This window comes from Azolla caroliniana, unplaced genomic scaffold (genome assembly GCF_043228905.1).
Source record: "Azolla caroliniana isolate FFs.n. ecotype wild unplaced genomic scaffold, voAzoCaro1.0.p SCAF_17, whole genome shotgun sequence".
NCBI lineage: Eukaryota > Viridiplantae > Streptophyta > Polypodiopsida > Salviniales > Salviniaceae > Azolla > Azolla caroliniana.
The window spans coordinates 16,420,938-16,493,026 of NW_028230452.1; the positions used below are offsets into that span (position 1 = coordinate 16,420,938).

Consider the following 72,089-nt stretch of genomic DNA (forward strand, 5'->3'; position numbering starts at 1 on the left):
CACTCGGCCTCTTCCTTGATGAAGCAAAAAACAAAGAAGAACCAAACACCCTCAGATGTCGGGTTTCAAAGCAACTCGATGTGGTGTAGAAGCAATTAGGAAAATAAGGGAATGTGAGCTACACCGCCTAGAAGCCATGGTTGGGGTACCTTCTACACCAGGACCACGGGTCACACCCACACCAAAACCCTTTGACGTCCCACTTCTTTTCAAGAGGCTTGCCGATGGAAACGAAACTAGGCCTAGTACTAAAGAGAATAACGTGGAATATTGCTCAGCCACAACCAAGTCTTGAATCACTTCAATGAGAATCAAACACAGAAATGGGAAGTAGGGAGTGAACACACGTACACACACAAACAATGATAGAGGATCCACAAAATGTTTACATGGAAAACCCTAATAGGGAAAAAACCATGGGAGCCCACAAACTCCAAACTATCACTATATAAGAAAGGTAGAAATTGAGACTCGGAGGCAACGACCTCAAGCTCTGTATCTTCGCTAGCCGGCGGTTACAACAGAGTATCGCTCTATATCTCTCTCTCTTTCTCTCTCTCTCTCTCTCTCTCTCTCTCTCTCTCTATACAACAGTTATACACATACAACAATATGACAACAACATTCTTCAAAGTGATTGCCCTAAGTCATATTTATACTTATATGAACTTAGGGCTATTTACAAATATAGCCTCAAAAGGCTTACTCAAAACATATTTACAAATATGTCTTCTCTTCCGATTCTCACCGGGTCCATCTGATCCGGTTTCCGGATCTCTTCCGGTTCTCACCAGGTCCTCTTCATTCATAATGGGATCCCATCTGAAGGGATCGACTTCCCAACAATCTCCCCCTTCACTCCAGCATGGGATGTCTCGTCAGCCCAATCCGCTTTCAGCATGCATCCAACTTGTCGGTTGTCAACACCTTGATCACAATATCTGACCCATTCTCCTCCGTGTGGATCTTCGTAAACATGAACTCTTGATCTTCTACTCTCTCCCAGATCCAGTGGTACCTCTGCCGAATATGTTTCGTTCGGGAATGGTAGGCCGCGTTCTTTGCAAGGGAGATGGCACTTTGTCTGTTGTTGTAGGGCCGGTATTCCTCCTGTTGGATCCCTAGCTCTCCGATGAAGTCCTTCATCCAAATTATCTCCTTGTCGGCTTCCACAACTGCCATGTACTCCGCTTCCGTGGTTGACAACGCAACCGTCTTCTATAGCTTCGGCTGCAATGAAACAGCTCCCCCTCCATAAGTCATGACATATCCAAATGTAGACCGGCTGGTATTTGCATCAACCAACATATCTGAATCGGTAAATTCTTCCAAGAGGGGTTTACTGAAGCCGAATCGAAAGCACATACTCGAGGTGCCTTTCATATACCGGAGTATCCACTTGACCGCATTCCAGTGCTCTCTTTTGGGATTGCTCATGAACCGGCTCACCACTCCGACTGCATATCCGATATCTGGTCGGGTACATACCATCGTGTACATCAAGCTTCCGACAGAAAAGGCATATGGTATCTTCATCATATCTGTCTTCTCCGCCTTTGTCCTCGGGCTTTGTTTTCCGAATAGCTTGCAGTTTTCTGGAAGTGTCGATGTGACCGGTTTCGCCTCCGACATGTTGAACTGTTGAAACACCTTTGTCATGTACTTCTCCTGTGACAACCACAACAGCTTCTTCGATTGGTCACGGATTATGTGCATTCCCAATTTCTGTCTTGCCGGACCCAAGTCTTTCATTGAGAAGGTCCGATTCAGGGCCTTCTTCAACATTTGAATCTTACCTTGGTCTCGTCCGACGATCAACATATCATTCACATATAGGAGGGGTATCAGGAAATCTCCTCCATCAAATTTCTTCACAAACACGCAGTGATTAGCATGCGTCTTGTGGTACCCTTGGTCGGTCATGAAGGAGTCGAACTTCCGGTACCATTGTCGGGGAGCTTGCTTTAGTCCGTATAAGCTCTTCTTCAACCGGCACACCAAATGCTCCTTCCCCTTCTTCACAAATCCTTCTGGTTGTTGCATGTAGATCTCCTATTCGAGGTCACCATGGAGAAACATTGTCTTTACGTCTAGTTGCTCTACCTCGAGGTCCATGCTTGCCGCTATGATCAACACCGTCCGGATGGAAGTTATCTTAACTACCGAGACAAAGATCTCGTTGAAATCCACCCCTTTCTTCTGTTGGAACCCCTTCACCACGATCCGGGCTTTTTATCTCGGTGGGTTTCTGGCATCTCCCGGTTTCATCTTGTACACCCACTTGTTCTAAAGTGCCCTCTTTCCTTTCGGCAATTCCGTCAATTCATACATGTGGTTCTCATGTAGGGAATCCATCTCATCCTGCATGGCACTCAACCACTTGCGGTTGTGGGTGTCTCTCTTTGCTTCTTCGAAACTTTCTGGCTCCCTCTCATTGATTAGCAACACATGCTCTGCATTTGGAAATCTCCGGGGAGCTCTTCTCTCTCGGAGAGGATCTCTCCGTCCCTGGTTTCTGACTACCGGTTCCTACGTTTGCTCCAAATCCGAATCCAATTCGGGATCTTGTCCGGTTCGGGTGTCTTCTTCTTCTTTTTCTTCTTCGGTCGGTTCGGTTTCTTGTCTGTATCCGGCCGGTTCGTCGAGTGTCATCCGGTTACCGGCTAACATCTGGTTTTCAACCGGGTAAGTCTTTGTGTCCTCAAAACGGTTTTCATTGGATGATCTAGAGTTCATCATCTTCTTCTCTGAATCCCAGTCAGTAATGGTCCTGTCTTCCATGAAGACTATGTCCCGACTCTGGAACACCTTCTTATCGACCAGATCCCACACTCGGTAACCGAACTCATCATTGTCATATCCAAGGAATATGCATGGCTGGGACTTAGGATCCAACTTTTCTCTCTTGTCCTTCGCCACATGCACTGAAGCGAGATATCTGAACACCTTTGGATGCCGGTAGGATACGTCCTTAACAATCCACACTCTTTGCGGTGTGTCTCCTTCCAAGGGTACTGAGGGTGATCTGTTTATCACATAGGTTGCCATCGTTAGTGCCTCAGCCCCAAAACGTCTTGGGTAACTTTACATGTGCCAGTATGCTCCGGACCCTCTCCATCACGGTTCGGTTCATATGTTCGGCCAGCACATTCAATTCCGGCATCTTCGGCACGGTGAATTCGAGCTGGATTCCCTTCGACCAGCAGTACTCCTCAAACTGCCCCCGGTATTCTCCTCCGTTGTCCGCTCAAACCACCTTCAGCTTCCATCCGGTTTCTCTTTCCACTCTCGTGTGGAGCTCCTTGAAGACGAATAGCACTTGATCCTTTGTCTTCATGGGTGAGACCCACAGCTTCCAGCTGTGGTCATCTATGAACATAACGAAGTACTGTGATCTGGCATGTGACTCCGTGTCCACTTGACACACATCGGTATGCACCAGCTTCAATGGTGCATTCGGTCTCATCGGTGGTCTTGACCGGATGGAGGTTCAGTTTTGCTTGCCGGCCAAGCAATCAATGCACTTCTCAAGTTGCACGTCCTTCACCGGAATGAGATTGTCTTCGACAAGTCTCTTCATCCCCTTTGGACTGGTTGATATCAGGTTCAGTCGAACCTCGAGGACGTGCCGAACATCCTTCAGTAGCAACTTGCATCCGGTTGATGTAGTCATCAACACATCTCCTATGTCGACAATTTGCCAAGTACCTTCATTCCCCATTCGGACACAACCATGATCTCCGGTTGTGTAGGATGAGAAACATCTCCGGTCCGGTGTAAGATGGAACGATGCTCCGGAATCTACAACCCACGTTGTCTCATCGCCGACAAGGTTTAACTCATTCTCCTCGGTAATGAGCATCAGTTCTTCTTCACTTGTCGCGACTACCAAAGTTACCTTCCGATCCGGGCCTCTCTAGCCCGAACTCTTTCCTGAATCGGTAGTGTTGGTTTCTTTCTCTTTCTGGAAATGCCAAAAGTTCTTCTGGAAGTGACCCGGCTTCCCACAGTAGAAGCAAGTAGGCCTCCCCCTTGACTTCGACCTCATCCCCGATTTGTCCCAGTTTTGCGGACTCTGATACCGGCCTCTTCCCCGATTGTGGTCATCTTCCATAACCAAGGCCTTTGGATTGGTTCCGGACTCCTGGTCCTTCCAGTGAGCTTCTTCATCTAGCAAGCTTGACTTGACTCTTGCTAGGAACAATTGGTTTCCTTCCGGCCCGGCGTTGCCCAACGTGACAACTAGCATCTCCCAACTATCTGGGAGGGAACCGAGCAGGAGTAATGCGAGTACCTCATCGGCGAGAGGTACTTCCAACGAGGTGGCTTGATGTATCAACCCCTGGAAGACATTCATGTGCTCCGCCATACTAGAGCCGTCTTGGTACCGGAGCCTCACTAGCTTCCGGAATACCAAAACCCGATTAACGGCATTCTTTTTCTGAAACATGATGTCGATCTTCTCCCAGAGTTCATGAGCCTTGCTCTCTTCATTGAAGTTGTTGTACAGGCTCATGTCGATGAAGCACCAGATGTATGCCGTCGTCTTCATGTGCATCACCTCCCACACTGTGGCGTCGATCTTATCTGGTCTCGTGTCCCCGAATTGAACCGGAAACCAAAGATCTTTAACCACCAGCATATCCCTCATCTTCGACTTCCACACTGAGTAGTTGGATCCGGTGAGCTTGAACATGCCGCAGAACGATTCTTCCATTTCCTGTGTTGTTTGCTCGGATACCATATTGAAGAGAATAACACGGAATATTGCTCGGCCACAACCAAGTCTTGAATCACTTCGATGAGAATCAAACACAGAAATGGGAAGTAGGGGGTGAACGCACGTACACACACAAACAACGATAGAGGATACACAAAATGTTTACGTGGAAAACCCTAATAGGGAAAAAACCATGGGAGCCCACAGACTCCAAACTATCACTATATAAGAAAGGTACAAACTGAGACTCGGAGGCAACGACCTCGAGCTCTGTATCGTCGCCAGCCGGCGATTACAACAGAGTGTCGCTCTGTATCTCTCTCTCTCTCTCTCTCTCTCTCTCTATATATATATATATATATATATATATATAGTAGTTAGACACATACAACAATATGACAACAACATTCTTCAAAGTGATTGCCCTAAGTCATATTTATACTTATATGAACTTAGGGCTATTTACAAATATAGCCTCAAAAGGCTTAGTCAAAACATATTTACAAATATGTCTTCTCTTCCGGTTCTCACCGGATCCATCTGATCCGGTTTCCAAAACTCTTCCAGTTCACACCGGGTTCTCTTCATTTATAACCAGATCCCATCCGGAGGGACCGACTTCCCAACAAGTACAAAGTCCTTTCCTTTATCGAATATGTTACACCATAACAAGCTTTGTACAATACTAGAACTCTTTTAGCTTAAGTTCTACTTCTTTTTCTTTTTATGATTGGGTAAATACCCTATTTTGTTGTACACTAATTGTCTCATGGGCCAATTTTTGGCCTTAGAAGACGTTAATATATCTTTCTTTCTTTCTACGCTCTCTTACTACAACGATCTCTTGGGAAGAGGTGGAGACTTAACTACCTACCAACTACGTGTCATAAGAGTTAAGTTCTATGATACATTAGTTATGATACAGAGTAGTGGGGTCTTCACACACTTGGATGTTCCTAGGGTGTATTCCCACACTAGGGAAGTTAAGTTTTATTCTCAACACGCCCCTTCAAACACAACTTCCGGTCACCAGATAGTTGGCTTGGGTCTTGAATAGTCTAGTATCCGACTTCGGTCACTTTGTTCTTTGTATTCGTTCCGCGCTGTCTAGTTCTATGCCTTCTTTATGCTCACTCCATGTCGGGTGAGGGCTCCTCGCTCCCCCTCGAGCTCAGTTGGTTAGTAATCGAGAGTCCTAGGTTCGTCGTGAACTACCACAGCTTGTCGACTCCTAGAGCCTTCATGAAGATATCGGTCGTCTGAAGGCTCATGCCTATATGTTGTAGGTTGACATCTCTAGCGAGGACACGTTCTCAAATGAAGATATAATGCACCTTTATGTGCTTAGTCCGAGCGTGGAAAACCGGGTTCTGAGCTAGGTGAATACTGCTCATGTTGTCGTAGTATAGGAGGATTGGATCTTTGATGGAGAAATCTAGATCCTTGAGAATCCTCTTGAGCCATACGGCTTCACATGCTACCCTGGTTGCATCCTTGTATTCGGCCTCTGTGCTCAATAGTGCGATTTTCAACTACTTCTTATTGCTCTAGGATATGGCTCTGCTGCCGAGGGAGAAGATGAATCCGAAGGTTGATCGTCAGCTTTGTAGTCGACCCAGTTGGCATCAGTGTACCCTTCGAGTTGAATCGGTGTGGCCGATTTGTAAAGGATGCCATAATCCATCGTCCCACTTACATACCTTAGCACTCACTTAGCACATGCCAAATGAATGTCGCGAGGTGTCTGCATAAACTGGCTAAGGAGGTTGACCTATTAGCTGAGGTTGATTTGTGTAATAGTGAGATAGATTAGGCGGCTTGTCAGTTGATGATAGTGAGTCGGCTCACACTCTTTTGTGCCAAAGTCTGCATCTAGCTTTAGGTTTCTATCGAGAGGCATTGCCACATATTTGCACTCTGTCATCCCGAATTTGTACAATAAGTTGAGAATGTAGTGTCATCAAGAGATCATAATCCTGGTTAAGGTCAGAATTACTTCTATACGTAGAAAGTAATGGAGCTCCTTCATGTCCTTCATTGATATTGGCTTTGTGCTCTCCTCCAATGACTAAGTCGTTGATGTATATTATGATGAATATCTGTCCTCTGGAATCACTACGCATGCACAGGGAATTATCAAACTTGGACATTTTGAAGCTGATTTGGTGAAAATATTGGGTTACCTTCAAGTGCCAAGCTTTAGGTGCCTGCTTGAGGCCATAGAAAGGCTTTTTGAGTCGGCAGACTGCTTGCGGGTGTGTACTCGACTTAAAGCCAAGAGGTTGTACCATCTACACCTTGTCATCTAATTCACCTTGAAGAAAGGCATTCTTTACGTCCATTTGATGAAGGTGTCATTCTTTGGTTCACGCAAGTGCGATTATAGTCCGAATTGTTGTCATCTTTGCCACAGGGGCAAAGGTCTGTTCGTAATTGACTTCATGTGTTTGTGCATAGCCCTTTGCGTCGAGTCTAGCCTTATACCAATTGATGGTGCCGTCTACATTATGCTTCACTATATTCACCAGCGACCAATTGCCTTCAGGTGGGATGAAGAGGGGACAAGGTCCCAGGTTTTGTTCTTACCGAGGGATTGCATTTCTTTGTTCATCGCTTCGACCCATTGTGGATCCTTAGCTACTTCAGCAAAACATTTCGGCTCCCGAACTATCGCCACCTTCATCATAAAGGCATAGTGGTATGCCATGTAGTCGTTGTAGCCAAATCGACTGACTATGTTCTTTTCTCAGGTGGAGTGACGGAGTTTTTAATTAGCCATTGTGAGGTCTTTCTTCGCTCTAGGTGTCCTCATGATAGGCACATAAAATTCAGCATACTCATTGTCGAGTGAGTGAGTTGATTTGTTTCCATCAGATTGGTCATCTTTGTATTCCAGCATTTTGGGCTTCCCTTTGTCTGATATTGTACTTGACTGTGACATGCATTAATTTCTCAAAGGCTCTTGAGTTCCACTCAACCGGGTTGAGATTGGACTTTCCTCTAGTGTAGGTATCAGCCAATCATCCTCCTATGAGTCTATGTCGAGATTGATCGTGATCGGTTCTGATGGAGCCAGCACAGGTTTATACCATGATGCCAATTTGTCAAATACGACATCCCTATTCACTCATACCTTCCTAGTAGATGGGTTAAAACATTTGTATCTCTTTTGTTCAAGGGAGTGGCCCACGAGAATACACTTTTCCAATTTTGGATCAAGCTTCTATCGCTTTTCATCAGGAATGTGCACGTATGCAATGATGCCGAATATCCATAGGTGGGATAGATCTGACTTTCTTCCATAACACTTCTCGTGGGGGGTCATGTCGTGCACTCCGGAGTTTGTGCACCTGTTCATTAGGTAGACGGCAGTATGTGCCGCTTCAGCCCAGTATGACTTTAGCAGCTTTTTCTCGTTCATCATAGCCCTGGTCAACTCTAATATGTGCCGATTTTTCCTTTCGGCTACTCCATTTTTTAAGGTGTATGTCGGCAAGTGGATTCACACCAAATTCCTTCTTGTTGAAGGTATGCACTAATGGTGTTTGAGAAGTATCCTTTACCTCCGGCCAACCGAAGGCATCGAACATGCCGACCTATTTCCTTCTTTACTCCACTTTTGAATTTTTGGAAGTGTGCGAACACTTCAGTCTTCTACCTCATGGGGAAGATCCAAGTGTGCCTAGAGAAGTCGCCGATTAATGTGACATAGTATCGACATCCTCCAAATGTTTCCGTCTAAGCTAAACCCCACACATCTGAGTGGATTACGTCAAGGAGGCCTTTGCTTAAATTCCTCTCTTTCGGGAACAAGTGTTGATGTTGTTTGCCAAATTGACAGGCTACACACCTGTCTTTGAAAGTTGGGAGTCCTAGAATGACTCCTTTTGACAGCATGCCCTTAGCTTTTGGAGATTGATATGGCTGATTCTTTTGTGCCATAACTCTACGTTGGTGCCGGCTTTATGGCCCTTTGTGAACATGGCTGATTTTACCTCGTTTGACTCAAGGATAAACATTCTTCTTTCTCTTTGACCGTGAGTGATGAGTCGGCCTTGCTTCTCAATGAAGCAACCGCCTCGATTGAATTGGACTTGCATGCATTGCTCCATGATTTGGCCCACTGAGACCAAATTCTTCGTTATGGTTTGTAAAGAATTAGATGTTGAAGGTCTTGAACAACAGACACATCCGGCTCAACCAAATACCACGAGATAGTTAGGTATACACAGAGAGTGAGTGAGAGAGAGAGACTGAGTAGAACAGACAACAAACTTTTCTATTAAAAAATATGACTCAGTACATAGTACATACATTTGTTCTCCTAGAGCACTCTTTATACAAGTCTTGATAGTGGGCTGACACAAGTATGTGAATGCTCATAAATGAGCATGTGATTGTCATAGACATATATATGGAGGTAGGGCTTGAACCCATGAGCTCCTGGTCTCCATTGGGCAACCTCCATCTATGCATCCTTGTATAAAATCCAACTTCATGTATTGTAGATTGAACATTGGAAGTTTCCTAGCTTGCATGCATCCTAATGCATTCTCTATTCCTAGCTTCCATGCATTCTCTATTCCTACCTAGCATGCATACCTCTACCCTCTTGTATAAATACTTAGGTGCAACTTGATTCTAATCAAGGTGAAGAACATCAGTTATGGAATCATAAGTTGAGTTCTTGTTCTTTTTTCTCTTGTCTATTCTCTCTCTTAGTACTTAGTCTCGTCTTGGTTCTACTCTATTCTACTCGTTCGTGCCAGTTTGTTCACCTTCCTCTTCTTGCTACCATGTCCGACTCCGTCGACAACCTAAACCCTGTAATGGCAGTCTTGCAACAGCTTCAACTAGAAAAGGAAATCCAAGGTTCGGGAATCATTACGAGAGCTTCAAATCGGCACATCCCAAAACCCGCCACCTGTCGATCCACACATGCCATTGACATCTCGCCCAACCATTTCTCCTTCCCATCCATATTTCCTCGAACCTACTATTAGTCTACTTGACAAATTCAACGGCACAAGGGCATATCTTTGTGGCTTCATCAATCAAATTCGGCTTATCATCCGTTTACAGCCCCAACGATATGCTAGCGATTTTTCTTGGGTCGACACCCTTCTCTCCAGGCCGGCACAAGCATGGTTTGCGTCATTGGTAGAGACCTCATTGTCGAATACGTGTTTCTAATGGTTGTATTCACACTATCCCTTGGACAAATTAGGTTCAGGACAATTCTATAAATATGTCAAAGGGTAGTTGCCCTAGCTCAGTTAGTATATAACTAACTTCGTAACCTAGCTAATAAGGTTGTTGCCTCCATTTGTTGTAACATAGAGTTCGAAGAATACAGTTACATATTGTGTGCCTCTTTGTTTCTTCTCTCTCTCTCTCTCTCTCTCTCTCTCATTTTGTCTCCTTGATCTTGCTTTACTATGCTAACTTGATGATCTTCTAAGCATGGATGTTGTTCTTGTTTCCGCACTGACGATCTGAAACTCCAACATCTGGTATCATAGCCAAGTTATTCAACTCACTACTGGCTGTCATTTGTTTTCAACAGCATTCTTGCCCCCACCTTCTTGAAGACCCTGAGTTCAAGATCTCATCTTGAGAAGAGAAATAAAACTAAAGATTTGCACTCTACTGATCTAGATCACTCTTAAGGTAAGCCAACCGGATGTACCTTACTTCTGTGATTATAGCCACTCAGAGTGGAATCTCTATCAAATCGACCTCGATTGTGATTTACCAGGTTAGACATTGTCTATTCGTTTGTTGTAACCACTCAAAGCAGATCCAGCTCTAGGAGCAACCTCATATTTGCTTCACTTGGCTAAACGAAATACGGGAAGAATAGTTTAACTATGTCCCTCTAATCGTCGTAGTCACTTGAACCAAGATCGACTTGAAAAGAAGGCACATAATCTGTGATCGTCCTCTAAAAATTGGTATTCAGAACCTATTTGGCATATAGTTGTGCTCAACTCAACTAAACAATATTCGGGAAGACTAGTCGGTTTTGTCCCTCCACTCACTATAGCCATTTGGTGCAAACTCACTATCCAATAGTCATTCGAAACCCAATCAGCAAACTCGTGTCCAAATCCGGCTAGAACGAATTTGGGTGAGCTAGTTGGTCGGGTCACGAAAGCACTAACAGTCGAAGACATGGAGAGTCGATAGCAGATGATCTAAGTAAAAAACAAGACCGACTAGTCGGGCCGACTGGACAACTGACACAGGAGTCGGCTAATTGGATCAACTAGCCGATCAGTCGTTGGCCACCATCAGACAGTGTGTAGATGTCAATGTCCTTCAACATGTGGCGAACGACACAAATGCCTATGAGATGTGGAAGAAGTTATCATGGCTCTACGAGAGAAAGAATGCCATGAACAAGACATCTTTGATGAGGAAGATTGTACGACTGAAGTACAGGGACGGAGAAAGAATATTGGAGCACATAAACACATTCATGGGGTATATGAACCAACTTGCAGCAGCCAAGTTCCCCCTTGATGATGCTATGTAGGCCATCCTACTACTGTGTACCCTGCCGAACAGCTGGGAGAACCTAGTGGTGACTCTCAGTACTTCGTGTCAAGAAGAAAACTTGTCCTTGCAAGTGGTAAAGACAAGCATCTTGAACGAGGAGACGAGAAGGAAGGACAAGGGTGTCCTGTCCTAGGCAGATGCGAATGTGACACAACATTTGGACAAAGGAAGGAACCGACAGAGAAGTCCACAAAAAAGAGACAAATCCCATGCCAAATCGAACTCTAAAGGTAAGCTTACATGTTTTTACTGTGGTAAACTTGGACAGTTCCAGAATGATTGTCGACACCTTAAGAAGGAAAAAGGTGCCTCAAAGGATGTCGAACCCAGAAAGATTTCTGAGGAGAAGGGCACATTAACCATTATTAGCTAAACTACAACTTGTTGTTAAGAGTGCATCCTCTGGACCTTCTCCTTCGTCTTGATATAAACTTGCTTCTACAAGAGTGGAGATTGCCTTGCACTCTTCAAACCTGAATCATTGTAGGAGCTTCTCAATGTACTTTCATTGACTCAAAAAAATGTCCCCCTCAATAGTTAAAATGAATTGAATGTTGAGATTGTAATGGAGATGACCAAGATTTGTAAGTTCAAATGTCTTACTAAGATCAGCTTAAAATCTACGTTTTCTTGCTCATTAGGTCCTTTGATTATCAAATCATCAACATAAAGCACAAAAAATAGTAATTTTTCTCCATCCTTTCAGACATAAAGAGTGCTTTTGGTTGTTTGTTCACAAAACCAAGTTGAAGAAGATAAGCATGGATCTTTGCATTCCACTTTTGAGGTGCTTGCATCAAGCCATTCAAAGCTTTAAGTAACTTGCAAACTTTAGTTGTTGCACCTTTCATGACAAAACACGGGGGTTGAATTACATAAACCTCTTCTTCTAAATCTCCATTTAAGAAGGCAATTTTAATGTCTAATTGATGAACCATCCATCCTTTATCTGTAGTTGTACCAATTGTAGCTCTGATTGTAGTCATCCTTTAAGTGGGGCCAAAGGTTTTTTCATAGTTTATCCCCTCTTTTGGGGAACAACCTTTTACTAGAAGTCTTTCTTTAAAATGATCAAGGCTACCAGCTGCATTACGCTTGACTTTTAAATCCACAATTGCTTTTCTATTGTTAGATAGATCGCATAGCTCCCAAGTGTTGCTCTTGTAGATGGACTCAAGTTTTGATTTCATGGCGTCATCCCAATGTTTATGTGCTAATGCATCCACAAGAGAGAGTGAATCCTCATCACAAATTTCAGCGATAAGAGGATGATGCACATAGTGAAGTTCAAATTGTTGATTGCTTGACCAAGTTTTACCTTGAAGAGGAGATGTGAGTTTGTTGTCCATAAGGGTGTTAAACAACCATTTATGGATTGTTCTTGCTTGCTTAGAAGAGGCTTATTCTTCCTCCAATTCCATGTCAACTTCATGTTGATCAATGAGCTATAAACATTATTATCAACAATGTTTGGTTGCTCATTTTCAACCACATGGATTGTTGCAAGAGATCAATTTGAGCATTGTTTTGTTGCTCTACATCTGTGTTTGTGACCCTCCTCAAAACAATGTTATGTTTGTTTTTAACTTTGCATAACTAAAACAATTGTTCTTGCCTTTCCTCCATGTGAAATTGGAAAAGAACAATCCTCTCAAGGGGTCTAATGATGATAGAGTCATATCTAAACTTAGACGAATTCCACCACAATGCTAAGCTTAGATATGAGCATCATTCCTTTAAGCTTATATCTAATCCATCATCTGATGACCCCTTGAGAGGATAGTTTCTTTTCCATTCACACCAAAAAACAGGCAAGAACATTTGTTTTAGTTTACAATAGTGAAAGGGTTCATCTCTAAGAATGTGACGTCAAAATCTTTCAGTAACAAGGAAGTAGTTTCAACCAAAAAATCTCTCATCTCTCATGAAAACTAGAAGAAACCCTCTATCCATATTGCAAAATTGCAATAAAATGATATCACCTTTAAAAACTAAGAATACATCCTTGATGAAGGCTTCAATTTTCAATAGATATTGGAAATCATTAATCGACATCAAAAAACATGAAGAATCAACTTTTCAAGAATAGAAAATTAACATCGAAGACGGTGACCTACCTCTAAAGAAAGAGTGACAATAAGAGGGGAGACAAGTTTGTTATTGAAAGGTTGTCAAGTTGGGATGAAAACAAAAACCGGTGTTTTCTATCATCTTCTCTAACTAACATTAAAGCATGCACATAATTTACTTCTATCTCCCCACATAATATTTGCAATTGGTTACTTCTATAGTTCTTGAATGGCATTGGTATGATGCCATCAAGTTGTATCTATATCCTAGTCCATGTTGCTCTTTTTCAATGGGGGCAAGAAGGGTCAAAATCTGAAAAGAGGGTTTGTGAATCCCCTTCTTGTTATATTTTAGAAAACGCATTGTTGTATGATAAACATCACTTTGTGTGGTGATAAGGCTTGAACTTGTGCCCTACGTGTACATATGCCAAGGAATTAACCATTAAGCCATCGAATAGTTAAATTTTTTATATTGTAACATAATATTATAAAGGGTCAAACAAACGTCCTAGAATGCTCCACGACCCACTATATAATGAAACCCCCTCACTCTTGTTGAACCATTTTTGTTCAATGCAAGTCTCGAGTCCTCCAAGTAAGTTCTCTCATGTATCTCTTTATCTTAATACATATTTCCTTTCATCATTACTCTCTCTCTCTCTCTCTTCGACACTTTGGTGCCACCGGTTCTTCTCTATGAGGTGGAACTTCAAGTATGGGGCGGTAGTATCTCTAAATCTATGTGGAAAGATTTTGAAAATGTCCAAAAACATTTTCTTACAAAGTTTCTACAAGTTAAGAAACAAACGCCCTACACCCTCCTCCTTGAGACGGCATCGCTTCCCATTGAGATCATGGCCATGGAAAGGGTTGTTGAATACATGTTTAAGGTTCAAAAAAGTCTCTCACATCGACTTCCTCGAATTGCATGGGAATCAAGCAAAAAGATCCAAAATACGCATAAAAGCAAAATTTTGTGTCCCGGTTGGATGCAAGATATAGAAAAATGGTTTGGTAGATGGGATGCAAGACACTTAAAAACTCTTTACATTAGTTATAAAATTTTACAAATGATAATGTTATATATAAATCCATGTACGGACACAATGGTTCCATCTTATGTGGATGCCCACTTACTCAAGAAAGGGTGGACAACCAGGATATGTTGACTAGGATTACCACCAAGATATGTAAAGATATGTATTCTCTTGGACCACAGGTATTTGTTTATAGGTTGAGAATGGGTCTTGTTAGCAAAGGCTGAGAGAGTTTTCATGGACATAATTAGCCTTATCTTGCCAAACGCCATCGGTTATATTTGCTCTTTTTATAGACACTTGTGGAGTAGGAACTATTATGTACAAATTTTATATTGCCATTGGCAATGTTAATTTTAATACCAATGGAGTATAGTTTTTGTGGGAAAAAAAAAAGGGGGAGAGGACGACCATTGTTGGATGAGGCTAATCGTTGTCTTACAACTCCAACAGATCCGTCTGTGAGGCCATCGTATTGGCTCTTTAGAGTGGCTACAACTTCACTTCGTATCTCCTCTATTAATATTACTTGATACACGGTTTGGTTGGAGAAGACCCATCTACACCGTTGTTTCCATAGAATCCAAAGAGTTATTGGGCCATTTACAATCCATTTATGACCAGTATATGCGAGTACTCGAATTGTTATATTCAATGTCGGTATCCTATTGTCTCGCAATTCATGGTCTTCGATCCTGTCCGGTGTTTCCCTACCTCTTAGAATCAAAGAGCCCTCCTCTCCGTAGCCTATCCACTTCTCCATTGTTGTCCTTTGATTAGTAGCTTCCCTAAGCAATAGAGCATTCATAATTTTAGATATCATAGTCCATCCGCCCCTGATTCCATGGAGTATGTTGGCTTGATCTTGTATTAGCAATGACATAAACCGTCTCCAACATTCTATACTCTTTTGTGGACCTCTTGCAATGAATCCCCATGACAACCCCTTACTTGATCCAATTAGTTGACCGGATTCATCTCTAATACATGGTTCCATAGGATGCGTTGATTTAGCCAGGAAAGTTCGGGGTTAGGTTGAGTGCACTTGAGCCCTCATCTTATGTCACGCCACGCCTTCCCATGGATGCACTGAATCTATGATCCTCCAATTGGCGTGAGAAACTTGGTTTGAGATAAATGTTTAAAATCCATCCCGTCTAGGGGGGCCAATTGGCCCCTTTTCGTGGCTTAAAGTAAGTGACGCGTAATCGCAATAGCATTTTCCAACAGTCATCCCCTGGTTGGAGTCCTCCTCTCGACTTAGGTGATGTGAGTATATGCCACACGCCACAAAGAAAATACATCATTCTTCATGCAAATTTGATACAATATGAAACACATTAGGTAGTCCTTGTACTTGTGCTTTTACAAGAGACAAGACTTGATTGGCTTTGTTAGTTGGTGAATATATTACTTCTTTTGGAACTTTATGTTGCTAACTATTCCACCCTTTGTAGTTAAAAAATTAATTGTTCTAATAATCAACTCTTTGGAAAATGAACATAAAGTGCATTCTTATGCTAGAGAACATTTAGGGTTTGTCCATGTTTTTGACAAAAACACACTTGGAAGAATTATTCTGATTGTACACTATTTTGGCTCTGCCAAATTTGCATCTATTGGAGACAATACACTATTTGGGCTCTCCCAAATTTGCATCTCTTGGAGACATTGAAAATATTTTTAAAGAAAACAACCATAAGTAGTTTCTTCTACAAGAATATGCATATTCCATCTTATCTTTTTGAACATAACAAATGTTGTGTTTATGTTCTATTATATCTCGTGGGAAGATTGCTTGCTTTGGGAACCAAACTTTTCCATTTTAGTTGTTTCATCTTTCCAAGCATTTATTGGTGAATTTAAACCTACATGATAAGCATCCATCTTGTTAGCAAGAAGATGCAACATCAAGAATACATCAAGTTGGTTGTTATTCAAGCTTTCGGCCAATTTGGACCCCTTCTTATTTGTAGTCCTATTTCTATCACATTGGAGAAGCAATGACGGCATCTTCAGTCAATTGTTCATATTCTTTTAACACTTGAAGGCATTACTATGGCCCATAAAAATGCAGAAATTTGGGTAAAATGACATCCATTTTTTTATGGTAGCGTGATCAATTTATAGAAGTTCACTCTCAACTGCATTGTATTTCTATAAATTTGTTTCTTGTTTGTGACTTTGATGTGCTACATAGTCATTCTTCCACTAGCTTCATTTACGATCATTGGCCTATTATCTATTGTATAGGATACCTACCTTTCTCACAAATATGTACACCCATCATGATGTTGGCATTGACTAGATTATCACAAGGTTTTGTATTTACTTTTATTAGTTTGAGCTTGTTAATCTAGGCTTGAGCAAATTGAATCGACCTCAAAATAGTTAAGAAAAGTCTAATTGAATTGTCAAACCATTAAATAACACTTCAACAACACAGTTCAAGCTTGTGTGGAACCATTGCTGACTACTACATGGATTTTCATGCCATATGGGACGAAAGTATATTTTATAGCAATGTTTTTTACAAGGTGGAGTGATTTTACTCTTCGTCAAAGTAATTATTTAAGTCGATTGTTAGAACTTAACCTTGGTTTAAAAACGAGGGTAATTACTTGTATGTATGTAGTTCATGTACAATCTAGGGTATTTCTTAATATCATGTAGTGTCTTTTTCTGTTTTTTTTCCAAAAACATTACTCCTTCCATTAGTTATAAAATTTTACAGTTGAGAATGTTATATACAAATCCTATAAGGGACTCGATAGTTCATCTTATGTCGAGGCCCACTAACTCAAGAAAGGGAGAGGATGAGCATTGTTGGATGAACTTAGGCAAACCTTTGTCTTTCGACTCTTCTTTAAGAAAATGCATTACCCTCTTCCTTAAATATATGAGTTATCCACATTAGGGAGAACTTGGGAAGGGGAATCATGAGGTGATTATTGATCCTTGGTAGGGAGGCATGAGAAGTTTATCATGGAGGAAGGTGGTGACATATTCATCAGTGGATATCATTGATTGGGCACATCAGCAATGTAGAAATATTCCCATTACTTGTAGCCACTTTGTATAGAATTCTAGCATAGAACATGTTCAAGATTTGGACTCCTCAAATAATTTTTGTCAAGTCATCTACAATCGTGCCTCTAATAGGCGCTTTGACGTTTAATAAAATGTGCAAGCACATATTTGAAAGTAAACACAAAATATACTTTAAGGAATATTTTCGTTGACTTGATCTATAGACATATCCATAGATTGACATATTCGCATTCGTGCCCCCCCCCCCCCCCCCCCGCCCCCGCCCCCGCCCCCCTTGCATCATGTTCTCGGCTTGCAAATTATGGTTTTGGTTGAAAACCCTAATTTCCTCCATATTTCTTCTTCTCGGCTTGCATCCTTGCCTCCCGCTCATCCTCTGAGTGACATCTACATATTGTTATTGTCCTCCAATTTTATGGTTTTGTTGAAACCCTAAATTTGGTTTAAATTAAGAACCCTAATTAATTAATTACTCGTGAATTAATAGTAAATTAATTCATTATTAGTGAATTAATTAAAATTTTAATTTCTGAAAACTTAATTTTGGCTGCAATTAGGAACTGTAAATAATTAATATTTTTAGTAAATTAATTCTTTTTTTGGTAAATTAAATAATATTTATTATATAAATTTAAAACGAATGGTTCTATAATATTCTTGGGGTCATTTTGTATTCTTGAATATTACAGATGGTGAATATCACGTATATCTATGGGTCACATATCATATCCAAGACTTTGATCATACCACTAAGATATATTAAATCCTAGATGGATCATGATGACAACAAAAGAAAAGCAACGAAGAATTGATGGTTTTGGATTATGACAAAACAAAGTCTAAGTATGTATATTACAAGTCATCAACATCTTACCATCAAATCATGTGACTAAGTATTTCATGTAATTTTTTGATGTTATACTATATGTTATAGTAAATCCCAAAATCATTTTTTATGTTGGTTTGAAATTTTGCTTCGAAGAAAAAAACAATATTAAATGTGATAAGTGTGCATATGAATATTGATAGTGATTGTTATACAAATCAAGGATTAGAAAGATGATGCTATAAGTAGTGAAATTAGAGAAATTGGAAAAAATAAGCATCCCTCCCGGATATATAAAGTTGAAATTTATTTTCACTCACAAGATCTTTTTTTTCCATAAAAAATATGCTCCATTGGTATTAAAATTAACAATGCCAAAGGCAATCTACAAATTGTACATAATAGTTTCCACTCCATAAGTATATATCGTAAAAAAAGGGACCAAATAAAGATGGCATTTGTTATGGCCTCTAAAAAACATCATGTTGCAGCCAACATTGGCTGAATGTGATTCCACATATACTGAAGCTCTTTAGTATACCCCTATTCAACCTATAAACAAATTCCTGGTTGTCCAATAGCTGTTCCCGTTCCTTGGCCTTTAATTTTCCTTTGTGAATGTCCTTTTGTACCACTTAGGTAATACAAAACTGCTCTCTCCAATCAAGCCATTGAGGTAATCTGCTACTTCTTGGCCGTAGTCTTCTTCAAGATCTTTGGGATGTTGTCGAGAAGGTTATGAGTTTATGCATAACAATGTTAAGGTTGACTAAAGCTATGATTCTGCATATAAAAAGGTGCACTACAACAAAAGATATGTGGGATATGCTTGCAAAAATGTTTATTGATATAACATTAGCAAGGAAAATGCAACTCAAAACTCAATTGCAACATATAAAAATGGAAAAAGGTATTCTTGTCTTAGATAATGTCACAAAAGTAAGAAAAGTTGTGGATGAGTCGAAAATAGTTGATTACGTCATTGATGATGAGGAAAATGTGTAAGAATTTGTTTAGAAAGATTACTAAGGAATTATGATGTATATAGAACTTCTATGCACGTGCTTAGTATTCCATCATTTGATCAGTTAATTCCAAAGTTATTACAAAAAGAAAAAAAACATTTATTTACCTCACATATCTCTGATGATTGGGGTAAAGGTAATGCGTTTTACTTGAGAAAAGGAAGATCTCCAAGAGATCAAGGTTATAGACGACCAAATCAAAGGAGAAGTTTGAAATCTAATTGGAATTCCTATAGGCAATCACAAATTGATTGAGATATTACATTTAGTAGATGTTGAGGACAAAGATATGGTCAACAAAGCAATCGACAAAGAGGTAGACAACAATGGAATGAACAACATAATAAACAAAGTAATCAAAATCCTCTCATATGCGCGTACTGTTATAATGGAGGACATCGTGTGAAGGATTGTTGGTATCATCAAAGTGACATTAGAAAAGGAAAATATGCACATAATAATTTTGCATTGAAAGATTAAATGCCATCAACTAGTTACAATGATGATAAGACATAGAGTGATAATGAAAATGCATTAGTTGCAAGTTGCAACCACATTTTAAATTGAATTATTTATGGTACATTGATTTAGGGTGTTCAGATCACATCAACATGTTTGAAAACAGTGACTTGTTTTATCAAACAACAAAAATGATTGTGCCTAAGCAAGTAAGTATGGGAAATGACATGTGTTATACATACTACTAAGAGTAGTGGTGATATTGAAATTTAACTACCAAATGTCGTAATTAAGGGCTTACAAGATGTTGGTTTGTGCTTCGCATTACCAAAAACTCATTATCAATTACCCTATTTGTTGAAAACAATTTAATGGGCTATTTACAAGTGACAGATGTGAAATTACTCATGCTAAAAATAATGAATTAGTTGCCACTAGAAGTAAAGTGGGTTGTATTTTTGTTTGGATAATGTGAAACAAAACGTTTGGTTACTTGTGAGAAAAGTGATTTTCTGTTGTGGCATAAAATATTTGGTCATGTAAAACAACTAAAGTAAATAGATATGAGTGCAAATGGCATTGTGAGAAATTTGTTTGTGTTCGATAAAAACTATCAATATATGAGTCGTGTTGTAAAGCTAAACTCACAAGAACTATAACGCCTTTAAGAGATACATTATCTAAGTATCCTCTTGAGCTTGTACATACAAGTGTTCGGGGACCATCACAAGAACCAAATATGGCAAGATCCAAATATTCTATTATAATTCCTGATGATTTTTCCCGCATGATTTGGATATATTTCATGAAAAATAAGAGTGGTTTATCTATATGACAAGGGCCTATGGTTTGAGCCTATATAAGAGGGTTCGTTACCTTCATGAAAGGGGGTCACTTTATAGAGACTCTAGCAATATGGCAATGCTCTAACTACAAACGTGTGTTCCTCCTTCAAACCCAAGGTATGATCCTTGTGTGAACTTGGTGGTATGGGATGCCGATGGGGGACTCGAATCCGTTGCTCACCTTCGTTAGGAGCTGGTCGATTGGTCTAACACCACTTCTTTATTTCCTCCCTTAGTTTGTTTAATGTTAGTTAAGATTCTAATAGTAGTTACATTGAAAGTACGTCTTAATGTCAACCAAAGTTATACCTCGCCACCAACGTTATGTGTGGGGTTCAACCATCGTCTACCCTATTGTTAATGACATCAATTAATAGTTTGGTACGTGGATCATTAATCATGTATTGTAATTATTATTGGGGTCCCATTACATCCTAGTAAAAGCAATTATCCTTAATCCACTAACCATTAAGCCTAGATATACTCATGAATGTATTTGAACCTTGTATCTTGTCACCAACTTTAGAAATTCATCAAAACCTATGCACAACATATTACTGTTTTTAAGTAGGCCAATGTGGCTCATGAGAAAAAAAACAAAAAACATAATATATCTTGCTCACTTGTTCAAGAAATAGAATCTCTAAAAATTATATAAATACAAATTGGCCATGTTGACCCATCCTAAAACCACATCATTTGTCTCAATTCAATTATTTTGATTGAGGGGTCTTGCCTTGAAGCTTTGATGCTTCCCAATGGTGGCTCTTATATGTTAATTGAAGCAATGTCTCTTTCGTCTCCCATGTATCAAGGGCTAAGTTCTTCAACACTCTCAAAAACCTTTTAGATGATATTACATGCTTCATTTGTGCTCTATTTGGTCTTAAATGTGTTGGAGGTGGGGCATATGGTTTGTGGGTGAAGCAAGTTGAGGCCAATGGCCTTGTATTGTTTCAATGGGTGTGAGAGTGTTCTACCTTTCAATATGGTTTATTGACCTTATGAAGCTCCATGCAATAAAGACCAAACGATTTTGGTCCTTGAATTGCATGACACAATGCAAATTACAAGACAAATAATAGGTTCCTTGGATATCATAATGTATAATACATATAAAAACATAATGATTTTTCAATTGTATGTCCCTCTCAAATTGTTTGGTATAACATATTATGTATTGTCACTTTCTTCCATCTACTAATTTGTTTTTTGAGTTGATCTTAAGACGTGTGTATTTGTCTAATGGTCACGTGTAGACCATATGTAAAATGTATATCCATATACCTTGGGTAGCCATTGGAGCCATCGAGGGAGAACTTGAATAACATGAATGTGGTAATGTATCATCCTTGTACAATGGGAAATTGAGGGTTATCACATATTCTCATGATATTTACCCTTAATTCACTTCCGTCCAATTAATTCTCATGTTGGGCAATTGAAACTATAGTCGAAGGGGGTAGTTTTTCTTTATAAATGCCAATATGCAAGCCTATCCAAGAACTTGTTTTAACATTACCAACTTTGTTTGTCTAGTTGTTGCCAATTGCATCAAGAAGTGTGGGCAAGTCATGAATACCTAATGTGGGGAATGTTTTATAATCTTTGTATGAATAGACATTCAACTACCATGGATAATGCCCCTAATTCTGCTTTGATGATTTTTTTTTTTTTTTTTTCCAAAAAAAGATACTACATTAGTATTAGAAAACCGCCATAAGGCTAAACATACAAGCTATACCGATCCCCTATATTTTTCTAAAGTCTAACCATTGGCTTGAATAAACACTTTGGTGTTGAGTAGAACCACTCCACCTTACCAAAATACCGTCTATAAAATATACCTATGTCCCAAATGGCATGAAACTCCACCCGCCTAAGCTCCGCTTGATGCGTATTACCTTTTATACCTAATTCTGCTTTGATGATTGCATGTGGTGTTGATAGCTTTGATGCTTAGAGCTTCATTTATTATGGAAAAAGCCCTTGATTTTGTTTTGATTATCACATGTGGTGTTTATAGCTTTGGATGTATCATGCACAATCTCAAGATGGTTAGTGGTTTTTACGCGTGATTTTGTCCATTATGTTACTCTTTGTGTGGTAAAATCATGAACCCCATTTTTTGGGGAGAGAAGATAATGAGAAGATGACATTCTCTAGCCATGGATTATCTTTATCAAGAAAAGTTATCAATGTTGATTTTACATGTTTTTTCTTCTCCTCCCAATATTCATTAATGTGTACAGAATGCAAGTGTCGTGAAGAAATATTTGCTTAAGGAAATGCGAAGAGTGTGTCCAACTTCTTGCTTTCCAACCTTCAAATGATGTAATTGATGATATCCCATTTGTTATATAGTGAAACTCTTGGCAAATATCTTTGATGAAATTTTCTGTAAGGAAATTCGGGAAGTATAAATATAAAAGGTATTGCCAAACTTCTATATATGGTGGAAGAGAAAAATTATGACATATATCCCTACTTTGTTCACATAAGAATATTGAACGCATGTTAATCAAATCATAAGTTGAACATTCAAAAAGTAAGAAGAAAAATGTTTTCTTCATAATCTCTTAGAGGAAGAATCATCTTTGATGTTTTGAGGAAAATAATAATTATAGATGTTTGTTAAATCATAAGTCGCCATTCTTTCAATGTTCTAGACACATTAGGAATGCGAAAAAGTGAACTTTCTTCTAAATTTTGAGCAATTGTGCATATGTGATGGTTACATGTTAGATGGGATAATATGGGTATTGAACGCTCAATGCCAACGATATCCTTGTAATATGATGATATCCTACATCTTCCACTTGAAAAAGTTCCACAAATTTATTGTTAAGATAAATGTTATGAAATCGAAAAGTTTACCAAGAATTTTTATATTGACATCAAGCATACCAAATTTCCCATAGATGTTGGTGGTTTATAAATATTGATATGTTTGTAGGCTTAAGCATTTATGTTTGCAGAAAGTTATCACTAGAAAGTGGCTTTGGTTATGAGTCATCAACAAACTAGGTCCATCTGTATACTTTGCATAAAAGAGATGTGACATTGATTTTTCACCTTACCATCCAATATGTAACAATCACGTATGCATGGTTTATCTTAAGCTTTGCCCAACTTAGCTAGACCATACATAAAATACATACTTACATGACTCCTTGTTTTAAGTTGGTCCTACAAGTATACATTGACCCTAATGTCTCTTTAACTTAACTCCCCATTGTACCTGCACTTGCCTAGTGCAAATACATGTGCACCATCTCGATGATTATCATGAAAGGAAACTAAGGCAAATACATGTATTCAATATAAATATCACTTCATGTCCTAATGAGATAGATTGGTTATGAAAGCAATTTAGTTTAAACATTTTGCGTTATAAGAAACATAAACATGTTGGCAAGAAATAGTTTGGAATGCTTTGAAATATTAATGTATCTTAATATGAATAGATAATGTGCAATCAAGTTTTACATGTTCTTCAATGCAAAGATGTTATCATTGTAATGATGTTTTCATATTGTACAAGGGATGTAAATATGTATAGTTGAGGCACAAGTAGGTTATACCAGTCATTTTACCTAGATAACTTTGTTGTAAAAGAGTATGGTGAGATAAGTAGAGATGACGTAAAAAAGAGTGGGTGGGGTTTATTACTGGATTTGTGGGGGGGAAGGGCAACGTGAGTTTTGCTTAAGTTTTTGTCGGTTTTGGAGTTGATCCATCGAGTTGTATATATCAATCCCTCTAAGGTTAGTCTCTGTGAATCCTCGTGTTTGAACTTTGTTGTATTTTGTGTGCTAACTAATGTGAAGTAGTGTGTTTTGCAAATAAATAAATAAATAAAATAATGCTTCTTTTATATATGATATTATTACTGTCAAAAAAGGTTTCAAAGATGTATATTAAGGAATCAAGATATAAAAATTTATCACTTTCAATCATATGTTGTAGATCAATGCATTCAATGAATATGTTATGTGATTCATGATGGTGGGAACATTGGATGATAAGGTGTAGTAATTGAGCTCCTCAAGATGAATTTTTGAGCAAAATACACAAGTTAAAATGTAGCATAGTATCATATAAACCACGCATACCATTCTCATATATAACGTGATAGCATTGGAGAGTGGCTAATATACATGACCTCATTTTCAAAATGTTTGCCTTGATATTATCTACAATCAATAGTTTGAAGCTTTTGTACATCGGAAATACAAGAATCTATAACATGAGTGCATGAAGCAAGTTGTGAACCTATCGATAGTTCGGCTACTTCTTCACTTATCAAATTAGCAATGTGTATGAGATCTGATTCTGGATAATTTAATGCTCGAACCATCTCTTCAGCCACGCCCTTGGGAGAGTCTTTTGTTAGGTCAAAAGGAAAGACAATGGCACGAGCGTTACTTGGTGCGTCAATGCGGAGTTTCAAGTGTAGAGTATGTTCATCCACTACTTTGCCCATTACCCGAAAAGAAGATTTCCGATCAAGTTGTTTGGCACCCACTATATTCCTCGCAAGTTCCATATTAGTATGATGTTGATTAAATGTAGAGTCAATAGCTCCATGTGGACCTCTTGTCATTGTCATGTCCATTCCTAGATTTTCATGTGAGCCAAAGGAGTTACGTTGCACATTATCCTCTCGGCCTTTCAACATGGCAAAAACAGGAGTTGACAAAGATTTCTTGATACAAGAAATCACTTCATGGCTTCCTTCTTGGCACTTCAAGAAGGGGTCTAACATCAATTCCGCGGCAGAGGGTCTTTGAGTAATCGGGAGCAAACATTTCTTAATGAACTCCACAGCTTGTTCATCTTTAATTCTATAGAGGGCCTTGGGCATGATACCATGAGTGACATTCTTGTATACTTGTGTTATGTTCTTGCACTCCTTATAAGGGTACTCTCTAGTGATCAGTTGTATCATACACATGCCAAATGAGTAGACATCGACGAGTTCGTTGTAATCATCATGGAACATTTCAGGGGCCATGAATTCTGGAGTACCGACCGGCATATTATTCATGTATCCTATAGGATTGAGTTGAGTGGCCAATCCAAAGTCACAAATCCTTAAGGCCATGCCAGAATTAGACTTGACAAGTATGTTTTCACACTTGAGGTCTCTATGGATGATGGGAGGGCAATGTCCATGAAGGTGGGACAAGACTTCTAAGATTTGTGTGCCCCACCTAGTTAGAGCTTTCTTGCTCATGTGCTTGTGTTTCATGCGGTATTTGAAGAGAGAAGATGAGCAAAGCTCAGTGACGAAATTAAGGGTGTTTTCTTGTGGATCTATCCATGAAGCGAAGAGTTTGAGGATGCCCCTATGGTTGATGTTTTGTAAGAGCTCTACCTCATGCAAAGCATGATGGCTAGAATGTGGGGGCTTGAGTTTGGATTTGTTCCATGCCACTTCCTTGCAATCTAGCTTGTCATAAGCTTTATAAACTATTTTCTCGGCTCCTTGTCCAAGGATCTCGTTGTACCGTGCGTACCGCTCGGATGGGTCGATCTCAATGAAAATCTCCTCATCCTCATCATCACCATATTCATGATCTTCTTCATCACCACACTCGCCATCACCATCATTACCACGACTATTATTGGGTAGCTCATTAGTGTTATCCTCATCCTTCCCATGGCTATTGGGTAGCTCCTCCTTCTCATGATCATCCATACCATGGCTATTGGATAAGTGCTCCTTATCACTATCATCTGCCATATCCATTGTGATCAAGATGAAGAGCAAATTAATTAAACAGGGGTGGGGGCAATACAAGTGAAGATGAACCTTCTTGTGGCTCTTGTGCTTCTAGTTCTAGTTCTAGTATCTTTTTCTCTTTCTTCGTCATTTTAAGTACGCAAAAAGCTGTTTTTGTTGACTTTATAGGTCCACCTTTGAATTGTTCCACATCTAAAAAATCATTGACTTGGTAATTTAAGCACAATATGGAACACTTTACTAGAACTAATAACATGATGGATAACTTTTTGAAAATGGCCCCTCATGTTCGCTTTTAGATATTGTGAGAATTCCGACACACATTTTTTGTATTTGTCATAACTAACATTTTGCCTTTTGCTTAGCTTATTTTACCCATTTCATTAAAAAAAAAACTCATAGAACTTGAGATTCCAAATAGGCCAAAAAGGCCATGCTACCCATAAGTTCATAGAAAGAAAACAACTAGATTTATGATTTGCATGTCTTACACGATCCATCTATTCAAAGCTTTGTTGTTCATTCGTAAGGATGTCATCGAACTTTTGAATTTGATCGGCAATTACATCATTTTTACATTATCGAAACTCAAATGGTTCCATATATTCTAAAAAAACGATATAAATGATGGAGACTTCATGTTCTTGAAATAGTCTAGTAAAACAAGGAATAGAAAATGTGTGGATGAGCTACAATAAGGACATTGACCCTAATATTATCCAATCTTTGCACACAAGCATGCGTTCATAGTGACGCATAAAATCACACGAGTCCATACTCATATATATTTCCCGTATTTTCATGAGTTTGTGATTGTTAATATTTTTTAAGGACATGAAAATTTGGTAATATTTTTAATGATATATGTTGTTCACAAATGTTAATAAAGCGATGAGTACTATTGTATGTGATCATCTGGGCGGTAGATCCATAGGGACTATATCTATTGAATTACGACCAACTTCTAATTGCATTTCAAAAGTTTACCTAGAATTTTCGACTCTTTTCCACTATAGTAAATAGTAAACTCCACTTCTAAAGGCTATTTACTATTCAATTAGTTCTTTCAAACAGTAAAAGCTATAAAAAAAAACAAAATTGAGTGGAACATGTGTGTGTGTGTCTAATAGAGAGATATCACGTTCATATGTATCGTTTTTTTTAAATTCCCAGAATTCCCTTCAAAATTTTGAAATTGTCAAAAGACTCTACTTAATCTCTCGCACCTCCCTATCTACAGTTTCCCTGTCACTCCTATATTATTTTTGAAGTTCCTAAAATGCCCCTTTATTTTTTAAATTCTTGAATTACCTTACAAAGTCATTGTATCTATCTACCTATATAGTTTCTCCCTCAATACATTAATGCTAAACCCAAGGTACCCTCATTCTTTTAATTCTCAAGATACTCCACAAAATCTCTAACCTCTCTCCTTTGAATGTATGTATATGTGTCACCATGTGTTCACTTAGTGTAAAATTGGCATATGCATGCGTTCACAAACATCCAAAGACACATTCATAGAGATAGATCCGTACCTTGGGAATTTCATATAGATAGATGTGTAAATTGAGAGAAGGTAGCATGGGGAACTTCTAAATATGAGTAGTTTTGGGTGTTTCATGCACACTTGGGGTTTTTTGGTAGATTACCTGTAAAATGACTAATAGAAGATTACTTAAGATAATTGTGTATTAGTGTGTGTGGATAAAAGACTTGTCAATTAATAGTTAATGTAGGAGATATTGATGCTTGGATGAGAAAGAAAGAAAGAAAGAAAGGTGTATTAACGTCTTCTAAGGCCAAATTTGGCCCATGAGACAATTGGTTTACAACAATAGAGTATTTATCCAGTCATTATTATTAATTACTAGCAAATCTTTCCAATAAGTTATTTGTGCTAGAGGGTGATTGAGAAAGAGTGAATACTTAGTAATTGAATACTAAAAAACTAAAGCCGGAGACCGTGCAATCCGCGAGTGCATGTGATCTATCATTTTCTTTCTAAAACATGGAAAATACACAAGTCGCCAAGCAAAGCTTTGCATATTCTTCTCTAACATTTATGCACATTTACACTTCATGGAGTGTTTATGTTTCACAATGTGTGCACTTAGTGTGCAATCGACAAATGCATGTAGTTGGAATACACTTAGTGTGCAATCGACTAATGCACGCATTCGGAACACACAAAGAAACTTTGTAACATTTTCTTTCTAGAATGTGCAAGATTCAACAATTGTCAAGCAAAACCTTAATAAATTCTTCTCTAGCATGGTTGCACTTTTCACACTTCATAGAGTGCATGTTTCACCATATGTGCACATTTGCCATATATAGTGTCTATATGTTCTACCATGTATGCTCTTCACCATTAATTCATTGCAAAGAAATGTTTGCCCGTTTCTTGTTGGGATATATTTCATTCATGTCTTTGCGTGAGTCCGCCATGGTTCTATCTTATTAAAGAGTGTGCAAATTGATAGTTTCTCCTTACAATATAGCATCAAGAACTTCACTTTCCACAACTTAAGGTTTGAACGCAAAAACATTGCCTCATGTGTGCATCTAAAGAACTTACCTTGAACACCATTCATGTCGTTGCATGAGTACGCCATGGTTCTATCTTATTAAAGAGTGTGCAAATTGATAGTTTCTCCTTGCAAATTGCAATATAACTTCAAGAACTTCACTTTCCACAACTTAAGGTTTGAACGCAAAAACATTGCCTCATGTGTGCATCTAAGAACTTACCTTGAACACCATTGTAGGATTAGTTGAATCATGAGCAATTGTTATACCTAGGCATCTAGTCTAATGGTGTACCAATAGAGGTCAATCTTATAAATATTCCAAGGCCATGTGATAATCACATTGTCTAAAAGGGGAACAATTTAGTTGGTCAAGTTTTTTGAATTTGCATTTTGAGCACTACTTAAATTCCTTTCCAAACATTTGCTCCAATTTAACTCAAAACTAACAATACCTTGGAGGAACTTATCGCTGAGATGTGAAGCATGCATGATAAAAATAAAAACAAGTGTATTATAATATTCATTCCATAATGCTTTACTGAGATCCCTCCTTTTACATATACCTTTATTGAGATTTGTAATATATTCTAGAAAGTGAAGAAAATTCACATCACTAAGAGCTTGACCAATCCATATGAAGGGGTCAAATTACTTTGCAAAGGAACATCTTCATCTAGTATCCTCATTCATGAAGCTATATGCATGCATCATAGTTCTTACTAGCCTAGCATCTAAAGAGAACTAGTGAATGTCCTGAGATGACGATGATCTAAAGGTCAAGTGTCCTACTCTCCTCACATTGCCTTTTTGAAAGGTTCCAACTTCCAATAGGGTTCTAATGGCTTTTTGACTTTTCCAAGTATTTTGGCAATTGTTTACAAATGATTCTTACTTTCTTTTGAGGTTCTAATCTACCCCCTTTATTTTTTCTTGAAGGCTCTAATGCTTCCTTCATACGTCCCTTATGACGTATTCCCTCTTCTTTGAAAATTTAGAAATCAATTATGTCATAAGCTATAAAATATTGAATTGAACTCCTAACCTCCACAAAAGAGGTTAATGAGAAACGATTAAAATGTGAAATTAACTTATTTTTCCCTAGTTTGAAGGCTTTACGTATTGCTTCTTTTCCTACAAAGAATTGATCATATCTCAAAAAGAACGTGTAGAATGGCTAAATCGTGTTTCATATTCAAGTCATGAATGCGTGAGAACTCGAGTGTAATGTATGGTTGGTGTGACAGAGACCCCGAAGGTTAATCACGGGATGTAAATAACAAGGCATTCAGGTCCTTGGCTAGTCTTGAGAATTACAGATCATCATAAGCCCAAACAAAGATTATAAATCAGATATTTACACATTTGTGCCAAAGAAACCGACCTAGAAGCCAAGTTACCAAGCCAACCTCAAAGGCTATTGTTGGAAGCCTAGGAAAATAGAAGAACCTAAATTTGGGGATCTTGTACCATGATAAAGAAGGAGAAACGTCATAATGCACATATGTAGAAAAATGTATATGGTAACATTACATACACACACATAAGCATTTCAATAAAGACCAAATGAACCAAGCCTTGGAGCCAGATATGTACATACATATGCATGTATATATATATATATATATGTATATATATGATATATCTGTGCAAGATTGGCGACGGCTTCAAAGCCTAAACGAAATACAGGAAATATGATTTTATATAACCTCTATAATGATTGTTGCTTGAAAGATGAATGTATGGAAAAAGGGGGAGGGGGTTTTACAAAGCAAAATCCCCTCCCAATATGTAATGTGAATGGAAAGCCATCAAAGTGTTATTACAAAGTGTTCCATCCATTCAACGAGTTTAGCATTTCAATGAACATTGAGGTTTCTTGATGATGTCGAGGCACCACCGAGTTTAGATCCGATTTTTGAACTAGAAACTGCGCAATCCGTACCCTTTCTATGTGAAAGAATGCTCATGAAATTCTTCGTTAGAGCATCGAGAGATTCGGCCCTGGTCTTGGCCCCCTTTGTACACAAATGGTCGGCTGGGAAACGATGTTTCAAACAAACTTTCATCTTACATGTCTTGCACATATAGGTGTTTGTTGTTGTTAACACTTCTCGACATCTCTTTACTGGGCACTTCGGCTTCTTCATCACTTTGTCATAATTCTTAGGGTCACAACTTGAGCCTTGCATATGTCTTGCTAGGGTTAAATCCATTGTTTCTCCATATACCATTCGGACTGAGATAGCGCACACCGGACATATGGCGACGGTTATGTCCTTCATTCCTTCCTTTGGACAATTGTGTTCTTTGTATGATCGATGCTCAAGGCAAAATGTCTGCATAAACAAACCCCAATGCATTCTTAGGATTGATTGATCTACAAAGAAGAAATATAGTGATGCTCCTATACAGTTTAGAAACAAAATCAGTATGGTTGTGTACAGTTTAGAAACAAAATCACAAATGCTTGAATACAGTTTAGAAACGAATTCCAAACAATATCACAAATGCCTAAAGATATATATTAGGCACTAACTCGCTATGTTTTAAAGCACTTCCAAACAAAATCACAATGTTTCTATACACTTCAAAATCAGGATATTTTCCATACATGAAGAAACAAATTCTAGTGAAATTGCAATATTTCTATACATTTGGAGACAAATTTGAATGCAATCAAAATTGGGATGTTTCTAAATATGTCAAAAATAAATTCAAGCGAAATCATAATACTTCTATACACTTGGAGACAAATTTGAACAAAATCAAAATGCTTCTATACATTTTGAAACAAATTCGAACTAAATCAACGCGCATCTCTACATTTTGGAACAAATTCAAAATGCATCTATACATTTTCATTGCAAAATCGTACTGTTTCTATATGTTTCAAACAAAAATCGCAGTGATTATATGCAATGTTGAAACGAACACATTCACAATGATAATTACAACAGGTGATATATTCAGACGCAAAAATCAAAATGCTCATTACAAAAGGGCATTCCAGATTTTCATCTACAGCATCTCAGTAGTCATCAAAAGAGACAACTGAAGGATCAAGAATAACAAGAAATCTCAAATTTCCCATATCCCTAATCTTTTTCCACAAACTTCATTAAAAAGAAGCCCTAAATTTCCAATTAAGTTTTTGGCACAGAGAATGAACGTTCACAGTTGTATTTTGAAAGGATTCCGGTGCAAAGAAACTCGCTATTGTTGGCCGTTTTCTTTTTTTCCAATCCCTAAAAGGTATTATTCTATTGTTCTTCTGATTGCGCCTGCAGAGAGAGAGAGAGAATTCGAATGCGTACCTGTTTGCAGGAATCGCAGATGAAGGGAAGGAAATCGAGCTGGTGGCAATCTTCGAAGCAGCAGTGGGAGCCCAAGTCAGGGAAAGCTTCTGTACCAGCAGAGGCCATTGGAATTGAATGAAGAAGAACAAGATGATGATGATGATGATGATGATTAACAGATAAAAACAGCAAAAGCAGAGAAGAAGAAGAAGAAGAAGAAGAAGAAAGGCTTTTTATGGGTCCTTTTATTTTTGGCTTTCTTTTCTGTTTGTTATAACTTATAACTTGTAATAGAAGAAGAAGAAGAAGAAAGAAGACTTCCGTTTTTATTGGTGCAATGAAATAAAAAATGACTTGGAGAAGAAGGAAGAAGCTGTATGTATGAATTGAAAATGATTGGTTTTGTCGGTGTGTGTGTGTGTGTGTGTGTGTTTGGTCGTCATTGTGGTTGTCATTGGGCATTATTAAGCCTGGGCCGCAATCTGGGGGCCGCCATAACGGAACTCTTGACCAAAAACACACACACACACACACACACACACACACACACACATGTAGGCTTCAGGATGGGCTGTAACAACCAGGACCTATCTCCACTTGAATTCGGATTCGTGTAGGCTTTAGGATGGGCCATAACAACTTGGACCTATCTCCACTTGAATTCGGATTCATGTAGGCTTCAGAATGGGCTGTAACAACCAGGACCTATCTCCACTTGAATTCGGGATTCGAATCTGAATCCAAATTGCGTGCGTGGACATGGCTTTCTTATACAATACTGCACGAACGAAAAACCGGGAAATCGAAGCACCATCTCAGCTCCTAGAAGGGTAGGGAAGGGAAAAGAGGGAGGGGGAATTGGCCTGAATAACTAACACCCATGTCATTACTTCCTACTGCACTCACACCGATTTGGGTGATTCCTCGGAAATAAAATACGAGGGAGAAGTGCCGAGGAAGCTTGAAAGAGTGAGTGACCCCTGCATCTCGTAGGAAGCAGCACTCGGGGCTTCCTGTTCCTTTCTTGTGTGCCGTCCTCGTGGTTAAGCGCTCATTCGGATTCGTTCTCAGAATTGGCCGGCCGGCCGACCTGGGCGGGCACCCGACCGCCCGCCACGGGGCACTCCCTTGCGTGATGCTGATTGCCACAACTTTCTTGTCTCGTATGTTCCTACGACGGCTTTTTCGCCTCTGTGCCGAGGGATGGGCCACAATTGAGAGCAGTGGCAGGCGGGGCGGCCGTCCTGACCAAGGCTAGGAGTCGGCAGTGGGTCGTCCGGCTCAAGCCTGAACCGAGCTGTTAAACCGTTTTAAAACGGTTTGTTGGTTCGGTTCGGTTCGACTCTAAAACCCCTATCCTTCTCTCTCTCTCTCTACCATGACCATGACTCTGCAGAGCCTCCATCATCGTCTCCATCATGGCCATGGCTATGGCTATGGCCATCGCCAGTCTCCCGCCTTTACCCTCCATCCCCTCGCAGAACCTCCCCGGCGCACCACCACATCCTTCTTCCCTTCCCTCCTCCGCCATCGCCTCCCCCTATCTGCATCTCCCGGCTCAAAGCTCCTCCACACGGAAACCCCCGCCTCCCCCTCTCGGAAGAAGCCTGACCTTCCCGCCTCCAACTTTCCTGCGTCACCGCAAAGGACTCTTCGTGGTCGCGGTCGCGGTCGCGGTCATGATCCTTCTTCCGTCTCTGGCATTTGGAGGCTTCTTAACCTTGAAGTATCCACGGAGAAGGATCTTGGAAAAGGCGATCACTCTATCTCTGAGCCTCTTCTCGATGCCATTGCTTCTCTTGTTGGATTGCCTGTAAGTGAGAAATTCTCCTTTTTCTCTCATTTCGATTTCTTTTACGTTTCATTAAGCATGCGCGTTAGGTCTAGTGAAAACATATTTTGAAAGAAAAGGAACGTGGAAGGAGATTAGGTGTCCCTTTGATTTCAAGCAATCTCAGTTTCCGTAAATGAAATGATGTTAGAACTTAAGAAAACAAGAAGATTCTGGAATTCCTCTCAGAGATTAATCTCTAGACAAGGATTTTGTGGAAATAAAGAAATATAAAAAAGGAGTCAATTTCATGGCTTTTCCATCATGCAATGGATTAATCTTTTAGGAGACAGGTAGCAGGATATTCAAAATGTCCCTTTTGTTTCACATTCTCGTCATCATCATGCAAGTGATTAAGCTTTAGAACACAGAATGTTAGAGGGGAAAGAACAATAAGGAATTTCGAAAATTCCCTTCGAAAGTTCAATTTAAGTCCATTCCATCACACAATTGATGAAACTATAGGAAAAATATAGTTGAAAGAAAAGAAACAAGCTATTATCTGCAAAGCATGATGCCTAATGAGTACTACTACTCGCAAATGTAGGATAGTAAAACATCCATCTCCAAGGAAGCAAACCATCACCTCTGATTAGGAATACACCTAACTTGACTTTTAAAGCCTCCATCCTCATACAATATTATTGCAAATAAAAGTTCATGTTCCATTCCAAATGTATATAGAAAGTTGTTATATATTATTCCATTAGGGATAATGGTCTTAAGTTTAATTTCAGTTGATCCCAGGGTCTAACAAACGAAGGGCCCAATCTAAGATATTGTGTGATGGAATACTGATAATGAATGTGTGAGAAATGAAGCATATTCATTTCAAAGAGATGTTCTGACAGTTGAAATAAACTTGTTCTCATCAGAGACATTTTTGCAAGATAAATACCTGATCTTTTCTTGAGAATGAGTGCAAAAATATTATTCTCATTGGTATTTACATCTCAATCTTTTGATCGCTTTGACTGCAGCCGTGATGTATGTTGTGAAGTTATACCAAGTCGCATGAGTCCTAATTGTATGGAGCATCACATTTAACTTGCATTGATAATGCCGTATTCAATACGATGGATATGTGCAATACAGTTGTGATGCGCATTACTAAGCTCACCAGAGACCAAGACTGAAAGTGATATGTTCTCAGCATATTTGGCTTTCAAAATCTGAGCATCTTCTTGCAAAGTTAGCTTGAGATTTGCGAGAGCTCTGAAGGCATCATCTCAGCAATTACCAAAAACCAAGTGTACTGCTAGCTAGCCATGTTACATGTATCTACTAAAGAGGAGGGCCATGGGTCTTTATCCATTTCAGGATTCCTCATACAGGAATATAGAGTCAATACTTCTTTGATAGAGATGCTATTGCAAGCTGTACATACCGTTGAAAATGGATAGCTGTTAATTGATTTAAGTATTGTACTTCATACATCCAACAAAATCTGAAAAGGCTATCTTTTTGATGTGCAGAAATCAACTCTTCCAGTTACAGCTCTATCAATTGTTCGAAAGTCATTTGATGCTCGTAAAGTTGTTAACAGGGTTAAGGTTGGTCCCTATTACATCACCTTTCAAATATCGATGTTGCAATATCAATTTTGGTTGGGTGAAAGGGAGATCTTTTGCATTTTCTATTCATTTTATGGAAACCAAAAATACTGGAATGCCTGAAGTTGATAGTTTATGCTTTGACAATCACTAGTGTTCTTATTTAACTGGAACTCAAAATTTTGCAAAATATCAGTGGTGTCTCTGGAAGGACATGCTGACAACATACATAACAATTTCATATACTTTCATTTTAACTAATCTGGAAATGCTAAAATTTAGGATGGCATAATTAAGTATTGCACATCTACTCTACAAATAATGGGTGGCATTTTGGCAAATGCAATGAACACGAGGCACCTTTTGGCACAAACCCTGAAAAAGAGTTTCTTTTTGACACTTCCCTGTTTCTTTCTGACAAAAAATATTTATGTAGTGGTGCCTGAATCATCAACCTAAAGGTGGGAGCCATATTTGGGGCTGGTCATATAATACTAGGATGATTGGCTTAATATGAATTTGCATTTAGATATTTCAAATGCTACATTTGGCACAAATGGGCCTGATTAGTTTTTATGATTGCTTCTTTCAGAGTACAGAAGGTCCTAAATTTGTGTACATAGTTGATCTAAATCTGGATCAGCTCGATCTATCATCTGCACAACAGAAAAAACTTATTTCCCATCTGCAGAAAAAACCTGGGAAAGCAGAATTTCTGGCTAATTATGTAGGTTCAACTGATGTAACTGGGCTTGTCAAGGATTTGCAAAATGCGCATGGAGAATGCGTGTTAAAGAATGGAGAAAGGAAAGACTCAGATGCAAGAGTGAAGATAAAAAGATCTGCAAAAGTTACAGTTGTTGGGAGTGGGCCAGCCGGCCTGTTTGCGGCCCTTGTTTTAGCAGAGTGTGGTGCAAATGTAACTTTGCTAGAGCAAGGCCAGCCTGTAGAGAGGAGGGGCCAGGATATCGGAGGGCTGATGGTTAGGAGGTTGCTGAACCCTGAGAGCAATTTCTGCTTCGGTGAGGTATTATATTTCTTAACAAGCTGAGATGTTAACTCGTAGCAAAAACAGCATTCTCATAGTTTATGATTCCTGGAATGTTGCAGGGTGGAGCAGGTACTTGGAGTGATGGAAAGCTCACAACTCGAATAGGAAGAAATGGAAAGAGTGTAAGAACGGTAAGATTAAAAGGAAAGAAAATAGCTTTGACTGATACCATATGGTTTTTTTGTTCATAGTCACAAATCTACCATTTGGACACTGATCAGCAGAACGATGTACGACAGGACTTCACTGAATATTGAGTGATGCTCTGGAACATGTGTAAGACAGTAGATTAAAAGGAAAGAAAATAGCTTTGACTGATAGCATAGGAACTTTTTGTTTATGTAGAGGAATCTTTTCTTGGACACGGCTGGCATGCGTGGAAGTGATATATAGCATGAGTTCACCCAAAATTGATTGATGCTATGAAAGGAAAGTAGGAACATTACGATTTAAAGGAAAGAGAATAGCTTCAATGGATAGTATGGGAATTTTGTGTTTATGGACATTAATCTACTCTGGCAAACTGTCGACACAAATAATTTATATCATGACTTCACCCAAATTTGGTTGATGCTATGCGTAGTGGTTTATCATAATCCTTTTTACATATTTTGAGGTCAACATGAAAATGCAAAATGATTGTATATATGGTTTGCTTGTGGTTAATAATGGTCATTGCCAATATGAAACTACGAAAATATCATGGTACCCTGAACGAAGGCGTGAAAGACATCTGTTTTGTTGCCTGGAATTCCAAAATCCTCCTTGCAATAGTGAATTCTACTTTTTGAAACCAATGCATAGGAGCTTAAATACATCCAGCCATCCTGATTGTGCTCATTGTCAGGAGGTAGTAGCCATTGAAGCTTACATGTGGTAGCTAGCACTGACCTTGTTGTGTGAAGTATTGCAATCCTACAATCAGATAATAGGGAACATTATTTTCAATGAATGGAAAAATGCAGAACTTATGTTTCATTTGTTTACCTTATAGTTTCATGTTTCATGTATAGTCTGCCAAACTCTGTAATATTATGAATGCATACGATATATCCGTCCTTTTGCATGTCTAGATATTTTATGGCAGATTTGGCATTTTTAAGAGAACCCAACAAATTGTAATACCTCTTGAAATGGAGATTTCTCTCCCATGCCTAGATATTGGTGGAAGATTGGGCATTTTTAAGGGAGCCCAACAAATTATAATTCCTTTCAAAGGGGAAATTCCTCTACTAATTGAGATTTGTAAGGTGAAATGAAGGTGAAGCTGAGTATTGATCCTAAGGTTTTGAATGAAAACATGGAATCTCTACCTTGAGGACAAAGGATCCTTAATAGTTAATTCTGACAGAGTGATTGGCATGGCTATTATATAATCCATGGTAAATAGTCCTTTTTTTGACTCATTTAAAGATGATAAGCATAAATAAATAAGAGGCTTATTTATATGATGTCCATACCACATCGTGCATTCATTACTGATTTTGTGAAACCGTTTTTGTATTTATTTTGAATGAACTAAGAATTTGAATCCATGGAACTCAAAAATGCTGACTGTTTCTTGTGATACTCCATATCCTCAAGGATGTGATACCATGGAAATTGTGAAACCAAGAATTTTGTTTTGAGACATGATCAATGTGTCATAAGTTTCTGATTAATGGAGCGAGTTTGATTTCATTGAATAATCTCTGAACAATATAAATGTCATTTTGTGATGCCCAGGTTCTGGATGTTGTATCTATGAATTTAGGCTTATTAACAGATATTTGTCTTTGAAGAATGGGAGAACTCTGTGAGTCTTTGCATGTGCTAGACTAGGTCATCTTATTGCATATAAGAAGCTGCCGTAGATGCCTGAGGCTTGATTATATGAAAGTATTTTTCAACTGATTTATTGCATAACTTTTATGAACCAGGTATTGGAGACACTTGTTACGTTTGGTGCACCATCTCATATAATGGTTGATGGCAAGCCGCATCTTGGAACTGATAAGCTTGTTAAAGTCTTGCGTCAGTTTCGGAGTTATTTGCAGTCCTTGGGGGTATGTATACTAGTTTTGATAACTGGTAGATGGTTATTGTAATGGTGTATTATTTCAAAGGCAAATGAACTTCACTTTATATCATGTGATTGATTGACATGTTTCTATTTGCAATTCATGTTGATTAGGTTGACATAAGGTTTGGAACCAAAATGGTTGATTTACTTGTGGAAGGAAGCCACGTTTCTGGCATTAGTGTCACTAAGTCTAACTATCAGGATTTGGGCTCGGAGAAACTTATTTCAGATGCAGTTGTACTTGCAGTGGGTCATTCTGCTCGTGATGTTTACAGTAAACTGCTTGACCACAATATTACTCTGACTCCTAAAGACTTTTCTGTAAGATATCTTATTCTTTTATATAGCTGCTATATGACAAAACATATGTTCAGACTTGCTGCTGGGTAGCTCTGGGAATACAAAATGAATCCACCAAATAAACTTAACAGGCACTATTTAGAATATCCTAAGTGGATTTACCTATCAATCAATGTGTGTGAGTTGTGGCAAAGTACAATTATCGTATCATTGGTAAGTCCTGAGATTAGATCAATCATAATTTATCTTTTATTTTCTATTATCGTGCAGAATTCCAGTGATGATATCTGTGAACACAAATTATTTCTCATTTGGCAGATGATAGTCTTAATCTCTTTTATTGTATGACCCAGAAGAATCCATCTAGAGAAAATTAAGAAAATTTGGGCATGAATCCATCTAGAGGGAACTAAGAACAGGGCATGCCAGAGGTAGACGGCCCTTGCCTCAAATTCTATGAGCTCAAGAAATAGACTTGAAGAAGGTACCAGCTGCAGGGAGGACATTTAGACCAGTCGTCAGATCCATTGCCATTTGTCTGTGATGTTTTGCTCTTTTCATCGTGTAATGTCATCCATTCACCATAAGTTTAGCATTGGGATATCCCTATATGGAAAATTTGGGTATGAGTCCATCTAGAGGGAACTAAGAACAGGGTATGCCAGGGGTAGAGGGCCCTTGCCTCAAATTCTATGAGCTCAAGAAATAGACTTGAAGAAGGTACCAGCAGCAGGGAGGACATTTAGACCAGTCATCAGATCCATTGCCATTTGTCTGTGATGTTTTGCTCTTTTCATCATGTAATGTCATCCATTCACCATAAGTTTAGCATTGGGATATCCCTATATGGAATCTTATATAAGGGCTTATGAGATGGATGATAATTTAAGTGTTGTACTACTCAAATGTCCACCCAGAAGGGTGAGCACACATATGTGCTTTATTTTCACATAGAGAGTTTTTACTGTGGAAATAGTAACCCCCTTTCTTAGGAAGAAGTCGCGTACAAGATGATACGTTGATTTGGTTCCATATGTCAAATTTGGCCCCATCATGGACGATAAAAAATCTAGTCTACTGTATTATATATAAAAAGTGTTGTATAGAGGGTTTTGATGGGTGTAACCCCCTTTCTTAGAAAGAAGTCGCGTACAAGATACGTTGATTTGGTTCCATATGTCAAATTTGGCCGTTTAAGAGAATATGCTGTTTACTTCTCATTTGTTACTTCTGTAGTATCCTTACCTTGCGTAAAAAAATGTGCAATTCAGGTTGGCTTTCGCATTGAGCATCCACAAGACCTTATCAATGAAATTCAGGCAGGTGTCAAATTGTGCAATATTTATCATAATGCATATTAACTTTGTGGTTCAGTTAACTCTTGATCTTATGATTTCTCCAAATAAGAATGATTGCGTTATTCATCTGTTGTGCAGTACAAAAGATGGGCATCAGAGGTGAAAAGAGGCCAGGGAAAAATACCAGTAGCTGATTACAAAGTCGCGACAAATATAGGCCAAGGTGTTAATGATATTCATGATAAAAGTAGGCATTACAGTTGCTACTCATTCTGTATGTGCCCTGGGGGACAGGTGCTTCTGTTAATACCTTTCTCACTTGTTCCAGTTTTTTTCTAAATTTTTACAAGTGCATCACATTTGCACATTTGCAGATTGTCCCAACTAGTACAACTACTGCAGAGTTATGTATCAACGGGATGTCCTTTTCGAAGAGGTCTTCTAAGTGGGCAAATGCAGCCCTTGTAATGGCTGTCTCCCCTTCAGACTTGGAGCCTTTTGTTTCTGAACATGGAGTTTTAGCGGGAGTTGCATTTCAGGTTTGACATGGTTGACTTATTGTAATAGACTCCTTGCATATAGCTATAAGTTCTGTGCATATTCTGCATATCCTTAAGCAAAAATTTAGGAATTGTTCCTCTACACATTGCCCTCCATAGAAGTCACGTGTCTCACCACATATGATGGTGTTATCTGTAGACTGAGAATGATAATTTTACAACGATTATTTCAACCAGTGTCTCTTAGGACTACTACATATAGTTCCTCTATGAAAGAAAACTAAATATTCTGTGGCTATCTCATGAGGCGAATATCTCTCATGGGAGTAGTGAAGACGTAAGCTAGTGAGAACCAGGTCTGTTGTTGCAGTACAATGTTTCCCAATTGAACTTCCCTCAAGGAAGTAGTGACTACATAAGCTTGACAGCCTGGAAACAATGTAGAATGGCGTATGGGCACTGCAGATGAGTAGATGGTAGAATTTATAGGGGCAGCATATCAAGATACAAGGATACAGGGATCATCCATTGATTTTATTGGTCAAGCCTACCCAGATGATTCTTAATCAAGTATGAATGTTGATATTTTTTTCATTCCAAGGAATAATGTGCAAGATTTGGAAAGCAGAATGAAAACTGCTTTGGAATTAACTTACTGCAAAAAACATTAGAGCACATTGACTCTTCTTGTATGTCAATTTCACAGACTATTTTATGTGATATCAAGTTATAAGCAAGGATATAATCTAAATAATGCTTTATTTGGTGAATCAAAACTCTTGAATATGATACAAAATAATAATGTCGCTAAACTTAGCATTTAAGTAAAATACTCAATTTGTATCAGCAAGATTAAACAATGTAATGAAAATATTTCTGCTAAGAGAAACTTCTAATGGATGCATGTAGAAACTACTGGAAAAGGATGCTGCTATCATGGGGGGTGGGGGTTTAGTTGCTCCAGCACAGGTTGTACCGGATTTTCTTGAGAATCGCCTATCTGGTAAGATTGTATTGTCATTTTAGAAGTTCTCAGTTATAATATTTTGTTATATACTTTCTCTAAACTGCTGGTTGTTTATTATTTGTTTCTAGGGAATTCATTACCTTCGTCAAGCTATAGGCTTGGTGTACGAGAAGCCAATCTTCACAATCTTTTCAATGAAAACCTCACTGAGCTATTTAAAACTGCAATAGTTAACTTCAACAAGCAGGTAGGGGAGACAATTTCTCTAAAAATTATTGTGCTTCACTGAAAGTATTTCTTACAAGTTTCCATGTTTGCAGCTTCCAGGCTTCATTGATAGGAGTGCTCTTCTTCATGCTGTTGAGGTGTTGTTTCTGCTATCTCAATTGGTTTATGCTCAAAAACTGTTTAGTGCTAGCATATTAACTTTAAAAGAAATTATCTCATGACTTTCCTTGATCTCTATGACAAAAAAGAATCTACCTATGGGCTGCATTGTAGCAACTTAATGTTGAAATGCTGGTTGAGGCATACATTTTGGGCTTGAAGTTATAAAGTCTGTTCAGGTTCAGGATCTAGTGGGGTCTCTGTTGTGGTGTGTCAATTGGTTTATTTGAAAAAAATTTGTGTAATCATGGGTGTCATAGTCACTTAACGTTTTAGTAACAGTCTAACGAGTCAGTGATGTAACTTGAGTTTCACATTCTAGAGTTTGGTGTATTCAACATCTTGTTTCTGATAGATCATGCCAATATTAAGAGTTTTTGGATGACCCCAGATGTTAAGAGTCAGTTTCTATTCCTAACAGTGTTCTAGACTGTAAGTTGGCGTATAACATATTGACATATTTGTAAGCTATTTGGGAAACCCTCATCAGGATTTCAGGAAGATATCACGACTAATACTTGTGCCTGATAACGCAGACAAGAACAAGTGCACCTATAAGGATTGATAGAAGCGTGGAAACATTTGAATGCTTATCAGCATCAGGTTTATATCCTGTTGGTGAAGGAGCTGGATATGCAGGTGGTATAGTAAGTGCTGCTGTTGATGGCATGAATGCTGGTTTATCTTTGGCAGAGCAGTTAGGCTTGTGTAAAGACGTCTTTAAGGAATGGCAGGCAGCAGAAAAGTTTATGCAATATTGAATCTATACATGGTTAATCAAATTGATGCTCAACTGAAGTGAAAAAGAGATGTTCCGAGGGATAGAACAGAAACATGATGATTGTTACTCTACAAATGAAGAATGCAGATAATGAGATCTTCAAGGACTAGAGGATTAGTGAATTCCCATGTTAAGTATATTCAAACAGGCAAAGGTATCCAGTGCAAAGTGTCTTGCAAGGTAATATACATCCTAAAGTTAAGTTTGTTGTTTACTGTTAATGCACACTGCATTTTGATCTTTGCTTGACAATTCCAGGCTAAGGAAGCTGTAACTGTGATTGCATTATATTTGAAAAAAGTATCAATGAACCTTCCATAATGTGCAGAGAAGAGTATCGATAAACTTTAGTCAAGTGCAGAAGATGTTACTTGCATCATGAGATTAGCATTCATTTTCAAGGTATATTGGGACGGTACTTCTAGGAATAGGATTCCTCGTTCAGAAAGGTATTGGTAAAGACAGGTTTATCACATACAGGTATTATGTAGAAATTAATTCAACATTATATCATGTCAAATCAGGGAACATTTATATTCCTCTGTGCCTTATCCTTCCATCAAAAGGAAGCAGCTCTCTTGGAACTTCAGGATTTACCTCCATGCTTGGTCTAACACCTTGATAAATCGAATGACGTTTTGCGCATGATTGATGACATGGAAGGGTCTGAAAGACAACCATGCGTTGTCAATATGCCTTTGACACCATGCATTTTATTTGCATAACTTTCAAATGAAATATATATCAGCAGTTTATTTAATACAAAAAGTAAAATGTTTTTTCATGAGGAAAAAATTCCACGACAAATAAAGCCAAAAGGACACTCGAGACAGTAGACTAAATGCAAATATATAAGTGCTGCTCTGTCTCATTTGAGGGTTTTCTACATGCTTCGTAGCATTTTTTGCTTGTGTTGTACACGTCGATGGAACTGCAGTTTAACCACATACAATTGTAAATATTTTTCCTTGCACAAAATCTTAAATGATGCACTTTACCTCAGTGAACGTTATGAATTCTTGCAGTGATTTATCAGCAAACTAAATGAAAAAAAATGTAAAAATTGCCTTGTCAAATAAGGGTTTCCTACAAGTTTGCAACATATTGTAGATAAGTACATGCAACTATGAATATGTTTTCCTTACCCAAAAACTTGGCAACCAGGGCTCTTTATTCAATACAGATTAACTATATTAGTTGATACAACCCTCATTTCTACAATAATAGAAATATGTTTAGTGGCACTTACAGAACCTGAAATGTATAGAAGACTTAATTTATCTATTTGCTTGTTTGATGTGCTTCCCTTTGGATCCAATCTTCAAAAGAGAGAGTTTATGCAGCTCACTTGTCAAAGCAACTGTACAACGAATATACAAAGAATAACTGTCTCATTGGTCCTAATTTCTTGAGTAAAGATTTAGAAAAAACGTATTGTTATTTGGATAGATGTGATGTGCCTATCGAGCAATGCCTATTTGCTCTAATTGGGAAGATTTTGGTACTTGAATGGCATGTATTTGTAAGGCCTTTTATTGAAACCAATGGCAAGAAGTTACATTCTTCAAGAAATGCCTTATATAATCTCAATTTGATTATTTATGACTCAAGAACATCCCAATTCAAATTTGCATTCTCGGCTTTGATTGCTCCTAAGCAGTTTAGTGTCTTTATTCTTTGAGAAATTTCATTTTATATTGAAGCTTTCTACCAATATTAGCATTAAAAAAGAACAACTTCTTAGTACTATGTTGTGCAAGGAACTAATATATGAAAATTTTATATGGCACCTCCATAAAAAGTTCATGTTTTTGTTGTTGTAGGAGTAACCCAATGTTTGACTTAATCACCCAAGACCATGTAAGAGCATTATAGGAAAGATTGTCAAGCAATTCACAAGATATTAGAATGTGTACAAAACACTTAAGTAAGCAAGACAACAGAAAATCAAAAAATATTCTTCTAGTTGACTTGATTAGCCAATCCTATTAATCTACTTCCCTCTTTCTTAAATACATTGTGTCCTACGCATCTACGGTTTTCTAGATTGACACCTTATCGACCCATATGGTTGATTTGCACAATAGCTACTCCTCATTTGGGGCACTATCACAAAATGTGCACTCTAAGAGTACATATGGGGATAGATTTACAACTAAGTTGGGGTTGATAATTGATTATATCTAACACTCTGTTTGTCCCGATATCATCAAGTAGGAAGCATCTTTCATGATTATTCGTGCTATATAGAAACTTGCTATATAGTACTCAAAATGCTTCATTTCTTCTCCATACATCAACTAAGGCTCGAAAAAAAAAGTGTATATTGTTAGTTCATTACATTACTTTCAACAAGTTGATTGATTGTTCTTTCTTGCTGAGATATACTCTCCTTTCTTGAACAACTTATCTATACTAATGAAGTATTGGAATGGCACACTATGAAGTTGTATTTCTATGCCCTTGAAACGTATTGGTTTTGGTGGTTGTCTATGTGTATAGTTGAAATAAGTAGGTCTTCTCGGCATGGTGCGGAAAATATTACTACGTTACGGTGTGTTTTAAGTAGCCAAAATGGCATGTACAAACAAACAAAAGATTGTAGCAATTAAGTAGATTTCAAATGTTGATAATCCGGCAATTGTTCTTTGAGAAATTCTTGTTCAATACATGGCCTTTTTTTGTTGGGAGCAATTTCGACACTTTTGAAATTATATGTAAATATATGTTCAGATTTTATTGTTGGGATCAAAATCTCATTTGCATATCATGTAGCTTCTTCTTTTTTTCCAAAAGAAGAATATACTCCATTAGTTAAAATGACATACAAAACACAACTTTAGACATTACCTACTTCCATATGGACTACATCACTTATTTATCTTACACTAAATAGCCCACATGTTTGTTCTCCATGTTTGTCGTGTCATTCACGCCCCTCTATCATCTAATGGGAGGGGAGAACAACCATCTCGGTACTACGTACTGCCATTGTATATCCAGTCCAATTTTTGTAGCCATCAGTGTAGTACACCATCGTTTTCTGAATTTCAGCCTCATTAAATCTGAAGCATCATTTGTTCCATCAATCCGCTCATATTGGGCCCTCAATGTAGTTATTAGCATGTGCCATATTAGCCTAATAGATTATGCTGGAGGTCGTTTGTTTGTTGAAAATACCCTGGTACATCTTGCGGTCCAAATGTTCCATATGATAATGGGTGCTAGCAACATCCATAGATCTACAATTTTCTGCTTTTGGGCATTACTTCTAGGTGCACCGTTACCAGCGATCACTCGAATAGTTCCATTCTCCCCTCTATACATAGTTGTACATGTGCTATCAAATTTCTCTACGTCATCATCAAGACAGTTCCAACAAGCATCTCCCCAATTGAGGGTAAATGAGCTAGAGGCATGGCAAAGCAATCGTAATGCCCTTCTCCATACTACCGTAGCCTCATCACATTCCCAAACAATGGGAAATGCTTTCTAGTTGTCCACATGCACTACATCTTGGGTCTACATTAGGGCCTTTAGCCCACGCCCCTACTGGCAAGGCTCTATGCACAATAAGCCATAAGCACATCATTATCTTGCAGTCACCGCTGTCATGCCATATCATTTTCCAAAATTTAGCTAATCTCCTTTCACTAATGCCCTCTTGTATCCAAAATTTACAAGCTGCAATATCTTGATGTTCTTGTTTTAGGATAATTTGCCTCCCGATTTTCGTGTTGTACCTGAAAAATTGCACCAACTTGGCACCATCACTTTGACCTTGAGTTTTCCAGAAATACATCGCGGGGTCCCATGATAGCTGATTTGAATGCCCTTCTATCGGCCAACACACTGTCGTTTGTTTGAGCTCACTCGGTTCGGGGTCAACTATCATAGCCTTTCCATTTTTTGCAAGCAACCTAATCAGCCTTTCAGTTTGATAGGCTGATTGCTCACATATTACCCTTCTATGCTCTATTTTATAGTAGCATGCCTCAATAGAGCCGGCTTTCGTTCCCTTAATTCCGATTATATAATTTTCAGCATCGATAAGTCCTATCCATTCCATTTCAGAGGGGCTTATGGTTGCATCTTCCAAGATTTGCTCGCTGCGTGCAAAGGCATCTATAATCCTCATTAGCATGCATTTACCCCTATTTATCCTCCATATTCTAGCCTTTTGAGTGCCCACATCATTACGTAGAAATCTCTTCCAATCTGTCAATGTATTCCCTTGGGCATTGATTAAATTGGCCCATTTGAAACCTGCTTTTTGTCATATCATCAGCCCATCCACATCTCTAATTAATGGGTTCCAAACAATAGGCATGTACATTCGAGCATATGCATCATTTCTCCACCTACAAACGATTCCCTTTCTTATTCTATTCCATGCCTTCATAATTCCAACAACACAGAGTGAAATAAGGTCACTCAAAGATTTCTAATTATATCTACAAAATACTATGTAACGTTATACATATAGCTCTTTTATGATCTTCATATGTTATATTAGGCTTAGACAAATATTTCTTTTTGCATAGTTTATCTCACAAATATCAATATTCTTGAGATTTTATTTTGTTTAATAAACTTCTCATCTTATAAGCAAAATTTGTTAACCTCTTTGTTAGCGTTGCATTTTTAAGGGAATGGTATTGTGTTTTAAAGTCATTTTCTTAGGAACAAGTTGTTAGTTTGCAATCCTAAACCCTAATGTAGAATTGTTTCCATTACTTTCCTCTAGTCTAATGAATTATTGTTTATTTTGAAACATCATTTGAACCTTAGCTGTAATGGTGGTTTGATTTGAAATATATTTCATTATATATAGTAAGTTGGTTTTGCATTTTTGTTTTTGTTGCAAACTATATAATCTAAGGAAAAGGTGCAATAGAAAGAAATGTTGTATTGCCAATAGTGTGATTGATAAGCTTCACATATTGAATCAATCATATATTAATCTCTTCCTCGTTGATAGGAGGAATACATGAATATACATGCAAGAATCAATTGCTAGTTGCTAGAATCCCAAAACCAAATGTCGAAACCCTAAAAAAGAAAGAAGTTGAAGAAGAAGAAAAACCTAAATGATACATGAATATACATACATGCAAGAATCAATTGCTAGTGGCTAGAATCCCAAAACCAAATGTCGAAACCCTAAAAAAGGAAGAAGAAGAAAAACCTAAATGATACATGAATATACATACATGCAAGAATCAATTGCTAGTTGCTAGAATCCCAAAACCAAATGTCGAAACCCTAAAAAAGGAAGAAGAAGAAAAACCTAAATGATACATGAATATACATACATGCAAGAATCAATTGCTAGTTGCTAGAATCCCAAAACCAAATGTCGAAACCCTAAAAAAGGAAGAAGAAGAAAAACCTAAATGACCCCAAAATTGACCAATAAACGAAATAAACTCTCTGCTCACTAAGAGAGTGAAGAAAGATTTGAACTTTGGACCTAATAAATGTAAGAAATAACTCTAACCACTAAACCAAACCTAATAGACATATAATTATAGAATATACTCGAATGCATTGGAAAACATTCTTTTTCCACACGAATGAAAACGAATGCGTATGCGTATGTTATCAAAACCTCAGAGCTACCCTCATGAAACCCTCATTCTGCATCTCCTTTTGTAACAATTTCCCATGAAACCCTAATTCTGTATCTCCTCTTGTCACATTTTCCTGCTTCGCCCGTATTTTCACCGTTAGAACTTACGGAAGAGAGATCTAATGGTGAATCCTTCCCAAGGCACTCTTCGCATCCCGCCTGGTATGTAAATTGATAATGCTATATCGCTAACTTTTATTCGCCTGTTTTGCTTTCCATATGCTGTCACATCACACGATCAAATGCTTTTGAGGTTTAAACTACGTGCTTATATTCTGCATAAAGATTCTAATATGTACAAATATGTCTACATGTATGCAAAATCATGTGTGTATGTATGCCATTTTTCTTGTTTCTCTAATTGCAGGGTCTCCAGTTAATCTAGTACAAAACCGTTTTGTACAGAAAATATTTGAGTGCTACAATTATGGGGTTGTTATTACGCTGTCTATGCATACACAAACATTGTACTTAGAGGTATATGTTTACACATCCACAAATACATTTGTACACACACACACACACACACACACACACACATGTATATGTACACACTCATATACATACAAATGTGTGTACATGTATATACATATAGATATGCATTTTGTGTATGTATACCTCCATATACACACATAAGCATATGTAGTACAAAATCTGTTTTACAGAGTATTTAACTGAAATAATACACACATATACATTATCTCATTGGGTTTTCTATCTTACTGATAGGGTTTTCTCCAGCTGATGCTTATCTAGTAACACAAAAGCAGGATTTGAACAGAAATCAATTATAAAGTGTTACAGTTATGGAGTTTCTATGGGTATTAGCTAAAAGATCAGCCACTGTCCTGGTAGTGTCGATGTCATTGGCAGATACAGTGGGAAGCATCGCACGAACCCATGGTGACTCTATGCAACCTACTCTCAACCCAGGGAGTCGTGGTCTATCAGGGATAGTAAATGGAGATGTTGTTTTTGTTGAGAAACTCTCAGCTCCATCTTTCAAATTCTCTCGCGGCGATGTTGTTGTGTTAAGGTAATTCTGTTTTCCTTTTTGCACTTCATATTTTAGAGACCAATTCTCCAGACTTAACCATCAAGTTTTTGAACTACTTTCCAAAATGCCCTTGGTCAACCCCCTGAAAGGGCTGCTACTTGAGTCATAATATGGTCAATTCATCCCCTTTCCATCTCTTTTGGGGTTGATCAAAGTCATCTGGGAAAGAGTGGAAAATGCAGTTTTATTTGGGAAAATAAAGAAAAACTTCGGTTTTTGTAGCTTTTCCCTAATATTTTAATGGTTTTTGTGCATTGTTCTCAAGGATGGCTGATCCATAACAATATAATTGAATGAAAGGGTAGGGCACTCTTACACAAATTTGTGTTCTTTTACCAATGACTAAGGTTATTTCTATGATATAAATGATATAGGCCAATGCAACAAGCTTTTCCATTATCGTTTTCTTTGTGCACATTCTACATTCGATAGCAATAGTGGCTTTCTGGCATTCCTTTTTGTCATATTATAGATTAATAGGTTCGGTATTAAATGCCTTCATCTCAGTTGAAAGCCTGTTTTATTTTACATGTTAACACGTTATAGATGTCTTTTTGTTGAGGTCATGCTTTTTTATCTGATTCTCATGAAGCTATATATTTTGCGATATAATGGACAGCGGGAAATTGGACAGTACTAGTGTTCCCATTTTGCATTCCTTGTGTGTCAGGTTTTGATAAGCTGGTGATTTGTGTGAGAAAACCAGTTGATGATTATTGTATGGGTTATCCCTTGGTTGGTCCTGATTGTTGTCCATGAATCAATATGCCTTGATCTTCCATACATAAATGAACCATCTTCTTCTTTTGTTATAGCAACTTCGCTCTTCATGTTGGTTTGCTTACAGGTCACCGGAGGAACCTAATAAATGGATGGTTAAGAGATTGATAGCACTTCAAGGGGATTGGGTTAATGTTCCAGGATCATATGAAATCTTGCAAGTTCCCAAGGGTAGATGTTGGGTTGAGGGTGATAATGGAAGTGTTAGCTTGGATTCAAGGACCTTTGGTGCAGTAAGTGCACACATTTCTATTTGTGCCTTCAGATTTGTTGGGTAGCCCCCAAAAAACATTACGATGATGAGTTTGGTTTTTTGTCAATAGATCCCTTTCGCATTGGTAAAAGGAAGAGTAACTCACAAGATTTGGCCTCCAAGTCGAGTTGGACGTGTGGAAAGAGTGTTGCCTTCCGGCCGAGTTATGCTTGATGATTTAAATGCCAGAAGATAGATGAATTTGAGGTTCCTTATTGAACAGGAGATTATTATTGTCAATGACATGGTGCAGCTTCAATTTTTTTTGGTAATTATCATGTAAATAAAGTGGAAAGTCTGAGCTACCTGAATTGACATTACAAGGCTCTTTGAGCTTGGTGCAACTAACTATATTTAATTATGATCAAAATTGAAGAATAACCAGCCCAGACAATGTTCACAATACATGTATTGATTGTCCCATGAGGTTTTGCTCTTTCTACATATATCTTTGTCAGTTGTCTAGCTTGACATTTCATGTGCCCCATGAGATTTTTACTTCAGTGCAATGCCAATATTATCTTGTTTTGCTAGTTTCAACTCATGTTTTCTTTTATTAGGTGTATACAACCAAGAAGAGAAATTGCCTTGCAACTGCAAGTACCAATATTGTCACCCCAATTGTGTGTTTGATTGAGCTTTCTGCATTTAATAATGCACGGGAAACATTTATGGGCTTTTATAGAGGGATATGTAGTCCACCTATATATACTTCTTGAGGATGATGAAAAGGAGAAGAATCAAATCATGATGATGAGGAAGATATCATGGACATTGATGGAGTTAAGGAGGTACAAAATGAAGGTAATGTTTATTTCCACTATCAATGTACATATATGCTAGTGCCTAGTTGTTCTCATACATACATACATACATACATACATACATACATACATAAACATAAACTTAAAAACTTTTTTTGCATTGTAAAGTCTGAAGTTTTAGAGTCAGAATTGTTTTAGGAATGAAATTATTTTATGTCTTACTGAGTCCGATTAGGTTCTAAACCTTGAGTATCGTTATGGAAAGGCTAAACATGTTTTGCTCATAAGTTGGTCCCCATGTATCGTTGGTCTATCTAGATGTGATTGATCTTGATCACAAAGTAACACCCTATCCATTTTCGAAGCTTTAAAATTCAAATATGATGCATTCTCTTTCCCATTTCCCGTTTCCGAATTTATGCCCTTGTTGCCAAAACGTTCCCATTTTGGGTAACTATGATTTTCCCCTCTTGTTTACCTTATTTTCTAATATAGTTTTAGGGGTCTTGCTTATTTCAAGGTTGAGACGTTACTGTCTTTAGTGACATGAATTCTTGTACAAGGAATTTGCACCTTGGTACACAACAATCCTGCATGCCATACAACTTAGGGTTATAAGAGGATATACAAATGTATACAGTAACCATTTGGTTAAGTGCGTCTCCATTAAGTATGCCATTCTATTAAATGCACTATTTTTGGAGGCCAAAATCCAAATAAAAAAATTTACATTGTTTTATGTCACTACATCAAATCAAATTAAAACTATGTTCCAATCATTGAAAAACAAATGATATCATCAATAAAAATTAAAGGAAGTAATCACAATCCCCATCACAGGTGATGGGAGAAGTCGATAGATGTGACAAATAGAGGATATGGCTTCCACGAGGTTATAGTGCATAACTTTCACATATATGGATATCGATCTTGTGGATGTCTCAAGTGGGGATGAGATCATAGAGGATTCGGAGGTTCCCACTAGTCCTAACTTAACCCTTCTTATGATTGTTGGGATCAACGATCCTTATCGACTCAAGGTTTGCGATGCTGTTAGAATTAAAATTAAAATTTTTATCGTCCATAAAGGGCCAATTTTGACCTATGGGACAATTGCACCACCCCAAAAGAAATTTTTGTATTATGTGGAATCCTTTAGGATGGGGATATTGTTATCGAAGGAAGAGAATTTTGTAACTAATCAAATGAGGAAAGACAACATTTGTAACTAATCATCTCTATCCTAGTGAGATTGTCTCTGTCAAATATGTTGTTGATGGTGAGAACATTTAGAGAAATGGGGGAGGTTGTGGCCACAACTGGTGGTGGTACTAATTATTACGCACTATGGATCTCGAGAAGTGGATGTTGGTCTTGCCATAGGCACCCAAGGCACAAAAGTTGCAAGGCAATTCAAAGATAATAATTATGGAGGACAATTTCATGTTAGTCGTGAAAGGAGTACAATGCGGCAATTGATTTAAAGCAACATACAGAAATTCATGAAATTGACTGTGAATGTGGCAACAATCTCCATAAACTTTGTGGCGGCAATATCAATGAACTACTAACCAACTTAACTCAAGATTAGCACGTAATTCTCTCTCTCTCTCTCTCTCTCACACACACACACACACACACACACACACACACACACACACACACACACAATGATAGACAAGTATTGTATTAATCACTATTCTTCTTGATACAAAGAGGTCTAGCACCATACAAGAGAAGAAGATTTGGGTTTGGCTCTATTAGTCTTTAACCCTAACCTTCGTTAGCTCTAATAAGGATTAAGGAGATAGAGAAGGGCTTAATGTACTAATCAAAAGATAGCTCTCAAGAATCCAGAAGAAACTCTAAAAGTCACCGAAAGGTGGCTTTTATAGTATCTCTCTTTCTCACTAGGGTGCCCATTGGGCTACATTGGTCTTTCTTTGGTTTGTTTTATCCCCCTTTCCCTAAGGTTGATTGAACTTGGTGTCCTTGTTGGTGTCATGATCTTCAAAACATGTGTGTCGCGTGCCAGATACTTAACATCAACCGGTGTGTTGAGTGTCGTATAGATACCATCCCCCCTCCTAAGCAAACTTTCAAGAATAAATGGGTCGTAACATTGTTTAAGTTTGTTGTTGTTGACAAAACCCGGAAGGTCGATGCCGTCAAGGATGCATAGCATACATGCTCCAGTCTTTCAGATTGTAGAGGTGATATATGGACCTTCACCTCATAGTTTGAGTTTTTTCTTATTTGGGAGGTAAACTTAAGAATTGTGTCCCCTTCTTCTATGTTGTTTTTTGTTTTCGGCTAGCAATGCATGGAAGGTGAGTAACTTGGTCTCAATTAGGCATTCGAGGTTTTCAAGGCGCGACGGTAAGGTGTTATCGTCCCAACACTCTTGGATTGTGACACGAAAGCTAGGGACGAGGAACTCGATCCGGACAACTGCTTCCTAGCCGTAGACAAGTTTAAAAGTGTGTGTCTTGTAGCTACCTTATAGGATGTGCGAAAAGTCCATAACTCGGTGTGCAATTTGGTGCTGATTCGGATAGAGAAGAAGTGATTATCTTCGTTAGAACAACATACAAAACTTTATTAATGTTTTCTATTTGTCCATTGCAGTGTGGGTAGTACGGAGAGCTTTTCGAGTTGGCTTACCATGAATTCACTCAAGAGGTGAGTGACAACTTTGTTCAAAAAGTGTGAGCCTTGGTCACTAATGATTTCTAGAGGGTAACCAAACCGCGCAATAATATTCTCATATATGACCTTTGTCAACACTTTGACAAGCTTTAGCCTCGACCCATTTCGTGGTGTAATCAATCATGGTAATGATATAACGGTTGATGTTCGAAACCAGGATGATCGGACCAATGTATACGATTCCCCGCTTCTCGAAGGGCTGCCACAACGAGGTGCAATGTGTTGAAATCGGCTTTGAGAGTGTGTTTATACCGTTGGCACTTGTCATATCTTTTGACATATCTTGAATAGTGTAGGCAACCAAAGTCCAGACTAGAGGATCTTATGTGTTGTCAACTCATGGTTGAAATGTCCATTGTCAACTCTGCAATGCGCTTGCTCAATGGCCACAATCACTTCATGGTCGATACTATGTGCCTTGGGGTTAGAGAGGTGAGGGAGGGGTTAACTTCATGCCAAAATCGTTGGGAACCGTGTTGGTTGGCACGTGAGAACATTCATCTCAAACTTGATCGTCTCTAAGAGGTTGTCCATAAGTGGGCTTCCTTCTTGTTCGTCAACTCTCTACGTGTAGGCTTGGATTCGGTTTTGTTTGCTTTACGCATCACGAGAGTAGTTACATTGTTGACACCTATAGCGAGGTGAAACTAGTGTTGTCCATCTCAAATTGTGCTCTGAATGTGTTGATCGGGGGACCATCACCTTGTTGTTGAGTGACGTCAATATTGAGCAGGTTCGAGAGGATGGGTTCTCTATACTTGGCGGGAAGTTTACCATTGAGTTAGCGGAGAACATCATGCCAAGGCTAGAGGTTGAGTTTTAACAGTTCTTCGAGTGTTAGCTTGGCTGTTTTGAATAGAATGTGGTTAAAATTCGGGGCGAACTCTATTAAAGTATCTGTCAAATTATGTACTTCCCATAACGTGAGTCATACTTTGAGTGTTGGGGGAAAGCAAGGTACGGTGTACCAGAATTTGGCCGAAATTCTAGTACTAATTTGTTGAATCTAAAAAGCATAAAATTTTCAAATTAATCCAAGATTTGGGACTAAAAGGTTGATCATCACTTCAAATAAAAATACAGACGCATCCTTCCACTCTTACGGCTATGTCCATGACTCCCTCATTGTCTAATCTAGTGCATATGAGTTTGTCAGTGCATATGCGAAGGTAGAAGTGTACGAAAATATTATCAGTAAATCTCTCTCTCTCTCTTGGTAAAAGCACACAATTATATTAATTGTATATAAAATCCACTTAGTTACAACACTTCTTAATGGTACACGTTATAGGACATTTAATGAACCTTTAGAACCACAATAAAATCAAATGATAGATTTGATCGTGAATACAACTTACAAGATAAGCGTTGGATATAGAGGGCAAGGAAAATGATCACAAGTTGTGGTGTGACGTGCAAGGCATTGTTGCATAGAATCGAGGAGGGAGTTGTTCCACTTTATCACATAGCAAAACAATAATCTAAATTGAACACATCCCAAGAGTATCACCACTATATAAGGGAAGGAAGCCTAGTTTTCATTTAATAGAAGTCCATTCACAACTATCGAATGTTCGAAGAACGCATCAACAACTTGTTGAATGTAAACTAGAATAGGTACCCCAATGCAATTACATTAGTATAGAAAGAGCGAGGACAAAAGGAAGCATTGGAGTTGACACACAAAATGTCTCAAACAACATTAATCACAAAAAATGCTCTTAATCCAACGGATGAGCTGACATTTTCCAGCTACATAGGGAATCTATCATTCGATAAGTAATTCCAAATGGTACATGCTATAGGCCATATAATGAACCTATGTGTACTATCCTCCAATGGAACGGTGCAAAAGAAACAAGTGCCAAACCCTAGTCCTAGTCTCTTTAAGGCCAAACCTAATGGGAGCCCACCAATCATGACTCTTAATATGAATACCTTTGCACGAAATGGTAGATGGGAATGCCAACCACGTTGTGATATTTTTCACCATCTTGCATCCGACTTACATACATTCCACAACTTCTCTATTTTAGGAGATAGCCAAGATAATGAATCTGTCATTGCATGATGATACAATATATTTGTAGTGACTTGTAACAAGCGTGTACCATCTTGTAACCACCAACTCACCCAAGGTGCAACATTTGTTTTCAATAGCAAAGATCCTTGCAACAATGGTATATCTTGTAGTATATCCCAAAAAAATCTATAATATCTCTCTTTCTCTTTTGTAATTAGCTTACCCTAGTGGTAAGTTGTTAACACTACAAGCATTGCGTCTTGGGTTCAAAACCCAAATTTTCTCACTTCTCTCTATTATATACTTCATATATATCTCTTAATTCACTAGATGCCAATGTGGAATGTGGTCTCCATTGGGCAACCTTACCAACTGAGCTACATCCATCTGGGCTCTCTCTCTCTCTCTCTCTCTCTCTCTCTCTCTCTCTTCGTAAATCAATATTTGTTCTTAAAACAAGATAATAATACAACCCTTGCTATCTTCCCTACTTCATAAATAGTGATAGTGCAAGGGAAACCCTCTCAAGTGTTGTAAAACTAGATGACATAGGTCTATCTCCTCTTGGGACAACATCCCCATACAATATTCTCTCTCTCTCTCTCTCTCTCTCTCTCTCTCTCTCTCTCTCTCTCTCTCTTGTAACGGCTCTTTCTGCCGTTGTCGTTGCCGTCTGTTGTTGCTGCCATCGTCGTCTACTGACTGTCGTCGTCGTCATCAGTTCTTGGCTGTCGTCGTCGTCGTCAATTCTTGGTTGTCGTCACCACCGGCGTCGTTGTCGTGTGTAGTCATTGTCGCTGTCGTCATTGTCCACGCTTCTGACGACGTCATCGACTGAGTAAACGAGAGAGCATATATGTGCTTCTACACTCAAACCTAGCGCGCAAGGCATTGATGTTCGACTAAGTTTTTTCTGTCCTCTTTGTCTTTTCTTTCTTTTATCTTTTGATTTACAACATGACTTCTAGATGAAACCATAAGGAAACACACAAAGAAATTATAAGTAAGGAAGAATTTTAGTTAAAATAGAAAAATGGGCGAAAGAGATTGAAGCTAAAAAACAAAAAGATAAGGAAGAAAAAGAAGTGCTTATTACTGAAATAACGAAACTTAAAGTAGATAACACGAACCTTCAGAAACAAGTTAAGGACCTTGAGACATCTAGGGAAGATGGTGAAATATCTTCCCTAGAGGATATTAAGGACGAGATCAAAAAGTTTAAGGAAGAGGTTAAAAGCGATATGGAATTAGAAAAAACTGGGTGGGTTGATGTAGTAAAACGTAATATTAAAAAGGAACTAAATGATGAAAATATTGTAAACACTACCCTTGAGGAGGAAAAAATGCGTCAAGCTCGACGCCTAAATGTACGAGTTACTGGGCTCAAGGAAGGGGCGTCTCCTGATGAAGATGCACAAACATTAGGGAAAATGTTGGGGTACGAAGCCCTACCAATCACTAAAACTTGGAGGGTAGGACATGACACCACTAGGAAAAGATCTTTGGTCCTTCAATTTAAGGACTCAGAATCTAGAATCACATTTTTTAAAAAGAGACCAATTCTTCGAGGGTTGGGCGTGGACCCTATCTACCTCGATGAAGACCTGACCAATATGCAAATTGAGCATTGTAAAACTTGTATGGCGCGAGTCATACAAGCTTGTAAAGAGGGGCATCGTGCTTTTTACCAAGACAGGCGTGTGATAATAAATGATCGCACCGCCAATTGACGGCGTGTGGCCCATGTGACAGACAATATAAACTTAAGATGACTTTATGGAACTGTAACGGTGCACTTTGGACACACCCTTGTTGTCTAGAGGAGATTTTGAAGGTATCTGACATACTTTTTTTTAGTAGAAACACATCAGAGCCCAAATCGAGGACTGCCACGAGTTGACGGTTTTCGTTGGGAATCTGTCTTTAGACAAACTTCACGTCGACATACTACTAGAGGGTAACAATCGGCAACGGTTCGGTTCAGTTCGGTTTGAGAGGGTCCAAACCGAACTGGTTTGGAACCGTATCCTTTAAATTTTTTGAAACCTGAACCAAACCGCGAAACCGTTAAACCGAACCATTAAACAATTTTCAAACCATTAAACCATTAAACCATTAAATCGTAAAAACCGCGGTTTCGTGGTTCGGTTTCGGTTTTCAACATAGGTCAAAATTTTAATTTTAAATTTTTTAAAATTTATAATATTTCATTATTTAGAATTCTTAAAATTTTTAAGATGTTCCTAAAATGTGAGAATAAGGTGTAAAAATGAAAAAATTGTTAAAAAACAATTAAAAAAAAAAATTTAGAATTTTTTTATAAATTTTAAACTTTTTTTTAAAAAAAATTTAAAAAATTTAAAAATAGAAACCGTTAAACCATTTAAACTGCAGTTTTTTATTGTTGAAACTGAACCGAATCGTTAAGCCGTTAAACCGCGGTTTCGTGGTTCGGTTCGGTTCAAACTAAAACTTTGCCGATTGTTACTAGAGGGTCTGGAGGGGTTGCAATACTATTTCGGAGAGAGATACATAATAGGATAGAAATACTAATGAAAGACCCAGAAGCTCGTTTTATGTGGGTGAAAGTCCTCACTAGCAAGGATCAGGCGATATTTATCACCGTGTGTTACTTCCCCCCGAAAGGATCCCAGTATAATATGGTTGGAGAGGCGAGTATAGCTGATGAAGGAACGCCGCATGGGCCTTCTCCATACGAACCTTTATCGGATGACATAATCTGATATTCTTCTCAAGGGGAAGTCTTCCTTGTAGGAGATTTCAATGCGAGAACCCAATCTCAACAATGCACAATATTTCAAATGGATAGAAACCTCGAAATGGTGAATGTCGACCCTTTAGACTTAGACATAACGCGTACATCAAAGGATCAAGGTGCGGACGTCACAAGCTTTGGCCATCATCTGCTTGAAGTTGGAAGCTGACACCAGATGATCATATATAATGGCTTAGCCAAGTGGCCGGGCTCAGAAGCGCTCACATGTTTCCCAAATGGAGGAGGGGAAAGCACAGTTGATTACCTAATAGGACGCCCTGAAGCTACCCACATGGTTAACTCCTTCCGAGTGGCTCCATGCCCCATTGGTGCAGACCATAGCTTCCTATACTTTGAGCTAAAATGTGACACCTCTCACGCCACCAACTCTAGTCAACCAAACCATCACACCATAATACATTTCATGCATGAGCTCGCTAACATCTACTCTCGACATGTTCAAGCCCATCTCTCCTCTTTTTATTCTTCCTTGCCTTTAGAGAACCTCACTACAGAACTTGCACACACCCTTCACTCAACAACAATTAGTAGCTTCCCATACACGAAACACTCCAATCATAGTAGAATAGGGTCTATGCCACAAAACAAGTGGTATGACGAGGATTGTAGAGAGTTGTATAGACAACTTAAAGTGCCGCGACTTAGTGGTACTATTTCCTTAGTACAAGCTTGAAAAGAGATGCGCAAGATGACACATTGTAAAAGACGAGCTTGGGAAGCATCCCAAAATTGGGAACTCTACCATATGCTCATGAGTAGGGATTGCGCCCTTGCATGGAAGAGACTACGAGAACCGCGGCCACAAACACCCATCGAGGATCCCAATATATGGCACACATATATCGAGAGACTCTATCATGTCCCAAACCAACCACCCATCCCAATGCCTTCCACGTCCCGACCTAACATGAGGACACTTTTCACGACCTCTAGGGTCACGAAGGTCATAAAAAAATTACAACATAGGAAATCCATGGACCACATATGATTGTGAGCCGAGCACATCATATATGCTCGAGAGTGCCTAGCCCCCTTTCTCACTTTAATCTTCAACCATGCCCTCGCCGAGGGTTTTCCACCACAATGGACCATGAACACAGTGACCCCTATACATAAAGGAGGGGACCCAATGGACCCAAATACATATAGGACCATTATGATAGGTCATACGCTCGCTAAACTATATGGTGCGGTAATGGAAGTGGAACTCAACGATTATATGGAAACATTAAGTCTTCGAGCACCTAAGCAAGCTGCCTTTAGACGAGCCTTCTCCATTATTGACCATATCTTCACACTTAGGTGCTTAATTGACCAGACGAAGGCTCGTAAGAAGAAACTATATTGTTGCTTTGTGGACTTCCGCAAAGCCTTTAACACGGTTCCTAGGGAGAAGTTGTTTCATAGACTTAAGAGCTTGCAGATACCAAATGACATGCTTTGGTCCATTTATGCCCTATATGAGCAAGTCTCTAGGTGCGTAAGATGCCCATGTGGCCTATCCGATTGTTTCACTAGGACCATTGGTGTAAAACAAGGTTGCCCCCTATCGCCGACTCTTTTTGGGAACTACATTGATGAGATCACTGATTTTATTGCTCGTAAGGGAGGCAAGGGAGTAGCTATTAGGGATACGCATGTTAGTCTCTTACTCTACGCTGACGACATTGTCTTGCTCTCGGAGTCAGAACATGACCTACAAAAGCATCTTAATGCCCTAGATGACTTTTGTCCGCAACGAGGACTAGTAATGAATTTAACAAAAACTAAAGTCCTTATCTTTCATACATCGTCCCGAGTTAGGAGTAAATGTCACCTAATCGTCTCTCATAAACTAGTTGAGGTAGTTGGATCATATGTATACTTGGGAGTCACTTTTAGTGCTTGCTCAAGTAAATTCTCGATGACCCAGGCAACCAAAGATAGGCTAACGAGAGGGTATGCATCCCTCTCACTCTTAGAGAGACAATGCCACTAGGCATACTTTCAAGAGCCATGGACTAAGGCATGGCTCTTTTACTCATTAGTAACCCCTTCCCTCATGTATGCATCAGTAGTATGGGCCCTAGGTCTACCATCTTTCATGTGGACGCAATTAGAGAGACCTTTGGTGACAATGTTATCACGTCAACTCCGAAGAAAATCAATAGTACCACATGACATTATTAGAGCAGAGTTCAATTTGCCCCCGATGTTAGTAGAAGCATTGTTTTCAAGTGGTAGTTTTTATTCATCGAATACATAGCCAACCACAAGATAGGATATCCCGTCGAGCCTTTGAGGCATCTTGATCCCTACATGCGTCTCAAGACACTAGCTCTTGGTTAGCACTGTGGTGAGTTAGTTACTTGCAAACGACATAGACATTAATAACCTACCCCCCCTTAAGTACAACCATGGGACTGACCAAACTCTAATATCTCATGAAGACCGTAATAAAGTGATATGCCAAGAAATATGGCAAATTTACACTCGATATAAATGGATCACCCCACGAGAGCCACTCCCATCTAAAATGTTGTACTATAAGGAACACTTCTTGCACTTCTCTCAGTTAGGTTTTATTACACAACCAAGATATCTAGATACATTCTTATCAAATGCACTAAGGGCGGCCATTGGACAACTTAGGATATCATCTCACCAACTTGAGATTGAGAATGGTTGGGCTAATAGAGTCCCTAGGGAGGAAAGGCTATGTAGGTTGTGCCACATAGAGATAGAGGATGAGTATCACTTCACATGCAAGTCCCAACTTATGCCGAGATACGAGTGGAATACCAAGACATATTAGGACCCTCTCCAAACTATTTGATACCCAGGATGTAAAGAGACTAGGTAGGTATATCTTAGAGCTAAAACAACATAGGGAGAATAAATTACAAAGTATTAACCATAACCTTTTTACTATTCATCAACTTGTAACTAGTGTAATTTTTCAAGAACAAGGGGAGACGATGAATGTGGATACACTTACGTTGCTCGGCCTCTCTCTTGAGGACGCTGAAACACAAAGAACAACCAAACGCCCTCGGATGTTGGGCTTCAAAACAAGTCAACATGGAGTAGAAAGGATTAAGAAGATAAGGGAACGTGAGCTACGTCGACTAGAAGCTATGGTTGGGGTACTTTTTACATTGGGGCCACGGGCCGCATCCACATCGAAACCCTTTGACCTCCCGCTTCTCTTCGAGAGACTTGGATGGAAATGAAATTAGGCCTAGTATAACATCATTTTCATTGTAGTACATGTTTGTTATTCTATTTTACTAGCACTATTTGGCTTAAAACTCTATTTGTATTTATTTTTATTTTTTACTTTCGATGAATGGGTAAATATCCCATTTTTTGTTGTAAACCATTTGTCTCATTGGCCAATTTTGGCCTTAGAAAAACTTAAAGAGGAAAACACAAACCTCAAACAACAACTTAATGACATCAAGATATCTCGAGAGGACGGTGAAATATCCTCCATAGAGGATATAAAAGATGAGAACAAAAAAGTTAAAGAGGAGGTTAAAAATAACATAGAGCTAGCAAAAACGGGTTGGGTAGATGTGGTTAAAAGAAACATTAAAAAAGAAATAAAGGATGAAAATATTGTTAATACCACCCTCGAAGAGGAGAAAATGCGTCAGGCCCGACGCCTAAATGTGCGTGTCACTGGGCTCAAGGAAGGTGCATCCCCGGACGAGGATGCACAAACACTCGGGAAAATGTTAGGGTACACAACGACCCTACCTATCACCAAAGCTTGGAGGGCCGGACGCGACACAACTAGGAAGAGAGGCTTAGTTCTTCAATTTAAAGACTTAGACTCTAGAATCACTTTCTTTAAGAAGAGACCAATTCTTCGAGGATTGGGTGGGGACCCTATCTATCTCGATGAAGACCTCACCAAGATGCAAATTGAGCATCGCAAGAGTTGTATGCCAAAGGTTATGCAAGCTCGCAAAGACGGGCATCGCACCTTTTATCGAGATGGGCGAGTGATCATAAATGATCGCACTACTAATTGACGGCGTGTGGCCCATGTGACAGAAAACACACTTAGGATGACCTTATGGAATTGTAACGGTGCACTCTGGACACACCCCGGCCGCCTAGAGGGGATATTAAAGGAATCAGATATAGTTTGCCTAGTAGAAACACACCAAAGCCCAAATAGGGGACTCCCACGTCGGCCCAAGTTAGAACTAAGTGTCACCTAACTATCTCCCATAGCCCAGTTGAGGTGGTTGGATCATGTGTCTATCTCGGAGTCACTTTCAGTGCCCGCTCAGGTAAATTTTCGATGACACAAGCAGCGAAGGATAGACTTACAAGAGGACATGCATCCCTCTCACTCCTCGAGAGACAATGCCACCAAGCATACTTCCAAGAGCCACGAACTAAAGGGTGGCTCTTTGACTCATTAGTGACTCCCTCTCTCATGTATGCATCAGCGGTTTGGGCCCCAGGACTACCATCTTTCATGTGGACGCAATTAGAGAGACCATTGGTGATGATGTTATCACGCCAACTCCGAAGCAAATCGTCGGTCCCACATGACATTATTAGGGCTGATTTCACTCTACCCCCTATGTTAGTAGAATCACTTTTTCAATTGGTAGTCTTTATACACAGGATACATAACCAACCACTTGATAGAATATCCCACCAAGCCTTTAAGGCTTCTCGAGCACTGTATGAGTCCGGCTATACTAGCTCATGGTATGGCATGATGGTGAATTGGCTTCTTGCCAACGGTCTAGACATTACTAACCTCCCCCCCCTTAAGTACGACCACACGACTGATAACACTTTAATATCTCATGAGGACCATAATAAAGTAATACGCCAAGAAATATGGCAAATTTATACTCGGTATAAATGGATCACCCCACTAGAGCCACTCCCATCTAAAATGTCGTACTATAAGGAACACTTTATGCACTTCTCTGAGTTAGGTTTTATCACGCGCCCAAAATATCTAGATGTATTCTTACCACATGCACTAAGGGTTGCCATTGGTCAACTTAGAATATCATCTCACCAACTTGAGATTGAGAATGGACGTACTAATGGAGTCCCATAGAGGATGAGTATCATTTTACATGCAAATGCCCCACCTATGCCGAGATAAGGGCAAAATACCAAGACATACTTGGTTCCTCTCCCACCCTCCCTAAACTATTAGATACACTAGATATAAAGAAATTAGGTAGATACATCTTAGAATTGAAACAACACAGAGAGAATAAATTACAAAACGTTGATAATAATGTTGCTAATGTTTACCAACATATAACAAATGAAGTTTTTCAGGAACAGGGGGAGACAATGAATGTCGACACACCTGCACCACTCGGACTTCTCCTTGATGAAGCAGAAAATCAAAGAAGAACCAAACGCCCTCGAATGTCGGGTTTCAAAGCAACTCGACGAGATGTAGAAGCAATAAAGAAAATAAGGGAACGTGAACTACACCGCCTAGAAGCCATGGCTAGGGCACTCTATGCATCGGGACCATGGGTCACACCCACACCAAAAACTTTTGACCTCCCACTTCTTTTTGAGAGACTTGGGTGGAAATGAGATTAGGCTTAGTGCAAAGTTTTGTACACTACTAGAACTTTCTTAGCTTAAGATATTTTCTTTTATTTTTAGTTTTGATGATTGGATAAACACTCATTTTTGTTGTAACCTATTTGTCTCATGGGCCAAATTTGGCCTTAGAAGACGTTAATATATCTTTCTTTCTTTCTTTCTTTCTTTCTTTCTTTCTTTCTCTCTCTCTCTCTCTCTCTCTCTCTCATGCAAGTAAGACATTCATACGTGTTCCCCTTCTGACGAGAGTGTAATCCCTTCCCCTCTACAATGTTGTGGTCTACAACAATTCTCCTCTACACATACCATGTTCTCTTGCCACAACCTCCAAGCGTGATCCACATCCACAATATCTGCAATGACGTCTAATACTGCAACAACATCTACTAGTGGTGTGTTGCACAACTTCCATACGTGCTCTTCTACAAGAACCTCCACAACCGGTTCTATTGCATGCTCCACGACAAACTATAATTTGTCTAATAACTTGTTGTTCTAAAACGAGTTCTTTGCAAAGCTTCAGCTGTGGGAGAAGGGGTATGTTGATGTTCTATTTGTTTTTTAAATCTTGAACGTGTCTATTAATGTTATATTCTTGTCCATATCTGTATTGTGGTAATCTTGTGCCTAATTTAGTACTGGTATGATGCTTTGTATATGCTCTCGTTTTTCTTAAATGTGTCTATTATGTTATGTTCTTGTACATGTCTATATTGTGGAAATCTTGTGCCTGATTTAGTAGTGGTATGACGTTATGTATATGCTCTGGTTTTTTTTAAAGTGTTTGTTATGTTATATTCTTGTACATGTTTGTATTGTGGTAATCTTGTGCCTAATTTAGTAATGGTACATGCTTGTGTGTTTGAGTACATATATGGAATTGGGAGGCAATGGTTGTGTATTATTCCTTTTTTATTTTTGTGGAAGCTTATTTAGAAGAAGAGGGAAAACCAAAAAAAAGACAAAGAAGACACCATAGAAGAAGACCCCCCCATCAAAGAAAGGGTGAAGACACCCAATAAGGAAAGAAAAAAGAGCCACAACAAAGAAAGTAAGAAGATCCCCACCAAACAAAGGGTGAAGACCCCAACAAAACATGAGTTGAAGATGTGTGTGTGTCCTTAAAGGGACAAAATTAGGATGGGGTTATTTCCATCGCACATGACTTTATGAAGAAGTGAAAGAGTGGATGATGAAAACATGGGGTTTATCACAATCCGAGACAATGAGAGGATTCCACATTAGCTTCTTAAAGGAGTATATCAACACCTTCAAAGCGCGATATGAACAAGTAACTTTATGATACACAACATGTCATAACAATGAGGTAGGAACCGTTTTTGCACATGCATTTGCATGTGAAGATCAAGGTAGCATTGAAGTTGATTGGAAAGACTTTACCCATCACCGGTCAGCACATTATAGAGGGTCCTCAACTACAAACATCGGCTTGAAGTCTGAGGATACCTTTTTATATTGAAACGCTAGTTACGGCACTTGTGTCGTACAACCAGATTGCCAAAAGGAAAAGTAACACTCTAAGAAAAGCAAGAAGAGTTATTGTTGAATTAGATAGCTACAACAAAAACTAGAATACAACAATTGCTTGCTGATTTGGAAGCAATTACATTAGGTGTGATTGCGGTAGAGAAGCAATTCTTTGTGAAATCCAAAATTTAGGACGCGATGTTTTGAAAGAGGAGCTGAATAAGGAGATGAAAAATATGGTGCTCAATTAGGTTCAATGTAGAGAGATCTTTAATAATGGATGTCTTCTCGTTTCAAAATTGATGACAAGTTGACTGTCTTAAAGCTTCATTCTAAAACCTTGCATCTTTGATGAAAGATCTAAAAGAAAAAGGTTTGAAAAATAATGTGCCCGTTTGTAGTTGACCACCCAATAGGCATGGAAAGTGTGATTACAAGTATTGCTATATCACGACAATATATTATATTTTTCTCCTTTGAAGACTAATGCAATAAAATATCTCTCAAGCTAATATCTCCAAATTTGGTGTCTCCAAATTGCAGGTACCTATTTTGTGGCCTTGGATTCAAGCTTAAGGCAATGGATGTTGTGATTACACCATGTTTGCATACATATCATATGCTATGTGCTAAGTATCATTTTGAGAAAATAAATACATGTATCAAGTGTAAAAGTACAATTGGGGTTGAATGGTACTTAGATCTGGGTTAAAAAGAACACTCCTTAGGTATGTGATTCTGCTATATGTCTATTTGTAGTCTATAATTCCATTCTGCATTTGGTTTAGTAGTGGTGTAGGCCAAAGTTCATACCACATTTAGGAAAAACAAGTTTAGTACTAGCATTGCTCCACACACTATATTTTGCATCGATATGTAGGTCGTTTAGTATTGGCGTATTCATCACAATTCAGTGTGTAGTAGTAGACATGCTTCATTCTATAATTAGGTGTGCAATTCATTTAGTACTAGCATCATTCCTTTCACTATATCTAGGTGATTTACTATTGGTATAATGCATTATTCAGAATACAATTAGGTGTGTAGTTGGTTTGCTTCATTCTATATTTTGGTTGTTTAGTACTAATGTGGGCCCTTACACTATTTTGCATTCTATATTTAAGTTGTTTAGTACTGATGTAGACTAAATGGGCATGATGTGGTTCGGTGTTTGGGGGATTTAGTACTAATATTGTTCAAAACATTACCAAGGACTTTCTGGCTTCAGTGGATTTAGTACTGATGTAGAGCAAATGGCCATGAAAGTCTTAGCAGTTTAGTTGGTTTAGTTCTAAAATTATTCATTACATTGTTTTTTTTTTTGTGTTTGGGTGATTTAGTACTGATGAAGTACGAAGTTTGGTGTTGTTTAGTTCTTCTATGCATCTCAGTTGTTCATTATCTTATATTTCATTCTATGTGGAGGTGAAATTAGTATTGATATAGTATGAATATAGGTTTGTACTTGGCTTAGCACTGATGGAGTAGCAACTTCGTTTTGTATTTAAGTGGTGGTTTGTTTGACTCTATTTGTAGGGAGGACTCATGTTTTATTAATTACTCATGTTGAGTCTCATAATGAATGTTGTCGTATCTGATAGCACAACACCAGGGAAGGGCATTGACCAACCAAACCCCATGCTACGGCGCACAAAATCTACTGCAAATTCCAAAGTTTGGGGTCGTTCCTTAGCTTTAACCCATGAAACTTATAATGAAGATGAATGTATGAGAAGGGCCCTTGGAATTGTAGAACATCTCACAACAAAAACAGATTCTCCAAGCTCAGCCCTACTGGACATTGTGAAAGGTAAAGTTCACATGTTTATTCTGATTTTATAATTGTGTGTATACTTCTTATTTCTGATGTCCAAGAGCCTACGAAGAAGCGTAATGTTGCACGGAAATTGTATGGGAAGGGGAAGAATGTAAAATTCCTTACAACGATAGGTCATGCATATTCTCACATACTTTAAGTGTAGTAAAACTAATGACTATTACTAATGGTATGTACATTTGTTTTTAGACAATGATGAAACAATTAATGAAGCTAAAGATACTGATTCAGGGTCACAACATGAAGAAGAATTTATCACCATCCTAGGTACATATAGGCACTGCAATCATCTGACATTTATTTTGGTCATATAATAAATTGGTGACAATAATGGTATTGGTCTAAGTGTTGATATTGTTGGGAAAAGGTGGGATGATGAAGAGCCCTAACAAAATGACTACGACACCATACCATGCACTATTGAAGACTACGATGCCATTGCAAGTGGGGTTGAGGAGAATATTACAAACACAACCAGCCTAAAAGAGTTGACTATAGAAGTCAAGGATGACGAAGTAACAATAGGTAGGAGTGTGGACCTTTAATTTGTATGTTATTGCCACACTCTCTCTCACAAAATGATAGTGTTGAGAATCAAGCTCAACCTAGTGCAACGTGTAAACAGACCCTTTGAGAATCTATGATCACTCAAAGGTCAAGAGTCACACCATTACTCTCTAGACATTAACTATGTGTCATAGAATCATATTTTATGACACATAACTAATGAGTTCCATATTCCCCATGACTATGAGTCTTCACATTCCCCAAGAGAGAGTAGTTGTACAGCTAATGAAGAGAGAGGGTGACCTTATATAAAGCACCCTTCTCCTACTTCATAGAGTGTCGGTTGTGACTCCTTGTAATACTACATTTTGTATTTGCTATTCTCCTTGTTAATATACACCTTCTTCTTGAGTACTTCATTTTTCTTTGATCTATTCATCTTGTGTTTTCTCTTCTCTCATCTCTTTCCTCTCACACATACACATAACACACATCTCTTCCATTGTACAAGAATCATATCCGATTCTTTACATGGTATCAGAGTGGTTTGGTAGCTCGATCTAGCCCATCCACGTGTGTGGTACTCTATGTCGACGTTTAAGAAGAATTGGCTCATCGCTATTGTAGTGCAACTACATAGCTCATGTTCGAGAGAGAAGGAAAAGAAGAAAGAAAGTTTCATCGACAATGAATACTCAAATGGGGAGCGCTCTCCCTAGCGAGAAGGTGGATAGAAACAACTTTGCATCTTGGTAGTACAAGATGCACCAATACCTTGTCAGCCAAGGCTATTGGAGCTATATTAAAGGAGCACAAGAAAATCAACCCGACCCGAAAGACACTGACTACTTAACATGGGAGCAAGCATGCTCGGCTACATTCGAGAAGCCGAGACACTGAAGGAAGCATGGGAGAATCTCAAGAAGATATTCGATGTCAACACAACGGCACAAAAGCTTCAACTCCGCCAAGAGTTGAACAACGTCCAACAAAGGGATATGTCCATCACAAGCTACACCTTGAAGATCGAGGAGCTTTGTGACTCACTCGGCTCAATAAGCGCCAGTGTGGAGGATGATGAGATGGTGCAAATATGTCTCAGCGGCCTTGCACCACGGTTCAGCGCGATGAGGACCGTCGTACTAGCATGGGAGAATCAATATGATTAACCCTACTAGGAAGAAAAAATAGACTTTAACCTTAAGAAAAACAGTTACCTATGGCAATACCAAAGAAACGTACTTCTAGTTCGAAAAAAAAATTCGTAATCGCGTGTGGCGAGATGGGTCAGTAAATGTGCTAGCAAGAGCTCTTTCCTCAAGCCGATCCATCTTGAGCGGTCGCTCAAAGAGCTTCTATTACGTAACAAACGAGAAAGCTTCTAGACCAAATGATTAGTCTTTCCCTATAACTAATTATAAGAATTATCGGATTTTCTAGTTGAGATAACCTAATTCAGGCTTGGCAAAATTGGTTGATGGGGTTCAGTACCCAGAGTTGTAGTAGTTGCAGTAAAAAATTGACTATATATAATGGTATTTTTCTTCAAGTGGTTATATATAATTGTTGAGAAGACCACCGGGGCGAGAAGCGTATCTGGGAGATGTTTTTCATTTGCATTCTCGTCTTTTGGAAAGAGTGGCTAAATTAAGTCTTGATTTGGGTGAAGGTAGTATGACGGCTCTACCCATCGTGGAGACCCAGGCAGGGGATGCCGCGACATACATTCCCACCAATGTAATTTCTATTACCGATGGACAAATATTTCTATGGTAAAGGAGGATTATATTATACAAATTATTGAATTCAGTTATTCGTCTCTGTGATTCTGGCTTAGCCAGTTGAAGGAATAACAAGACTTTTGTGCCTGTTATTGGGTTTGTCACAAATTCATGACTCATTAATAATGATAACTAGTATTCTAAATTGTCTTCAGAATCCAAGAGCCAACGGTTGTAGGATCGTGACAAACCATTACCTTTCGGTGGGAAGGATCGGAGAAGGCCAACTACTCAGATTCCGGGAGTACCCCCTTATGCGGGCCACTACCATACACATATTCGAACGGAGGAAGAGGGCGCGGCCGAGCAAGAGGCTGATTCGGCCAAGGACGAGGCGGACGAGGCCCGACTTACGAAAACAACTTGCAACTTTGGCAATAAGATGGAAGCCATCGAGGAACCTTCGGAAGAATGGGGAGCTTCCATTCCGGTCTGAGCCAACAAACCTTGATTGAATGCGGACATTGCGGCAAAATTTGACCACCACGAAGAAGAGTGCCGAAAGAAGAAGTGTGAGTCAGCTTCCATAAGCTGACAACTCACCAATTACGCCACCAACTCTAACTATGACGATCGTGGCAGAATGTTCGTGATGAGACATAGAGAGAATTCTATGTCAGCCTCTACTTCTACTAGTGCCTCCGGTCCAGAAGATGTATGGTTCATCGCCTCCGGTGCCTCAAACCATATGACGTCTCATCAAGAATGGTTTTGAAAACTTCGAGAGCTGGACCGACCCGGCTATGTCGAAATTGGAGATGACACTACTCATCCGATTCGCACATTGGCAATGTTCCATTCGAAAAAGAAGGTCGCCAAACGTATATTAAGAATGTCTTGCATGTACCAACCATTACGAAGAATTTGGTCTCCTTCGGCCAAATTGTTGAGCAAAGGATGCAAGTTCAATTTAATCAAGGTGGTTGTTTGCAAAAGGCACCAATGCCAACACCGACATAGAGTTGTGGCACAAGCAGATTGCCCACATCAACCTCCAAAAACTCAAAGCAATGCAATCGAAAGGAGCCGTCATCAGACTCCTGACCTTCAAAGATAAAGAGATTGAAGGCATATGTGTAGCCTGTCAATTCAGCAAGCAACATTGGCACCTGTTTCCGAAGGAGAGGAACGTGAGTAAAGGCATATTGGATGTAATTCATTACAATGTATGGGGACCGGCTCAGATGACTACATTCGACGGATGTCGATACTACATGGCCTTCATCGACGACTTCTCCAGGCATACCTAGATCTACCCCATGCGGCAGAAGAGTGAAGTGTTCGGACACCTCCAAAAATTCAAGAGTGGAGTCAAAAAGGAAACATGTCAACATGTACGATGTCTCTCGGTTGGATGGAGGAAAAGAGTACTTCTCCGACGAATTTTCGGCTTTTCTTCGGAAAGAAGGCATTCGGCGAGAGTTTTCGTGTCAACATATGCCACAACAGAACGGAATAGCCGAACGAAAGAATCGGCACATCCTCGAAGTAGCACGGGCCATGCTTAACTAGAAGCACATGCCGAAGCCGTACTAGGCAGAAGACACCAACACAACCGTCTACCTAATGAACCGGTGTACAACATCCGACAGGCATGAGGTTACCCCACACGAGAAGTTTTTCGAAAAGAAGCCGAATCTATCACATGTTCGGATATTTGACTCCATTGCATACATGCACCTCCTTGACGAGAAGCGACAAAAGCTCGACCCGAAATCAGAGAAATCTATCCTCGTAGGATACTCACTAGAGCAAAAGGGGTACAAGTGCTATAACCCCTCGACTCAGAAGGTTCGTGTGAGTTGAGATGTAGTCTTCGACGAATCGGCATCATGGTACGAACCCGAGCTTACTCCTCCCAAATCATTTCTAATCGACCCGGAATCCGTCGAACATGAGATAGAAGTTAGAGATCGACTCGAACACATGTTTGAAGAAAGTTCGATTACGACAAGGCTTAGTGGGCT

At 38.8% G+C, this 72,089-nt stretch overlaps 3 protein-coding genes and 1 pseudogene across 4 annotated transcripts; 2 read left to right on the forward strand and 2 right to left on the reverse strand.

Annotated features, from left to right (window-relative positions):
* Window positions 1–24,526: 24,526 nt before the first annotated feature.
* LOC147853302 (putative serine/threonine-protein kinase WNK11 pseudogene) lies at window positions 24,527–26,459 on the reverse strand (annotated as a pseudogene).
* A 4,097-nt stretch (window positions 26,460–30,556) lies between these two features.
* LOC147853303 (zinc finger AN1 domain-containing stress-associated protein 12-like) lies at window positions 30,557–32,401 on the reverse strand. Its single transcript, XM_087333386.1, has 2 exons — window positions 32,194–32,401; window positions 30,557–31,215 (listed from the first exon to the last, which is right to left on the reverse strand). The coding sequence occupies exons 1-2, from the start codon at window positions 32,299–32,301 to the stop codon at window positions 30,736–30,738; spliced, it is 588 nt and encodes a 195-aa protein (XP_087189512.1). The 5' UTR covers window positions 32,302–32,401; the 3' UTR covers window positions 30,557–30,735.
* A 1,158-nt stretch (window positions 32,402–33,559) lies between these two features.
* Window positions 33,560–43,689, forward strand: PDE327 (FAD/NAD(P)-binding oxidoreductase family protein). Its single transcript, XM_087332854.1, has 13 exons — window positions 33,560–33,988; window positions 35,482–35,559; window positions 36,152–36,586; window positions 36,670–36,741; window positions 38,530–38,655; window positions 38,784–38,993; window positions 40,244–40,291; window positions 40,409–40,564; window positions 40,645–40,809; window positions 41,680–41,773; window positions 41,866–41,984; window positions 42,058–42,102; window positions 42,661–43,689. The coding sequence occupies exons 1-13, from the start codon at window positions 33,560–33,562 to the stop codon at window positions 42,883–42,885; spliced, it is 2,202 nt and encodes a 733-aa protein (XP_087188980.1). The 3' UTR covers window positions 42,886–43,689.
* Window positions 43,690–48,499: 4,810 nt separating this feature from the next.
* LOC147853305 (uncharacterized) lies at window positions 48,500–51,067 on the forward strand. Of its 2 annotated transcripts, XM_087332773.1 has the most exons (5): window positions 48,500–48,699; window positions 48,943–49,004; window positions 49,267–49,573; window positions 50,442–50,607; window positions 50,698–51,067. In XM_087332773.1, the coding sequence occupies exons 3-5, from the start codon at window positions 49,344–49,346 to the stop codon at window positions 50,821–50,823; spliced, it is 522 nt and encodes a 173-aa protein (XP_087188899.1). In that variant the 5' UTR covers window positions 48,500–48,699; window positions 48,943–49,004; window positions 49,267–49,343; the 3' UTR covers window positions 50,824–51,067. The 2 variants fall into 2 exon arrangements, with proteins under 2 accessions (XP_087188899.1, XP_087188898.1); XM_087332772.1 differs by lacking the exon at window positions 48,943–49,004 and having other exon boundaries at window positions 48,501–48,699.
* The last annotated feature ends 21,022 nt before the right edge of the window (window positions 51,068–72,089 follow it).

Excerpts from the sequence above, each read along its gene's own strand:
- LOC147853305 (XM_087332773.1), top strand. The coding sequence starts at position 49,344 with ATGGAGTTTCTATGGGTATTAGCTAAAAGATCAGCCACTGTCCTGGTA. Across the intron at positions 49,574-50,441 it reads GGCGATGTTGTTGTGTTAAG|GTCACCGGAGGAACCTAATA; the intron begins GTAATTCTGTTT and ends GTTTGCTTACAG. Across the intron at positions 50,608-50,697 it reads ATTCAAGGACCTTTGGTGCA|ATCCCTTTCGCATTGGTAAA; the intron begins GTAAGTGCACAC and ends TTTTGTCAATAG.
- PDE327 (XM_087332854.1), top strand. The coding sequence starts at position 33,560 with ATGACTCTGCAGAGCCTCCATCATCGTCTCCATCATGGCCATGGCTAT. Across the intron at positions 38,994-40,243 it reads TGACTCCTAAAGACTTTTCT|GTTGGCTTTCGCATTGAGCA; the intron begins GTAAGATATCTT and ends TGTGCAATTCAG. Across the intron at positions 40,810-41,679 it reads TAGCGGGAGTTGCATTTCAG|AAACTACTGGAAAAGGATGC; the intron begins GTTTGACATGGT and ends GGATGCATGTAG.
- LOC147853303 (XM_087333386.1), bottom strand. The coding sequence starts at position 32,301 with ATGGCCTCTGCTGGTACAGAAGCTTTCCCTGACTTGGGCTCCCACTGC. Across the intron at positions 31,216-32,193 it reads TCTGCGATTCCTGCAAACAG|ACATTTTGCCTTGAGCATCG; the intron begins GTACGCATTCGA and ends TTGTTTATGCAG.